This window comes from Cupressus sempervirens, chromosome 1 (genome assembly GCF_028749045.1).
Source record: "Cupressus sempervirens isolate cs-2001-9-10 chromosome 1, ASM2874904v1, whole genome shotgun sequence".
NCBI lineage: Eukaryota > Viridiplantae > Streptophyta > Pinopsida > Cupressales > Cupressaceae > Cupressus > Cupressus sempervirens.
This window is the reverse complement of record NC_143118.1, coordinates 688,296,267-688,368,355: the sequence shown is the minus strand read 5'-3', so window position 1 is coordinate 688,368,355 and position 72,089 is coordinate 688,296,267. Positions and strand designations below refer to the sequence as shown.

The window sequence follows — 72,089 nt, the reverse complement described above, 5'->3', positions numbered from 1 at the left end:
GAATCTCTACAACAACTCTTAGATACAAGTATAGACATTTTAGGTATGCTTCATACTATTGATGTTGGCAATGAACATCAACTCACAACTAAATTTGACCATACATGTGGTGAGGATGAAAATGAAAATGACATAACATACTCATCATCATTTATGGGTAACTTACCAAATAGAAGACGTGCAATATATATCATCAAAGAAACAATACAAATTTCATATTCCAATGACTAACCTTATTCATTGGTTGGAGCTTGATCCTTCTCCAATAAATAATACAATATTGAGGGACTTTTGGATATGGCTTTTCTCACACTCTTCCCAAGAGGTATTGCATTACCAATGCAACCTTACTATTGGCAAGTTAAGATGCATGAATATGTATTGCACTTAATGACATACCATGATAGTAGATTTGAGAGCCACCGAAGGTTCAACTATTTTTAAGTAAATCTAATGATGAGACATCGAAGTCACAAAATCTCTTTTGTGTTTGTCAAGAAAAATATAGATGACTACATCCTAATCACTATTGAAAACCTTCGCTTCTACATACAACAATTGCCCAACACTCAATTGGCTGAAGAATTAAAGTACTTTGGATCTTCTTTGAGGGTAAGTCATGCATATTGGAGTAAAAATCACAATGAAATTTCTAATATGATCAATCAAATAGGAACCCCTACTCCTTTCTTTATGTTTAGTGTTGCAGATACTAATGGCATGAATTACAATGACTCTTTCCAAATGACCTTCCAATTATCCTTCACACCAACAAAGAACACACAAACACCATTATCAATAAACCACATATCACTTCCCTATTCTTGTATCAAAGGTTCACAATATTTTGTAAAGAAGTAATAGAAAAAATAATTTGTGTGACAGATTACAGTTATAGATATGAATGGAAACATCAAAGATCATAACATATACATGGATTCATCTAGATTCTTGGTGTCCTTGACATAGACAAACTCAACTGACATAATCATGAAAAAGTAGAACAAGCGAGGTCATTCTTTGACAAATATGCGAATGCATGGAATCCCCACACTCCATCTTGTAGAAATAGCACACGACATCGATCTTTGCAAGAAGATTAGGTTGCTTGTGGGAAACAAATGTTATCTCCTGTAGAGATATGTGTGTTGACTATGAGGAATTGATCAATTGTATCCAATGACACACACACACAATACTAAAACAACATGCTTATGGAAATGAGGTACTATTTTAGAGTGTCATGACAAAGCCCCTTGGTTTGAAGTACTAGCTCATCCTTAGTTTGTGACGAGTCTAAAAAAAATGTATGTTCCAACACATAATGATGATAGGTTGAATATACACAGCCTAGTTATGATTTCAATATGGAGAGCCAATATCGATTGCCAACTATTTGTATAGAAAATGCTTGTTCTTAAATATCTAGCAAAATGCACATTAAAGCCAAAAAGGAAACTAGAGAGTTGTATTGATATGCTAAAACACATATGCAAATAACAAGAACACAAAGACCATGAACTATCAACATATCCTAGATTATGTCTAAGATTACTACAAATCATGATATCTGTGCACATGAGACATGCCATAGCTACACAAATTACCACTTGTTGTTTGTAGTCGCTCTTTTATAACATTAAATGTTGGATGTAAAGTTTTTCATTAGATTAACAAGAAACTAGGTGATAATACATTACTAGTGAGTTATTTGCACTCCTACATACAACGACCGGCTAAGATAGAACTAATACCATTAATTGAAACTGCTAGATCATTTTTATTTTTAGCTACTCACAAAGGGTGCAAGTGGAAAGCTAGAAAGCATAAGGCAATTGTCAATATTTTCCCTCATTTCTATAGTATTCTTGACAAGGGATTTGAACAATTTGAGATGTTTTGTTGGAGTTAGCTTATAGATTTGGTTTTACTAAAGATGACACTATTGCAAATTGGAAACAAATGAAATTAAATAACTACCATGTTTGGCATGTGGACCGCTTGGTAGATATAGAGGTTGACTATGAAGAGGATTTAGATGATACAAGTGAAGTGGATGCAAGGCATACAAATAAAATGAATGAATGGGAGTTACTATCACAAATAAGGCTTGTTGGTGGTGAGAACTTGAAAGTCCTTGAAAGGCTTAGTCGATGTGAACTTGATAATATCAACAATTGGGATGAATATTCTATACCTCCACATTTGCACAAAATTGCAAAGCATTTCATAAGTACAAACAAGACATCCTAAAGAGATAACTGCTCCATATTACAAGAGCATGCTCCATTATATCCATTATCTCCCAAACAAGAACTAGCACTTGCCACTGTTAAAGAGCATTATAATGATATTTCCTCTAAACAACCCCTCCACGTGATCATACAAGGAATAGCAAGAACATGGAAATCATACTTGATATGTTGCATCAAGACATGCACTTTGGGTTTTAGCATAAAAAATAATAATTCACTCCTTACTATTGCTCCTATAGGAATTGCGACATTCAACCTACACACCTCAACCATACATGCTACCCTTAGAATACCAATAAGAGAAATGTACCCACTACATGTACAATCTCTATTGGCCTTTCAAGAAGAGATGAGGCATGTGAAATACATCCTTATTGAAGAATTTAGCTTCATAGGACCAAAAATTCTTTTAAAAATAGATAATAGATTGTGTGAAGCTTTCACCCATCAACAGAAAATGTGCTTTGAAGGTGCATCTATAATTCTTGTTGATGACTTAACAGAACCACCCTCTATCACATATAAACCAATTTATGCATCACACTAAAATGCCAAATACCTTTGGGAGCAATTCACAATGGTTGTCACATTCACAACCATATTTTTCCAACAAGGTGACACTCAAACTTAAATTGATTTTCATTACATCTTACAAAATACGTGTAATGCAAAATTGACTCAACAAGATTGTGAATTACTAATACAACATATATAAAAAACACTATGTATTTATGAACAAAACACATTTGATCGAACAATGCACCTTTACTCTACAAATAGTTTAGTTGGGCTACACAATAGAAAAATGCTTAAATTACTCAATCTTCCCGTTGCACTTAATATTACAATAAAACACCTAAAACCAAACCTTGATAATGATGTGGATCCATTTCCAAAAGAAATCTTGCTATGTAAAGGCCAATGAGCAATATTAACAACAAACCTTTGGATTCAAATGAGCCTTGTAAATGGATCACTTGGGGAGGTGGTAGATATTACGTATACATTGAGTTGTAAACCCCATAACTACCTCTATATGTGGTTGTCTGAATAGATAATTACAATGGCTCATCTTAGGACCAAGTGTTAGAGAAAAAAGGTTAATTAAATTTTATTAATTAAATTACCTTTTTCTCCCTTCTTAAGATTTCACTTTATGAGCTTTTTGCATTCTCTATTTAATAATTAATTAATAATTATTAAATAGCTTTTACCTTTAGGTTATCCTTTCCAGGTTTCGATCTCCTTTTATATGGATTGATCTCTTTGTAATTCTACATATTTTCTTTATCTAAGAATATAATTTGCATGTTTTCAAAGCCTTCATGGATTTGATTTGCATATTTGCTCAAATCCTTCATGGTATCAGAGCCAGATTTGCTATAGCTTGTTTGGTATTTGGAGAGAATGGGAGAATAAGGATTTGATGGATCAGATCTAGAGTTTTTTAGGTATTTCTTGAGAAAACAAGGGGGTCACTAATTTTTGGAGCAGCTTGAGGCCAAACAGACTTCATGGATGGATCTAGAAGGCGTCAAAACCCTTATTTCCATATAAAGTTTATCCATTTTGGACAACGTTGATCCGGGAGGCAATTTTTTTGCCCAAAAGGTTGTACGACCTCCTACACGCAGTCAGAGGCAATATTAAAAAATTAAAAATTAAAAAGAGGCTGTAGGCCATTTTTCAGTTGATAAGGCCTTTTTTTTGGTGTGGGCATAACTTCTCAGCACCCTTGTGACCTTTTTTTGGCCCGCCACTGTTTCTAGCCCCGATGAGTCTTTTCCGGCCACTGTCGCTACTGCTGCCACTCAACTCTACCATCGCTGCTCAGCTCTGATGCCACTAGGACCGCTCCACTGCCACTCAACTCCATCGCCGCTCCACTGGTCCTTGCCACCTCTACCTCTGCCTGGACTCCTCCCTACTTACGTGGCTGCTCAGGCACCTGCCATGTGGCACTGGTGCAACTTTAGCACCTACCATGTGTCAAGTGCCACGTCAACACCTGCTATGTGTTAGGTGCCACATCGACATTTATGGGCCGACTACCATGTGGCAGTCTTCTTTTGCTACGATGATCAACTGGTTGTAAATTTTAAAGTGGTGGAATGTTGATGTTAGTATTGCATCATCCCTCTTGCATGCCCTTCAGGTCCTTTTTTGACCTACTATCTATTTTTTCGTTGTAACTTGAGCATATAGAGGTCTTTTTTCGATCTGAAAGAAGTGTCGAAAAGCTAGTTCTGAGATAGAGACAATGGTATAGAATTTTTCTAGTTTCAATGCATTTTTGTTGCCTATTTGGGTATTTAAAGTTAGGTGTTCAGTTTTTCACTCCAGAGGGTGTATCTTGAGCATCCCAACTCCATTTTTCGAAAATGTTATATTTTTGGAAAGCTGGTTTAGTCCTCTTTTCAAAAATTCTAGTTTTTCTTCCATATTCTACTCCATGCTCTTTCTATCATTTTTTTCTTTATTGCACTATGGTGGATATCTTGGGTGTTTTAGATCCAAGGATCATTTTTGTAGCATGGGATCTCTTCTTTTGGGCTATACTATCTGTTGTAATAGCTCTTTGGCCTTTATGATCATTGTTGATATCATTTGTAAGCATATTTATGCAAACACAGTAAGATAAAGTGCCACTCCTTGCATTTTTTGGGATCTTTCTCATCATTGTGATTTATTGTACTTGCACTACATTATAAAGTTCCATGGGGGGATAGTTGTTTTCCTTTTAGTGCCCTCTTCCTTTGTTAAGTGAGTGTCCCTTCCATGACATTAGCCCCATGATGTGTCGATGACATGTGCCTTTATAGGAGTTTGTATCTCTTCCTCACTCTCGATGTTCTTGGTTCTTTCTATTTTGTAGGAGATATTGGCCCACTTTCTCAATTGCCTATCACCTCACCCTTGTTTGCATTAGGGGGGGTTCTTATGTTGTTTTTCATGCTTCCTTGGTTCTATGGAGTGAGCTACGTATTCAATATTTGATCTTATGTACTAGGTGATTGCAGTGGCTGGATACCTACTCATTTTGGTGAGATGGATCATTTACCATATAGACACTTTTCTTTTCATTCCTGCTTTGGTTCTAGCCTTCCTTGGTTTGATTGATCAGCCCTTTAGGCTTTGGTGTTTCATGCCATATGTATCTTTGAGTTCAGTTGTTTGCCTTTATTTGCCTTTTGATTCGATGCTGATTATAGTCTACTCTACCTAGTCAGGTTCTATTTCATAGGAGGTTCTATAGATCAACAATTTCTTTTTGATAGAGTTTGTGATGACTTCATGCTTCACTAATGTTTCTTCATGATTGCTCTTTGTTCCTATTTTTTGGAACATTCCTCTAGTTGGAGGGTTCTGTAGTCCTTCACTAGGTTTTTAGCTATCTCTTTTTGGAGTATAGTTTTTCCCACTGGGTTTTCTCTATTTCTCCATTTCACAGAGATTTGATTGTGATTGGGTAGCTCATTAGGCCTTGTTGTCGGGACCCAAGTTTGCTTTCAACGTCGCATTGTAGTTTCCTTGCTCTTTCTACATTGTTGCTCATTTTAAGGGATGCAGCCTTCTTCTCAACCTCTTACTTATTCTTGTGGTCAATTTGTTGATGATACTTTATTTACGGGAAAAGCTTATGTCAAGGAAGCTAGAAACCTTAAGAAAGCCCTTAATTTGTACTCCTCTGCTTCAGGTCAATTGATTAATTTGAATAAGAGCTCCTTGTTTTTTATTAACACCCCTGTTCCAAGACAGAACAAAATTGTTGAAATTTTAGGGTGTGAAGTAGAGGAATACAAATTAAGGGCTTTCTTAAGGTTTCTAGCTTCCTTGACATAAGCTTTTCCCATAAATAAAGTATCATCAACAAATTGACCATGAGAACAAGTGGGAGGTTGAAAAGAAGGTTGCGCTAATGTCAAGGAAGCTAGAAACCTTAAGAAAGCCCTTAATTTGTACTCCTCTACTTCAGGTCAATTGATTAATTGGAATAAGAGCTCCTTGTTTTTTATTAACACCCCTGTTCCAAGACAGAACAAAATTGTTGAAATTTTAGGGTGTGAAGTAGAGGAATACAAATTAAGGGCTTTCTTAAGGTTTCTAGCTTCCTTGACATAAGCTTTTCCCATAAATAAAGTATCATCAACAAATTGACCATGAGAACAAGTGGGAGGTTGAGAAGAAGGTTGCGCTAATGTCAAGGAAGCTAGAAACCTTAAGAAAGCCCTTAATTTGTACTCCTCTACTTCAGGTCAATTGATTAATTGGAATAAGAGCTCCTTGTTTTTTATTAACACCCCTGTTCCAAGACAGAACAAAATTGTTGAAATTTTAGGGTGTTCAATAGGATCTTTTCCTAAAATTTTAGCAATTTTGTTCTGTCTTGGAATAGGGTTGTTAATAAAAAACAAGGAGCTCTTATTCCAATTAATCAATTGACCTGAAGTAGAGGAGTACAAATTCAGGGCTTTCTTAAGGTTTCTAGCTTCCTTGACATTAGCTTTTCCCGTAAATAAAGTATCATCAACAAATTGACCACAAGAATAAGTAAGAGGTTGAGAAGAAGGCTGCATCCCTATAACCTTGGATAATCATAGAAAAATACCACTATCCATATCATGGGCCCCTCTAGAGGATTAAGATAGGGTGATCCTTTATCCCCTATTCTCGTTATTATTTTGGCTGATTGCTTGGGAAGATACATTGGGAAACTAGTTTCATAAGGGGATATTAAGGGTTTGCAGCCTTCTTCTCAACCTCTTACTTGTTCTCATGGTCAATTTGTTAATGATACTTTATTTATGGGAAAAGTTGATGTCAAGGAAGCTAGAAACCTTAAGAAAGCCCTTAATTTGTACTCCTTTGCTTCAGGTCAATTGATTAATTAGAATAAGAGCTTGTTTTTTATTAACACCCCTGTTCCAAGACCAAACAAAATTGCTGAAATTTTAGGGTGTTCAATAGGATCTTTTCCTTGTATTTATTTGGGTCTCCCTTTGGGCCCTAAAGTTCCAGACTCTTTCTGGGAAGATCTTATAGAGAAGTTTAACAAGAAATTGGCAGGCTAGAAGGGCAACCTTTTGAGTCAAGCAGGTAAAATAACCCTCCTTAAAGCTTGTCTTCAAAGTATTCCTGCTTATGCTTTGAGTCTTTTTAGAATTCCAACAAAATTTGCAGATACTATTGATAAAATCCAAAGAAATTATCTATGGTTTGGAACTGAGGAAGGAAAGAGAACGGCTTTGATAGCCTGTGATCAAATCTATCAACCTATTCGAGAAGGAGGCCTGAGAATCAGATCAATGCAAAGTATTAATAGAGCCCTTTTGGATAAACAGGGATGGAGAGTATATCATGATGATAAGGAATGGAGTACAATATGGAAACATAAATATCTCTTTTATGCTCATTCTTTACATGACTTTTTATCTTCTCTTGATGTTCTCTCCCCTTTTGTTGTTTGGGGGGCTGTTCAGGGAACTAAGGATACCCTTAGTAAAGGTTGCTCTTAGAAAATTGGAAATGGGTTAAAAGTCAAATTTTGGGATGATACTTGGATCAAGGATCACCCCTTGATTGAGGACTTTGAGGATAGAACTCAAATTGACAGATGTAAACATTTGTTTGGGACTCTTGTGAACACTATTGGCATAATAATAACTGGGTCAACCTTGTTGATGTTAACCAGATTTTTCACAATATCCAGATTATGTTGAATGCCTTTTCCTTGCATCCCCTTTAGGAGGATAAGATGATATGGAGTGTTGATCCCAGTGAACAATTCAAAGTTTCCTCTATTTTCAACTTAAAAGAGAAAGGTAACCAATCCTTTTGAACAAAAGCATAGATTAAGGGTATTATACCTAAAATAAATATCTTTTATAGGATCCTACTTCAAAATAAAATTCTGACTCTGGACAATTTGCAAAAGAGAGGCATTAATGTGGTTAACAGTAACCACAGGTGTAGTCTTTGTAAAGAAGGTTTTGAAGACAGAGATCACTTGTTTTTGAATTGCACTTATAATCAAGAAGTTTGGAGCTCTATTCTTAATTATTGGAATATTTGTTGGGTCCATCAAAACAATGCTAATCTATGATTTAAAAGTTGGAGTTGTCCCTCTAAGGATATTGATGTTGTTTTCCTATGGAAAATTACCCTCCCCCATCTTTGGTGGGACATTTGAAAGAAATATATAACAAAATCTTTCGAAATAAAGAAATGCCAGATTGGGTGCTTGGACAAAACATTGTCAAGGCAATAAAGGAAAATTTTAAGGCTTGAAAGAACTATAATAAAGATTTTCAAATTGACAACCCAATGCTTTCTACTAATTCAAATATGAAGAAAGAAGACTCTAGACTAAAGACTAGATGGAAGGCTCCACCTATAGGATGACTTAAAGGAAACTTTGATGGTGTTGCTAAGGGAAATCCAGGTAAAGTGGGTTGTGGTGGAGTCTTAAGAGATCATAAATGAAACATAATAGATGCTATAGCCATACCTATTGGAATAACTAATAGCCATAAAGCAGAGGCCACTGCAAATCTATATACTATGAGGATTGCTGTGGAAACTGGTTTCTTCAATCTCTGGTTGGAAGGAGATTCCTTAAACATTGTTAATATGCCAAATGGTAAAATTTTGGTCACATGGTTAATTGAAGGTTGTGTAAAGGAAATTAAATCATTAATGAATAATTTTGAGAAAGTTTTTATTTCCCATTCTTACCATGAAGGTAATGTAGTGGCCAATTGGATCACCAACAAAGCAGTCCAACGTGAATGCAAGATGACATGGCATGATGATTTAAGTAGGGATATGGATTTGAAATCTCTCTATAATTATGATAGAGTTCACGCGATAGAGGGAAATATTTGCCAAGATTATAAATATAATGAAATTTGGAGGTGCAGATACAGATGTCAAAATTATTTTCCCAAGAATGTACATTAATGTGGCTTCAATCCTGGCATCACAAGTATTTTTTTTTATGAGTGCCTTAGCTATTATTATGAATACCTTGGTTATAGCTTTTTCTTTATTCCTCTTTCTGCACTTGACTCTAGTTTTCCTTAGCATAAAAAAGTCTTCTGAAATGGGCAGAGAACCACGTAAATAGGAGCCTAACAATTGCAAGGCTTGGAAAGCCAAAAATTCTATATGGAAAATTCTGTAGAAGGGGAAGGTCACCAATTATCTGGAGTGTCTTCATAGATGTAAACCTCATTTCACTATGACTTTCTTCAAAAATTGGGTCGAGGATAGGGTTTCTCTGCATGGAGTGATGGTGCATTCGATCGAAGACTTTATTGTTGAGGTGACAAGATTGCCAAAGGTTGGCATAAAATTTAGTAAGGAAATGAGTATTTCAAATGCAACATTTAAGAAGTTCCTCAAAATAGATGAGGAGGAAAAGAACCAGGAGAAGAATGGTGATTTTTACGAACTGGGCCAAATCAAGGTCATCTGGTAGGATGTGTTTTGATGCATTCATGAGTACTTTATCTCAAATGGTAGAGCTAAACGTGTTCATAAATTTCATTTTGTGTTTCTGAACCACTTTAGGTACAAAGATAGAATCTCATTTCCTTTTTATTTGATATTTTCTTTACTCCATAGTCTCCAAGCTCATAGAAAAAAAGAATCCCGCCCAATTCTTTGTGAAGGGTTAATTTTACTGATTGAGAATTATTGTAAGAACAAGGCAATTGTGTCTTCTCCTTCTTCTGAGAAAAAGAAGGGATCTGTGAGTGAAATCTACTCTAGGAAGAGTAAAGGTGCAGAAGGGGTTTGTGGGAAAAGATGGAATTTGAAGCAAGAAACCTCTCAGAAAAATGCGGAAGAGATTACCGAGTCTGATCACTTAGAAAATAATGGAAAAAAAATGTGGATGAGGAGGAAAACACAAATGTGGGAGATTTCAGCTCTAACTTGGAAGGTTACTTGGGTGGTAAGGGTGAATTTGGTAAGGAGGAAATGGATGAAGGCAATGACAAAAACACTGGGTTAGATAAAATGGGTGGAGAGGATACTAAGTAGAGTGAACATTCCCTGGGCAGGAGGGATGAAGAAGAAGAAGAAATGAAGAAGGGAAAGGAGGAACTCTTGAATAAGGATGCTGGAAATGTGAAGGAAGACATAAGGAAAGAGAAAAATGAGTCTAGGGGTAAGGAAGATATGGGAGAGGATAAGGATGATTATGCTGGTAGAGATTCTAGGCTTTCTTTCCTGCATACTGCTAAGCTAAAGGCAAACTCTTCCCTTCAAACTGACTCTTGGGTGCATAACGGATTAATGAACTTGAAAAGGAAAGTCACCACAATCGAGCAAAACCAAGATACTAATCTTGCTAAGACCACCCAAATGGAAATTCTGATTGGTAAAATACCAGATAAACTAAAAGAATATGAAAACAACCTCTGGTTATTGATCAAAGAAAGCAAAAATAAGATGGAGCAGGTTACTTCCAACATTTGTGCTGCTACTGCCAACTTAGGGAAGATAACTAACGAAGAAATCATATCTCCAGGTGGTCCAAGTAAATGAACCAGACATAGCTCCAGGGAAAAAGCTATTGAGGGCACGGTGGGATCTGTAGCTAACACATTCCAAAGTACCGTAGAGGTGGAAAAGAGGTGGTCCAAATGATCAAATAACTGTAATAATAGTTATTTTGTGTTTCTGGTTTATAGTCTTTGTCTTGGTAGTTGTCCTGGTTTCTGGTCGATTATCTAAGTATTTTATCTGATTTTCTTGTTTTAAAAACTAGGTTCCAGGTCCTTGTAAAATCTGGTCTCGTATTATGGTTTTATTTCGTGGTTTTAGGTCCTTGTAAAACTTGATTTTGAGTCTTTTAAAAATTGCAAGTTTCAGGTCCTTGTAAAACCTGGTGGAACTTAATGGATTATCTTTTGATTTCTTGTTAAGGGTTTCGGGTCCCTTTCAAAACCTGTTTTTACCTTAATCTAAAACTAACACCAATTGATATTGCTACAACAAAATGACAAGATTTGACTTTTATAGCTATATCAAGAGTTAAATCATTTGACAACCTTCATATAGAGCCACTATTCTCCTTTAATCGATATTCAAGAATAAAAAATAATCCATATACCATTATCAGAAAAAAGAAAGAGTCTCGATTGCAACAACTCTCACTATAGAGCAAAGAGATACACAATATCGTACTTTCCCTTAATATATATATGACTATGTGTGTTTACTTCATTAATTTTTTTAATTGGCTACATTTATGCATTTCAATATCATCTCTGCCTAATGTATAAAGTTGTTGTGTTATAGGTATGGTCAAAAGATGACCCTTGTGGCAGTGCAATGAAGTTTGCTGATTTATTATGCATATTTGCATGTATCCAATGTCAACTATTCATGTCAGTGTTTACCATATCTCTATTGTATTTGATGTGTATTACATTGTGGGCATCTATTAAGTTTATGTTTAATGAAACTGATTAAATATGTGTTTTGTTGAGAAACTATTGATAGTATGCTTTGTCTACACAACTTGAATTACATATACGTTAATCAAGCCGATAGGCTTTATGTGGGAGCTTTGCTCCTCAAAAAATTACATTTTGATGGAAAAGTTGTCAGCCCAATCGGTTTTCTATTTCACGGTAGCTTTTTGATAAACATCATTTTTTAGAAATTTTCTATAACCAATAATTTTTTTTTCTTCTTTCAAATAAATATCCTTTTTATATAAACTTTCTATTTTTTTGTTATGTTGCTAATTCTCTACTTTCTACTTTTATTTTAAGTTGTTAATTCTCTGATGTCTTTTGTGAATTGTTATAAATGTTTATCACCATCTAATCTTGGCAGCCATTTGTATAAACTAGTCACCTTTAGTTTTTGCCTTGACTCAGGGCCTCGAACTAGATTCTTTGCAGAGGTTATGCCCCAACTAGATGATATTTGATTATAGTGACAAAAGAGGTAGGTACATAAAAAAAACTGTCATTTTGCAATTATTTGACTGTAAATTAAGGTTATAATTAGGTTCAGCGATCATGAATTTTTTTATGAATTATATGTTGAAGATACAAATTGGAAAAGTATGTGCATCTGATTTAGATTTGAGTTATCCCTATTTATTCTTTGAAATTTACTTGTTATTATTATTGATTGGTAATGCCAGAAGAATCAGAAGATACACTGGAATGTTAGAATTGTCGCATATAATGCTATTGGTATCCAAACTATAGGGTATTGAATCCTCTAGGTATGTTGAGAGAAATGTCCTGTAGTTGATAAGTGTACCTTAAAAGTATATAATTACATATGGCAGACTTTTTTTCTACTGAAAGCTATCTACCAGACATTATGTCTAATGCTGAAATGAGTAGCTTCTTCTAAAACTCATGGATAAGAAATGTAAATGTTCTTTCTTTCAAGATTATAGATTTCCATTACACAAAATATTTTTCTTAAATTAAATACTAAAAATTAATGCCTTACTTTGATACCTAGTAAGGGCTTTTACAAATTGTTTTTTTCCCTTTTCAATGATAATTTTTAGGTTTTAGAAGACCATATTCATAACTTATTGATTCAAAGATGATGTTTTCCTAAATAGACTAGAATTTTCTCTACAAATTTAATTGGCCTTTCACATGTCATGCCTTTGCTAATAATTCATTGCTAGATTTGGTGACTAATTAACCAATCATACATCAGTTTGGCAATGTATGATTGGTCATTTAGATCAACTAAATCAAATGTGGCCATCTCTACACCATGGAAATAATGTTTGTTTTATCACGGAGAAGATTTATGCTCTACATACATGCATACCATATAAACATTTTTACTATGCATTTGTAATTCTTTTTCTATGGATTTGGAACTTGTTTTATAGTTTTTTTCTATTTGTAGATTGCATTATGAATTGTAAAAATGCAAATAAGTTCTTTGAGTTTTATATCCATAATAATAACCTTTCTAGGTGCGATTTTTTCTTTCTACAAAAAGTTTATTGAATATGGTGTTTAAATGTTATATATTTTCCCTTATCTATAAACATGTGAGCTGCACAAAAGAATGTGACTACTGGTTTATATTTAAGTGGTTCAACTTATATGATTGATTATAGAATGATGTCACTTGATGAAATAGATAAGACATACAAATCTTTAACACATATATGGACAGAAAGAAATAGTAAAAATGTCAAACATTAATATTTATACCTTCCATTTCAAAATATCAAATTATCATATCCTTGGTACAGTTTCACTGTTTATTAAAAGTAATATATTACATTTTTATTTAAAACTAATTTAATTTTCATAGCTAAATATATTAGATATCATTTTCTTGATACATGTACTTTTTAAAGTCAGACTACTCTATTTCTATTGTTTGTCATTAGGCCAAAATATTCAAATATTTGTAACAAACTTTATAATAGACAAAAACACATTTTTAAGCAGCTTTGTACTTTTTAAAGAAAAATAGGGTAATTTTAGTCTATAAATGAAAAATATAAAGAATGGTACGATGACATAATGCCGTAAAAACTTGGCCTCTTGATTTTTGGATTGATTTTCTGACATGAGTTTAAAACTCATTTTTAAATATTTCTAAAAATAAATTATTCTTTTATGATACTTTCCTTTTAACATTGTAATTTACCTCATTTAAAAAAATTTCCTAAATTTTCTTACATGAGTTTAAAACTCATTTTTAAATATTTCTAAAAATAAATTATTCTTTTATGATGCTTTCCTTTTAACATTGTAATTTATCTCATTTAAAAAACTTTCCTAAATTTCAAATAAATATTGTTGTAGATTTTTCTAAAAACATTATAAGATAGGAACTCTATTAGAAAATATTTTTTGAAGAGACATAACATAAAATATATTTGAGACATAAAATATGTAAATTTTTTCTTTATCTTATTAATATTATTTTTTGAAAAAAATTAAATATAAAAATTAGATTTAACATATAACATGATAGAGTTTTTTAAATGCAATAAGGAATAAATCATATAATTCAAATTTTGATGTTATGTAACTTTATTTATTTTTATAATAATTATATATTTAAAAAAATTATGTTCATTTTCAATGAATTTAGTTCTAATTTTTTATTTTTCTTAGAATGAATTTGATTACTTTTTGAGAAACTTTGAATATAAAAGTTTAATATTAAAATTAGATTTAACATATAATATGATAGATTTATTTAAATATAATAAGGAATAAATCATATAATTCAAATATTGATGTATATGCGATTTTATTTATTTAAAAAAAAATTATGTATTTTCAATGAATTTAGTTCTAATTTTTTATTTTTCTTAGAATAAATTTGTTACATACGTAAATATATATGAGATATAAAAAATGTAACAAATTTTTAAATTTTTTTAATATTATATTTTGAGAAATTTTAAATATAAACTTTTAATATTAAAAATTAGATTTGACATTAAACATGATAGAGTTATTTAAATGTAATATGGAACAAATCATATAATTAAAATTTTATAAATGTTAAGTTATTTGTTTTCATAATAATTATATATATAAAAAAAATTATGCTCATTTTCAATTAGTTTAATTTTGAAATTTGATTTTTCTTAAAATGAATTTGTTACGCACTTCAATTTTAAGTAATTTTGATTGCTTTATAGAATTACATATTTTTAACAACCAATTTTTTTATATAAATTTATTAAAGACAATAATCTTTAAGAGTTCTATGGTATTTTTTCTAAAATATTTTTCATAATTTATTTTATATGCCACAACCTATCGCTCATCGTTGTACGTACATAAACATGCAACTTGTAACCTGATGAAACTTGGTGATCTTTAAGGACAAATCATAACATCCTTCTAACCTTTCACAAAATCAAGCAAAAACTTCTTAAATGACCTAGTTGAGGAAACTAAAAGAAATGTCAAACTAAAAGGTGCAAACTTTATTTAATGTCTATGAAGGCGACCACCATTCATCCAAATTGTTTATGGAGAGACCACCATTCATCCAAATTGTTAATATATCACTCTATTATTACATGCTATCTATTTTGAAAATGTTATATTTATAGTGATTAAATATTAATATTTTGACATACAAAATGACCATTGAAAACAGATTTTTTTGGGGAAAATATTAACATCATTACACAATTTATATTTATTGAGATAAGACAAAACTAAATATATCGGACAAAAGTAAATGAAAATTGATGTACATTCACCATTAGAAACGCTCGAATTCCTCTCATAACCCCATCCAGATGAACACCTGAAGCTTTTATACTCCGCGAAAACAAATTTCTCATACACTCTTCCATGTTGTCCAATTCAATTTATGCCAAGTTATAGCGCCGATTCTCTCATTTAACAGAAAGGCCATAAAGGAAATTCGAAGCAAAGATCCTATTCTTCACACGCTACTTTTTTTTCGCGACGACAGAGAATGCATTCGGCCAGGTAAGCGAATATTTCTCGGCTATATTCCACCCCGTTGTTCCGCAATTTGATATCTCATTAGTTTTCGTTGTTAAGTTTTTTTTCGGTAAGTCAATGCTTTTCTTGGTTGCAGCTAGGGTTTGAATGCTCAAATAATGCTAGGTTTTGAAAAAGGAAACAAGAAATAGGGTTTGTAAGTGATTCTCACTGAATATAGAGAGTTAAATGGATTCAAATTTGGCGTCACAATCGCCTGATACATCGGATATCAGGCCTTCATTTCGCAAGCCGTCAAATGACGCTTCTCATCGCAAGTATCGCCGTCATTCTCCTCTGTCTGGCTCTTCTTCGCCTTCATCAAGCGGTGAGTGTTTATTAATTTGATATAAATTTGTTCTGTAAGGCGTGAATTCAGATTCGTATACGAAGGTGTGAAATTATTTTTGTTGGTTTTGTTTGTTATTTGGCGGTTTTAAAGTGAAGTTGAGGGTTTTGTGGTCTGCTACTAGAGTTTTTGCCCATTAGAAAAAGGGGCGCAGAGATATTTTCTTTGTTTTTCTGTCGTGTTTAAATTTAGGAAAATGGGGTTAAAGTTTTTAAATTCCTATTCTGGGTTGACTTACACGTGAATAAAAATATAAATTAACATTATATGTGAATTTTTGAATTAACTGGTTAGGGTTTTTATTAGCATTAGATTGGCAAGATTGGATTATTTGCTTTTTTCATAATTTTCCACCTGATTATTTTTCCTGAATTTCTACCTTCGGCTGTAGCCCACTTTTGTTGAAGACTGTCCTAGATGTCGATAGTAAGCATTGAAACTAGGTCTTCCTAGAAACGACCAAAATGCCTACTAACTTTTCTAGCAGCCATTTACAAAATTGAGTTGAACTAATTGTTTTCAGCTACAATGTGCCTGCTATTATATTAAGGCCATTGACATTTTATAACTGCGAATTTGGAACTTTTAAATCCTTTGTTGAAGGCAGAGTGTTCTGTTTGGATATCACAACAGAGGCATATTAAGTCTAGATGCCTCAATTGAGGAATATAGAGAATTGTACTTATATGGCTTAGTTGAGAGATATTGTGGTCATATACCTGAGCTGATGTATGATAAGATTAGATATTACAACCGAGTTATGTTAAGCTTATGTTACACTGAGTTTGTGGGACAGGGGGACAGGTTTTGAGGACAGATTTTTTTGGCCATTTTTGGGGACAGAAGGGACATCTATATAAAAAATAGTGAAAATCTAAAATATATAGGGAAATTCTAAATATTCACTTGGTAGCTTTGATAAATCATTCCTCATTTACATTATATATATCAACTGAGTTGAAATGAGAATTAGAATTTATAAAGTCATAAACATGATGCAACTAATAGTTACTACTATAGTCTATAGTTAATTCAAATTGCCTTCATATATTCATAGATATATTTTATCATAGTAACACGGGGATGCATACCCCCCTTTTTGCCCCAACATCTCGGAGACTTGGAGGCACTAGGGACTTTGTCTCCCTGTCCCCAACGATGCGACTAGATGCTGCCACCTTTGCCAAGGATGGGGGACGTTTAGATGTTCACTATTTGCTGATTTGACTATTTGTGTTCAATGTTCGATGTTCCAATTCAATCCAATGTTCAAGTATTTACTCTTTTACATCTTTATATCTTATATTGTAATACATCTTTTCATAACTAGCATTTAAAGTACCATATGTATATATATACACACCCCCTCTTGTCCCCCACCACCATCCCCAAATTAAGGCCCCTCTATCCCCCCGTCCCGAAAACTTGTCCCCTCTTTCCACCGTCCCCTCATCCCCCAAGGTGGTGTAACTATGTATTTTATTGAATCACTGTCAATATCCGTGTAAATGAATATCAAATTTCCTAAAGGTTGCAAGTTTTAACAAAAATATTTAAATATCATATATGTCTTCTATTTTTAAATAGTCGTAGACTCAAAAGCAAACAAAGGTGGTATGTTGCTACCCCTAATTTCTTCAAAATTAGTATTATGACCATTGTTAGCATCAGCCTCAGATGTTGCATCATCCAACAAAATGCCAACCAATCTCTACCATGCCTCGTCCTCATCAACTTGGGTGGCGTCTTTGGGGTTAATAGCTTACCATAGTGTTGGTCTCTATTGATAGTCTAGATTTTGACAATCCTTAATGTTAACGGTGATAATTTTGGTTTCAAAATTTCGTACAGTTGATTCGCTAAGCACTATGCAAAACCAATAACTTCTCCGCTCATCTAGAGATAAGATTATCCTTCTTGTTGGACTCGATAAAGTCTATAGACTGATTTCTCTTTGCAGTAGAGCTGGTTCCTGTTATGAATTGCTTGCTTTATATATCCAAGGATACTATCAAAGGTCTCAAAAATCTTTCCAAGGTTTGGAGAGTTCGTAGCAGCATATCTAATAACTCGAATAATAGAATCAATGAAGGAGCAAACATTTTGCAAGTACAAAGAAGTTACAAAAACTAAAATCATCAAATAGAATGGAAAATGAGTAGTTAGGCGCGCTTAGGCTGGAGTAGTATTGGGATGGGTGACCTCCTGGGAAGTCCTAGTGCTTCACCCCTGTGAGCATCACCTAGATCCAATGAGTGCCAAGTGTTCCATTTATTCTCACGAGAGATGGATTCATGTTGAATCACTACTCATGAAACATGGGTCAGTGAGTTTGACTCGAAATCACATAGTGAAATCCTGATAGCAATATTACAATTTGACTTGCTGTGGAAATTATCTCCTCATCAATTGATGAGCTTAAGGTGCTTTCTAATGAATGGTTCATAAGGCACAACACTTGGTGAAGGTTTTACAAATGGGATTGCAAGCTTTGGGTTTAACCATGGAGGAAACTTCGTAGTTAAGCGCGCTTAGGCTGGAGTAGTACTAGGATGGGTGACCCTCCCAGGAAGTCCCAGTGCTTCACCCCTATGAGCATCACCTAGATCCAATGAGTGCTGAGTGTTCCATTTATTCTCATGAGAGATGGATTCATGTTGAATCACTACTCATGAAACATGGGTCAATGAGTTTGACTCAAAATCACACACTTAAATCCTGATAACAATATTACAATTTGACTTGTGGAAATTATCTCCTACTTATCAATTGATGAGCTTAAGGGGCTTTCTAATGAATGGTTCATAAGGCACAACACTTCGTGAAGGTTTTGCAAATGGGATTGCAAGCTTTGGGTTAACCATGGAGGAAACTTCATAGTTAAGCATGCTCAGGTTGGAGTAGTACTGGGATAGGTGACGTCCCGAGAAGTCCCGGTGCTTCACTCTTGTGAGCATCACCTAGATCCAATGAGTGCTAAGTGTTCGATTTATTCTCATGAGAGATGGATTCATGTTGAATCATTACTAATGAAACATGGGTCAATGAGTTTGACTCAAAATCACACAGTTAAATCCTGATAGCAATATTACAATTTGACTTGCTGTGGAAATTATCTTTTACTTATTAATTGATGAGCTTAAGGGGCTTTCTAATGAATGGTTCGTAAGGCACAACACTCGGTGAAGGTTTTGCAAATGGGGTTGCAAGCTTTGGGTTTAACCATGGAGGAAACTTCATAGTTAAGCGCGCTCAGGCTAGAGTAGTACTAGGATGGGTGACCTCCTGGGAAGTCTCGATGCTTCACCCTTGTGAGCATCACCTAGATCCAATGAGTGCCAAGTGTTCCATTTATTCTCATGAGAGATGGATTCATGTTGAATCACTACTCATGAAACATGGGTCAATGAGTTTGATTCAAAATCACACAGTTAAATCCTGATAGCATTATTACAATTTGACTTGCTGTGGAAATCATCTCCTACTTATTGAGAAGTTACAAGTTAGAAACATTAATAAATATCAATTTGACATTATAAGATTGAGTAATAAAATTAGCAAATTTCTTAACTAATTGTGAACTACCTTTATTTCAATATCAAGGATTTTTTATTTCACACTTTTTCCTTTAGGTGTGCTTGCTTCTTGCTTCTTGGGTCGCAAGCATCCTCTCTAACAAAAGAAAGTAGCTGGCTTATCTAGTCTTCATGGGCTTGAGGAATTTTTTTCCATGAAAATGTCTTAAACAAAGCAAGTGGAATATTATGGTTGCAAAAAACATACTGGACGCATCCCCATGGATCATGGATCTGGTAGATGAATATACTCTAAATAGGAATAGTGTGGTTACTTCACTGTTTATGAAATTATGCCACATGTTTCTACATAGCTAGATGTGAATGGTTTACACATATGGAGGAAGAGTGTAAGAATCTTCTCCATAACAATCTGCATGGGCTATCTTGGATTCCAGGTTGTCTACTCTTCTGGGGATCACACTTAATTTCAGGATGATTCACACTAGACAAATGAATGGTGATTTCTTAATGGTCTCACCTTGATGTAGTTATCAATAGGGGCTGCCTCATAATCTAAGTCACAAGGTTCGCCGAATTTTCAGCTTGAGGTTTGGAATTCGGCGAACCAATAAAAATGGAAAAAAATCCTCTAAATTCATCATTAAATTCGTACGCAGTTTTTTTTTGGATTTCTGAAGTAGAAAAACTTATTAAATAATGCCCTTCGTTTGCTGAAAATGCATCCAATCATATCTAAAGCTCAGCTAGGGAAAAAATGCTTTGGGAATAAGATTGTCTGAATATCCAATCGTGTCTGAAGCTCTCGTTGTGTTTGTCTGCTCCAGCTTCATGTTTTTCACCTCTTCTTCACTTTGTTCATCATTTACTCTCCATTTAGAAAATCTCTGCGTACACTTTCAGCCGCCCGTGCTTCCACTTCTGTTGACGGCCCGATATTCTCTTCAGTGATGAGCATTTTTTATTTATTTGTTTAGGTTTGAACGTTTATTAATAAGGTTATAAATTTATAATAATAATAATAAATGTTATTTTTAATATTAGGTTTCAATGTGTTATAAGATTATAACAATAAATGCTATGCTTATTATTGTAAATATTTGTATAACTATTTAGTTATTGTAGGGAAACATTTATATTTAATGTATATTTGTTTATTTATTATTAGTGAAATGTTAATATTTTGTATGTATTTTATTTATTTATCATTATTAATTTATTAATTATTACGATATTTTATTATTATTATTTTAATTTTGTAATATTCACAATTTTATTTTATTTTATTAGTGAAGATTAAATAGAATGATTATTATTTTTTATTATAATTTTGTTTATTAGCAAAGGAAAGTAAAAAAATCATATTATACTTTACAATCGTCTCCACAAAGTTATAGACCCTCTCATAACTAGGAATCAAGATCATATTTTATATATATATTTAAAAAAAAAAAAAAAAAAAAATTCTATAAGGCAAATTTATTGTCGATTTTTTTCGCCTTGCCAAACTTTAGCCGAACTTCATAGTTGTCGAACTCGAATTCGAATTTGAACCTTGTGACTTAGTTCATAATCATCAGATCCAGCTGCATCTGGTTCAAATCCTGATCGGGTTTTTTCATATTGGTGAGATTTATTTGAGTTGGTCTGGATTTTTCAGTTCCAATAGAAACTTGATGAAATCTTTTTGAAAATTTCAGATTCCTAATCTTTTTTGATAGGTAATGGGTTGAAGCCTAGATTATTTATTATTATTTGTTGAGATTAATTATTATTATGTGTTAAGCTTGAGTAGACTCTAACCCAAGACCTCCCAGGTAAGAGGCTCATTATATACCGTCGTGTTATAGGCTATTGCCTTAGTTTCCTAATCTTATTTGTCTACTTGACAAATTAAAAGTTTTGAACCTGGTAATTATGGTATTCTATAGGGAATTGTTTTCTAGGATCTTTACAGTTCCATTTGATGTCCTATTTTACTTGCAATGAACACGTGTATACGGCAGGAAACTGACAAGTTCCTGGGATACAATGTGTATATAACAAGTTCTATGAAGATGTTTAGCTGCTTCATGTTTTTTAATGAAATATTATTCAATTCTTTCTCTTTTTAAAGCATAACTTGTCCCTAAAAAACGAATTCATTGAAGCTCAGCAGTGGTGAGCACTGGATTTTTTTCACATAAGAGGCTTTACATTGGATGAAATCAAATGGCATTGGTTAATACACAAGAAATATAATTTTGGAACAACTGAAACTAGTCTTGAAGCAGCTGAAAATTTTAGTTCTTTTGAAGCGCATATCGTCTTGTTTCCATGTCCTCTGCTGCATTAAATAGGGTTTTCAATGAAAAAAAACTTAATATAAGCGTTTGTACTTTGGAGTTTTTACTTTTGAAACTGCTAGTTTAGTAGAGTTGTATGTTGTAGTTTTTCTAAAATTGATCTTTGAGAAACTTACTATTCAGAGTGGCTTTTTGGAGGGGGGCTTGGATAAACTTGATGATTGTTAACTCATAATGTTGTCAAACACTTTATGTTCCCTAAATTATTATTGAAGCATGCAAACTAATGATTTTCAAAATCATCCAGAAGACATCACGCTTAGATAGGGATCCTTTTGGGATATTACAGGATTAAAGTTGGATAACAATAATGACATGGACTTGATGATGACCAAAGAACAAGAAATGGATAACACTTTTCAGTTGGTAAAAAAGCTTGCCAATAACTTGGAAAAAAGTTGAGTGCATGATGATTTAAGATACCTATCTATAGCTATTTATAATATGGTTGTTGTATTGAATCTTGTGGTCTAACAATAAGCTAAAATGTTGGCAACTTAATTTGAAGCTATCTATTGTTTATTCTGATTGGACCTATTATGCATCTAAAGTAATGTTACTATTATCTAGATAAGAAGCTTTTTGTCTGTGATCTCTTACACAACCTATCATATTGGATTGTTTTGCAATCCAAAATGATGATGCCTGAATTTGCACACAATTATTTACCAGAAGATCCCTTTCTAAATTAGGGATTGGCGAAGCTTCAAATCTCTTCCCAAGGGGTTTTAAGCTGTTTCCAATCAGCTTTCAATCAACTCTTTTTTGCATCTTTGTAAAGAAATCTGAAAATAATAAGTTGAAGTTTATATATACATATATAATTATAATTATCTTCTAATTCCAACAAAAGTTTTTTAAAAAGCATATCTGGCTTGTTAAGCTAATATACCGACGGCAAGATTGGGAACTTAATTAAGTTCATGGTCCACGTAGGGCCATGACCCTACGTGGCCATTGGCCAGGTAGAGTCATGTCCCTACGGGGACATGAACTCTCCCCTATTTAAGTCCATAGACTGCCAATCAAAGCAGACATCAATAACATGTCAATGTTTTGTTATTTATCAGCAGTTAGTGTATAAGTTAGAGTCATATCGGTTACAACAGATTTTCAGTATATATTTTGAGAGGCACAAATACACTTACAGTCACATACATATATACATTCAGTTTGGTAAATCAGAACTAAAGTATATCAGATCTGAATTATTTATATTTGAAATACACTACTATTATTCTTTATCAGAGATATTTCACTTTTACATGGTATCATAGCCACCCTGATAGAGAAATTCAGTCAGACTTATAATTTTAAATATCCTCAATCTAAAACAATGGTGAATCATGTAAGACTAGATGACAGAGTAGAAGGAGCCTCCAACTTTGCATCGTGGAAAATTCGAGTAATGATTATTCTACGAGAAATGGAATTTGAACAATATATGGAGGAAAATAAATCTATGCCAGAAAATGATCCAGACAAAACAACTTGGAAAAGACACAACATTAAAGCTATGAAGATCTTTATAGATTCTGTTAAAGATGACATCCTCCCATCCATATCAAGTCTTAAGACAGCTTACGAGATGTTTACCACTATTAAAAACACCTTCGAAATTAATAACACTAGTAGATTGTTAACATGAAGCAAGATCCGCTATACATCAAAATGAACAGTGGAGAATCAATTATATCTTATTTTTTAAGAATCTTACAGTTGAAAGATCAACTATTGGAAATCAAGAAGATGACAAAGAAGTTGGCATTATAGTCCTAAAAGGACTACCTCTATCTTGGGAAACATTTATTTATTGACTAAGTTCTCGACCTGAACTTCCTAAGTTTGAACAACTTAAAAACGAAAGTACTCAAGAAGAGTCAAGATTAATTTCTAGAGGAATCAGTTAAAATTTAAAATTAAGAGGGAGACATTCAAGCTCTTCAAGTCAATACCAACAATAAAGATAAGAAAGGGAAAGGAATTCAACAAAACATACAAGAAACGAGATTGGTCAAAAGTACAATGCTTCAAATGTGACAAATTTGGCCATACTCATAATTTCTGCCCATAACGGAAGAAAATTCAAGCAGCTCTAGCAGAAGTCAAAAATGAAAAAGATGAAAACATTGCATTCTACCTAGCACTCTCAAGTGAATTAAACTCCAACAAAAACACAAGGATTATAGATAGTGGAGCATCACGTCATTCATAGGCTGTAGAGATAAATTTGAAAGCTTTGAAGGATACTTCTTAGGAGAAGTAACTATTGGAGATAACTCTACACACTCGGTAAAAGGTATTGGATCATGTTCAATACAACTGAATTCAGGTATCACTCTTAAACTTAAGAATGTTTTGTTTGTATTTGGTATAAAAAGAAATTTGATCTCCATCTTTGGCCTTGCAGACCAAGGGTATCAAATCACTTTCCAAGAAGATACAGTACTTACTATCTTGGCCAAAGAATTCCAACATTAAGAAAGCTATATCCATTGGATTTAGGGATGAAAGTTTATATAAACTTTGTACCCATAAACATTTAGCCCTAAATAATGAAATCTCAAACACAAATGAAATCTGGCATAGTAGACTAGGTCATCTTCATTTCCGTGCTTTATCATCCATAGAAAATATGGTAACAGGGTTACCTAGTTTAAAACTTGATCATTCTAGTATTTGCAAAGGATGTGCCCTAGCTAAAAACACAAAAGGGTCCTTTCCTAAAAGTGAACACAAATCTAAATCTGTACTTGAACCCATTCATATTGATTTATGTGGTCCAATGTCTGTACCTTCCCTAAGCGGATGTCTCTACTAAGCGATTTTTATAGATGACTATTCTAGGAGAACTTGGATTTACTTCCTTAAACAAAAGGAATCAATCGTTGTGTTATCCAAATTCAAACAATTTGAAGCTCTAGTTGAAAACCAATTTGGACAGAAAATCAAAACCCTAAGATTAGATAATGGGGGTGAATACATCTTAGAAATTTTTAAATTTTTTTGCATTTCTGTCGGGATTAAGAGGGAGTTTTTTGTACCATATAATCCTCAACAGAATGGAGTCGCATAAAGGAAAAACATATCCTTGATTGAATTAGCTAGAGCTATGATGCATGATCAAAACCTGACCTCCATCTGAGCTGAAGCGTCTAATACTGTAGTTTATATTCAAAATAGATGTCTTAACTCAATATTGGTAAATACAACTCGTGAAGAAGTATTTACAAGCAACAAACCAGATTTAAGCCACCTAAGAATATTTGGGTGTTATGTTTATATTCACATTCCTAAAGAAAAGAGAACCAAACTAGACCCATCTGGAAAGAAGGGCATATTCATCGGATACAATGAATCATCCAAAGGTTACAGGATCTACGTCCTTGGACAAAGAACCATTGAAATCAATAGAGATGTACAATTTGAAGAAGACATTGCTTTTAATCTCTTCAAGAACATTGATGAATCATACTCAGATGCTACTACCGAACTTGATGAGAACCTTCTAGTAGAGAATTAGAGGGAGATTGATATTGGAAATTTTGCACCTCCTATTACAAATTCAAAAAATATTGAAAATCCTAACAATAAAAAGAGACCACTTTGGGTTAGAAAAATGATAGAAGAAAATCATATAGAACTTGATGAAGTAGTCAAAGAAAACAAGAGAACAAGGAATCATTCATGCTATGTAGCACTACTCTTTGAACCCATCAAAGCAAAGCCTACAAATGTCGAAAAAGCATTATCATGCCAACCTTGGAAAGATGAAATGGTTGAAGAATACCAATCCATATTAAAAAATGATGTGTGGTTTGTTGTACTTAGATCCAAAGATTAATCAGTTGTCTCTTCTAAATGGCTATGCAAAATCAAGCGTGCACCAGATGGCAACATTGAAAAATACAAACCCAGATTTGTAGCTCGCACATTCTCTCAAAAGGAAGAAATAGATTATGAAGAAACATTTGCTTTGTCGCTCGGTACACACATGTCAGGACCATCATAGCCATCGTAGCATCCAAAGGGTGGAATATACATCAAGTGGATGTCAAAACTGCATTTCTAAACGATGAAATTGAAGAAGTATGCATTGAGCAACCAGAAGGATTTATCACCCATGACAAAAACTCTTATGTATGTAAAACATAGTTACACCACCTTGGGGGACAGGGGGACGGCGGAACGGGGGGACAAGTTTCTAGGATGGGGGGACAAAGGGGCCTTAAAATTGGGGACGGTGAGGGGACGGCGGGGGGACAGTGACGGGGTATAGGAGGGGGTGTATATATATACATATGGTACTTTAAATGCTAGTTATGAAAAGATGTATTGCAATATAAGATATAAAGATGTAAAAGAGTAAATACTTGAATATTGAATGGAATCGAAACATCGGACATTGAACATAAATAGTTGAATCAGCAAGTAGTCAACATCGGGATGCCCCCCATCCTCGGTGGAGGTGGCGGAATCTGGTGGCGTCACTAGGGATGGGGGGACATAGTCCCCAAGTCCTCGGTGTCTAAGTCTTTGGGACGGAAAAAAGGGGGGGGGCACGTCTCCTTGTTACTATGATGTAAACTAAAGAAAGCACTGTATGGTCTTAAACAAGCTCCTAGGGCATGGTACGAAAGTATAGACAACTATCTCTTAAAATTAGGCTATTCCAAAAATGAAGCTAATCCTAACATATATTCCAAAGTAGTTGAAGATGATATGATTATTTTGGTACTATATGTTGATGATTTACTAATAACAGGTGAAGAACATCTTATAGCTAAATGCAAACAAGAACTAAAAGCGGAATTCAATATCAAAGACGTAGTCTTCATTACTTCCTAGGTCTAGAAGTCTAGCAAAAGGAGAATTACATTTTCTTAAATCAAGGAAAATGCATTGTTGATATTCTAACTAAGTTTGGAATGATGGATTGTAAACCCTTAACTACTCCTATGGAAGCAAATCTATATAAACTGAAGAATGACGGATATGAATCGGAGCCTACTAATCCTACTTACTACAGGCAAATTATTGGGTCACTGATTTACTTAGTAAACACTCACCCTGATATCTATTATGCAACTAATACCTTAAGTCCGAAGAAGATACACCTTATGGCAGCTAAGCACAATCTATGATACTTACATGGTTCAATTGGCATGGGTCTCAAATATGATCAAGTTGAAATTAATCTTCATGGATATTTAGATTATGATTGGGCAGGCAACTCTATTGATTGTAAGAATACTACAAGAAATTGTTTCAGTCTTGGGTTAGCAATGATTTCTTGGTTCAGCAGAAAACAATCATTAGTCGCCTTAAGCTCCATTGAAGCAGAGTACATAGCCTCTTCCATGGGAGCCCGAGAAGCAATATGGTTGAGACAATTGTTAGTCGGATTATTCAGAAAGCCCTTGAAGCCCATAGTCATCACTGCGATAATCAAAGCAAATCCAGTTTTTCACAATCATCCTATAAGCATATTGAAATACCTTATCATTATATTAGGGATATGGTAGATTGAGATGTTCTCAAGCGAGGATGCATAAGTACAAATGAACAGACAAAAGATGTATTTACCAAACCGCTTGCCAAGCGCAAATTGGAGTATTTCAGAGGCAAACTTGGTACGATTAAATTGAAATTGCAAACAGTGAAATTAAGTTTCAGTTTTCTTTTTATGTATGTGTTTATGCTACTATCTTATGGTTGCATCAGATATGTAATGAAAGTTGATGATCTTTCATTAACATATATATATTTAGAAGGTAACCATTGTAAGGTGACAATCTTACAAATGGTAGACCTGCTATCAGGACAGATTATATTGTTGTTCCATATATCCGGAAGTCATTGATAACGAACAAATTATGATCAAACTTCATTTAGTTGTTGTCCCGGAGTCTTGGAGATCATAATACTTGTCATGATAGAGTTCATGACATTGTGGTTTCAGTTATTTGATAAGTCACTATTTCAGAGTGTTATAATCTGTTCTCCTGATAGGTATCATTGAAGTTGATACCAGTGTGAATATCAAGAGAACCTGAGAAATATTGGTATCTCACTTCTCCCTTGCTAAGAGGGAGTGTTAAAGTGTAGCTTCAGTAGAAGTGAAGTTATACGTCATATTAAGTATATGAATCTGTGATTACTCATACACACACACACACACACATTGCATATTATAATTATCTTCTAATTCCAATCAGTGTTTCTTAAAAGTATATCGGGCTTGTTAAGCTAATATACTGACGGCACGATTGGGAACTAATTAAAGTTCATGGTCCACGTAGGGCCATTACCCTATGTGGTCACGTAGAGTCATGTCTCTATGGGGACATGAACTCTCCCCTATTTAAGTCTATAGACTGCCGATCAAAGCTGACATCAATAACATGGCAGTGTTCTGTTATTTATCAGCAGTCAGTGTATAAGTTACAGTCATATCAATTACAACAGCTTTGCAGCATATATTTTGAGAGGCACAAATACACTTACAGTCACATACATATGTACATTCAGTTTGATAAATCAGAATTAAAGTATATCAGATCTGAATCATTGATATTTGAAATACGCTACTATTATAATATTATTCTCTATCAGAGATCCTTCACTTTTACATTGCTTATCCCTGTGCCCATACCATCACAAAATCAAGGATTTACTTTTCCAATATATAGTTGCTCCTCGAAGGCATCTTTAAATAGTGTTCTACTTTACTTATTTTAATATTTGATGTGTGTATAAAGTGTTTTTCTTGGGATGTAGAAATCAATTTTCATAAAATTGGAGATATGTTCCAAGAGAGCACTGGCATACAAAATCTTGTAATTTTTTAAAGGGTTGTCAAGAATGAAACTAAACTTTATAGACGTGGAGTTACTCTTAGGAATGTTTGAAAAACACTTAAAATCCCAGTTTGTGTGAAATTATATATTTAAATTACATTTTAATTAAATTGTAATCTATCTTATAGATGTTGTTTCTTTTGTATGTTATGTACTTTAAAATATTAAAATTCTATTTGTTTGTTTATTTGTCTTAAACTTAAGCTAGAATGTGTGATTCAAATTCAACATGCATTAAATAGAGTTGTCACTGCATACTTTATTCAGGAAGACATTTATTTTCAACTGGATTGCAATTTCCATTGGTTCATCCCTTTTAAAAAAAGAAGATAGTCTGGAGAATGGTTCAGCGTTTTAGTCCGGAAAAGGAGAAGCAATTGAATTGAATCAGTTCTTGTCACAGCTTAATCACTAATAGTGTTGCTTTAGCTGGAAACTTAGAATATTAGGGAAATAGACATACCAAGTAATTAGGCAAATTTTGATTGCAAAGTACTTATACATTTGTTCCAACTGTTTCTATATCCATTAGAGTATTTGTTCATCTCAATTTAAAAAGAATATAGTCCAGAAAAGAGTTCAGTTTTCATTCCAAAGGAAGAAAAGTAATTGAAGTGCATAATGTCAATCCCTAATAAAATATTAAGCCTTTTCCCAAAGATGTGTTTTATTACTCTAGTCTAGACTATAGATCAGTGTTTTAGTCCACATATAAAGGGAAGCAATTGATTAATCTAATTCTGTTGTTGGCTATTATTATGAAAGGTAAATGTTTTCCCAAAGAGGCGTTTCAGTCTTCTTTAGCACCAATGCCCAAGAATTGTGTTTTCTTGACACTTTATGCAAGGTAATGGCTCAAGATTACAAAAAAGAGCCTGTCGCCATACATGCAAAAATTTCAGAGTTGTCTTTTAGTTTCCATTTCAGGAAATCTGTCTGTTTCTGATCTTTTTCTCCTTATCATATGCAGTATAAGATAATAGGAATGGGGTTAATGGTTACTAGTTGGTGAAGTTTTACCAGTACTCTTCATCATTGCTTCTCATTTGGTCTTTTAACAGGTGGTGCCAAGCATAATAGGAGTGTTAGTCCAGATGGTGGTCAAGGCTATAGTAGTAAAGCACCTGAGGGTGTGCGGAAGGAGAGGAGAATTGAGGGAGAAAGAGCAGTTAGGGATTATGATCGCGGTCATGGAAGGAGAGGGAGTGATACGCATGTTTATTCTGAGAGGAATTCTTATAGTCGGAATCGTGATTACCATGGTAGATCAGATGAGTATTCTTACAGTCGTAGGTATGGGGGAAACGATGATAGAGAGTATCAGAGGTACTCTTCTCGTTCAGGACGTGAATCAAAAAGTGGTGCAAGGTCAGAATACTCAAGACGGGATGACGACCATGACAAAGTGAGCAGGGATGATAGGTATAATTCTGACAAAGGCACTAGGGTCAAAGGTTTTGATGAATCATCTAGGAAGAGGAAAGATATGGAAAAAGATAGAGACAGGGATGATGGAAGTAGAGACCGCCATAAAAATTTGGATAGGGATATTTGTATGGAGAAACCTAAAAATAGAGGCAAGCACTTAAATGCTGACATGGATATAGAAGTGGAAAAGCACAAGGAGAGTGATGAAATGGTGGATGTTGTTAGAGACTGGGGAAACAAAGAACATTCAAGAGACACAGGAAATAGAGAACCCAAAAAAGGTCGTGATGATGCTAAAGGCCGAGGTAAAGATGATTCTGGAGACTGTGATGAATCTAGAAACAGAGCAAGAGATAAGCATAAGAGCATTGAGAAGGATTCTGACACATACAAAGACGATAAGGTGCAGCATAGGAAAAGAGATGATGTTAGGGAACGGGACCGGTACAAGGAAAAACATATCAGAGAAACAGATCGACATTCTAAAACTGAGTCCAAGACATCAAGTTTTTACAATGATAGAGATGAAAAGGAGCAAGATCACTATCAGGATGGGGATGACCGAAGTGGTAGAAAGGGACAAGAAAATGAACGCGGAAGTGAGAAAGTCTCCAGAAGTGTAAGAGATGGAAAACATCAATCTGATCTATATGATAAAGATGGCAGAAAACGTCAGCCCATCAGTGAGAGTAAGTATAACTGTGGAGGGTTTAAAGATTTTGTTAGATTTAATTATGAATCGTCTACAGGAAATATGGCTTATGTTGATTATAATATTTCAGATGCAGGGCAGACAGAAGGGAAGAGCACTCTTTTGGTTGATGATAAGAAGTCAGATAAAAGCACAAATAAATTGCCTGAAGCCCAAGGATTGTCAGAATCAGCGAGCTCAATTGCTACAGAGGCAGAGGTTGCTCATGATCTAAATGCAGCAAGGATGGCTGCAATCAAAGCGGCTGAACTAGGTATGCAAAAATTACTTTTGAACCTAATCTGTCTTCTTGTTCATTAATCTCAGATTAAAATTAAAATTTAATATTGCTAAGTGATTTGGCTGTTCTTTAAGATTTAGTGTCTCTTCAATTTCTATTTGTCCATGAACGGAATTTATTTTTCCATTCCATGTTTTTATCAAATTATTTTCCTTGTAAAAGACTGCATGCCAATTTAAGGCCTTTTACGTTGACACAGTTGTTCCTCACACCCATTTATTGGTAGGTTTTCAGCTTAAATTCCATGGACGAGGGGTATCTCTTTGTCCATTTCATCCAAGACTTTAACCTGGCCTTGACTGTTGGAGTATACTAGAGCTAGACTTGGTTGTGGTAATCAACCTTATCAACAATGACAACTTATTCAACTGAGTCTGTAGACTGGATTATTCAACTTAGATGTCAGTGTTCACATTGTGGATTTTATTATGGGTCTTCATAATGTGAACCCAATGACTGAATCAGTGAAGTTCAACTGCTACGACAGCTGAAAACTATGAATAATAAATAATAAATGAGCTTTACAAATATTTAAAACCCGTTTGATAATATTTATAATTTATCCTATTTCTTTAATGCCTTTTTTAAGAAGCCTTTTTCTGAAGCCTATTTCATTAAGACAGGAAGGGATGCAGTGTAAAATAATTAGCATAGATAGTTGTGGCTTGCCTAGATAGTTTGGGTGTGTGTGGATCTTGGGAATCATAAGACAATGTGGATGTTGCCCAGCATGAATTGTTGTCCAATAACTTAGGAGAGCTGTGATTTAGGAATTTGAGGTGGAGCATATCAAAGAACATAGGAATTCAGCACAGGAGCTACCCTTTTATGAGGGTTATGAGGCAGGTGAATGGAATCGTACTCAGTCCAAGAGCTGTTCTGAATGAAAAGTTTATGAAGAACATATTATTCTCAAGTTCTTATGTTTTTAGTAGTGTAATACGGGGATGCGTCCCCCACCAAACTGGGCTGCACCTGAGATGGGAGGACGGTGTCTCGAGCAGTGCCACTCAGAGCGCCACCTCCATTGGAGATGGCGAGACATCTACATGTTCCTTGTGGGTGCGGGGGGACGTTGGGACGTTTCCCGCGGCAACAAGAGGGGGGACATTGAAAAAAAGAAGAAGTCATTATGCAATGTTCAATGTTTAAGTTTTCTACATCTTTATATCTTATATTGTATAATTGTAGTACATCTTTTCATAACTAGCATTTTAGGTACCATATGTATAGTATATACACCCCTGCTCCCCTCGCCACCCCACCTCCATCGTCTCCAAATCAAGGCCCCTCTGTCCCCCGTCTCGGAAACTTGTCCCCTCGTCTCCTTGCCCCACAAGGCAATGTAACTATGGTTTTTAGTGATTTTGTTAGTATGCTTTGTTTTTACTTTTAGTACAACCAGTCTTAAGAGGGGGTGTTTTAGTAAGGGTTATCTTGGTAATAAAGCTACCATAGTGACTAGAGTGGTTTGTTAATATTGCTATATTTAGCATTCAGAATCAAGACAAATGTGCATTTAGAATCAGGACAAGTGTCATGTTTATGTCTGTTGGTTACATCTTTTAAACTCTAAATGAGAAGATGAACCTCATTGAATCACTACTCTAATATTTGATAGAATAATACAGTGTTATACTTTTTGTAGTCAAGAAGACTGCATCTATACCTTATCTAGTATGGTGTTGTTGAAAGAGACACCATATGGATGGTGGGTTAGCCTGTAGATTGGAATTTGGATTTTTTTAGCTAGATATAAGTTAGATAAAGGTAGGCCCAGGAAAGACAAATGACGGGATACAAAAATTAAAAAATCAAATAAAAAATGTACCAAAGTTATTGGTGGTCAAATTGAAGAGATTAGTTGTGTATGGATGTATAATCAGTCCTATTGAAATCAATTTAAAAAAAAAATAGTGCCTGGAAAACTTTTTAAGGTGACTAGTGACTAGGGCACAACACGCCCTTTTCCTCCATGTGAAACGCTTTCAATCTGGAGCTATGAATCCGTATGAATACTACACCATCTATGTACTTGCCTCCCAGACCATGTGTCTTGAACTGTTAGGCAAGTTATCCTTTGTCGACTTTGTTTACCAAATTAGTTTTGTCATAGCGATAAATTGTTGGACTTGACCGCATTGAGATCCATAAATTGTTAGTTTGTGGTGACTGATTAGGGAAGTACTGTACATACTTAATAAATTTTTTTGGACCGTGGCCGACATATGGCCGACATGTTGTAACCCTAAAGTGGCATAAAAATACTTGTATAAAAGGGCTTAGGGTTAAGGATTGTTTCATTGTGAGTGATGCGAAAATTGGTTCTTGCGGCGGTATTGAGCTGTAAGGGATTACGGATTGTAATCAGGTTGTAATCACTGGATCGTAATAATATCGGACTTGCTGTTTGGTGGACGTAGCCCAAGGATTGGGTGAACCACGTTAAATCTTGGTGTCTTGTGTTCTTTTCTGTGTGCTCTATTATTTTCTGATATTGGTGATATTTGCATGTAATTGTTATTTCTGTCTGAGGTTTAATCCTAACATAAATGCCAGAGTTCATTTGTGTATTGAGCATGAGGCATTGTGTATTCCTAATCTTTAGGACTTGATTGAGATTACTGGTTCTGCTCTTATTTTCTATTGCTGATCTTACCTAATCTTCTTATGGGTCGTCTAATGCGATATGCATCACTGATCCAACTGTCAACCATTTAACTAATGCTACCTATATGTTCCCAATTTGCTCCTCTATTTGCTAATCTATCTGCTTTAGTGTTCCGTTCTCAACATATATGGTTGATAATGTATTTCTTAATTTTTTTTATCAACTCTAATGCAATTTCTAACTTGAGTCTTTAGCTTTGAGTTTGGTGTGGATCCCTTTCTAATGGAATTAGTAACTATTGCAAAATCTTCTTTAATTTCTAGTTTCTGAATCTGCAAGTCTTTGCACAGAAAGAGTCTTTCTGTAAGAGCACTAATCTCTGTTGTGTTTGATTTCATCCCAATTGTTTTGCTAATATTGTTATTTAAAATCTATCCTAATTGTGGATTATACATCCTATACTTGCTGTCCCTGGATTATCTCTTGAGGCTCTGTTAAAGTTGAGCTTGAACCAACCATGTCTGAGTGGAGACCATTTACACATGGACCTTTCAGGCTTGCTGGTTTCCCTTTCTGTCCCAACACATGATGGGATCTTTATGCCTGTCCATCAATTTCTTATTTTTTCTATTGCATCTTTCTGTTGGCAGAAGGTCAATCTACTATTCATGATTTCAGCAATGGCTGCCTCTATTTTGTTGATGAGCTGATTTCTTCCCATCTTCCTGTCTTGAAAAATTCTCCTTTACGTTCTTTCCATATCTCCCAGACTAATATAAAAGGTGTTATAATCCAGAGGTTTCCATATAAACTTTTCTTATGAATCGTAGCCAGCATTAAAGTAGGTCTGCTAGGTCATTGGGGGAGTGCTGTTACCCAACCAAGTCTATTCATTAACTATCTCCAACATTCGTTGGTATGTTCACAGTTGACTAGAAAATAGTCTGTTGTCTCTTCCTTTTCTTCACATAAAGGCATCTAGAAGGTCCTAGAAATCCTATTTTGGTGAACCAATCAGCTGTTTATCCTCTCTGGAGTGCTGCCCAAGCAAAAATGCCCACCTTCGACAGACAATTTTTGTTCCAGCATAATTCAAGTGGAATTGATGTTTTGAGATCGAGTTGCTTCTTGTTTAAATATTTGTATCCATCCGTTACACTATTTTCACCAGTTTAGCTTCAGCCTAGAAAAGCACATTTGAGCCTCTTCAAAGCTAATTTCCTCTTCTCCAATATGTTTTGCAACTATGTCTCTTCTAGGTAGGTTTAAGTTGTTTATAGATCATCATTAGGGAATTCTATGCAGTCTCTGACTTCCCCTCATTGATGTTCCAGAAGTTCTTTTGCTCTATTATTGTCTAGCAATTTGTCTATAGCTGTATATCCTCCTTAGGTATCACTCTAGAATAGTGTTTGGTCTCCTTCAGCTACACCCTATGTCAGTCTTTCCATAACAATATTTCTACAATCTTGATCCCTTTGGGTTCAGGGGTATTTTAGTCCTGAAAATACTAATTGGGTCTTCCCCATTCAAAAAATCTATGATTTATGATCTTTACCCATTTTAATGATGGGCTTTCTTTATACATTTTCCAAATGATTTTTGCTTCAAGGGCTTTATTATGCTTTATTAAACAGATTGCTCCTATTACTCTTTCATTAGCTGGTTTACAAATTTTGTTCCATGCATTAATAGCCATTTTTTTTGATGTTCCTTGCCAGAAGAAGGCCCTTAACTTTTGTTCTATCTCCGCATTTACTTTGGAGGGGAGGGAAATACCTGACATTTGGTAAATCGATATTGCTGAAAGAACTGTTTTTAGCATTGGTGCTCATCCAACTGTTGTTAGCCATCTACCTTTCCATGATTCCACTTTTTTGGCCAATTTGGACACTATTTGTTCTCAGAAATTATTTTATCTGTTTCCTTTAGCTAGAGAGAGTTGTAGATATTTACAAGGAAGTTATCCTTTTCTATTGTTTAAAATATTTAATGTCACATATGTTTTCTATTTTAGGTTTTGAATTAAAAAAGAGAACTTCTGATTTTTAGGAGTGACCTATTGCCGTGAGACTCGAGTACTTGTTTAACATATTTTTGAGCTTTCTTGCTTCCTGTACCCCTCTTGCCCTGAGCACCATTGTGTCATCAGTGAATTGCTAACAAGTAATGGGTGCCATTTCCTTCGTCACTTTTATCCCCTTAATTTGATTTCTTTTCTGAGCTCTAGCTGAAGATTTTTCTAGTGCTTCTACCATTATGATGAATAAAAAGGGTGAAATTGGATCTCCTTGCCTTAATCTTCTAGACATACCAAGGTGGCTTTCTGATGATCCCTTAATCAAAACTGAAACTCTTGGGCTAGTATTTCATTTATAACTTAGGTTTAGCCACTGTTTTGAAAAGCCAAAAGTCTAAGCATTCACAAAGGAAGTGCCAGTCTACTTTAGCACAGGCTTTTTTAATATTTAATTTAATTAATATAGTAGGCTTCTGATTTTGTTGAATGGTGTGGATTACTTCATGTGCTATTATTACTCCGTCAAAGATAGATCGTTCAGGGACAAACCCTGTCTGTTCATAAGCAATTTTATCTGGGAGAATTTTTTCTATCATATTGGCTTTGGGCTTCAGTGAATATTATTTTATATTGTTGCATAAAGAGATTGGTATGAAGTCATCAAGTTGTTTAGATTTCTCTTTTTTGGGGATTAAGGCAATAAATGTATTATTGATCTCTCTTTGAATTCTCCCTGAAATTTTCATATTTTCTGTTACTTCTACTAGTTCATCCCTTAGAAATGCCAATATTTTGAAAGAAGAATGCTGGAAAACCATTGGGGGCCTGGAGCTTTGTCTGGATGTAATTGATTCACTAGATTCACTACTTTTTCTGTTGATTTTGTGAATTTCTATTTGAGCATCTTGTTTTGTTCTACTGTTTTTATCTTGGAGATATTTGATAACATGTCGTTTTGGGCTTCTAGATCCAACCCTTCCCAATTCAATATATTTTGGTAATAATACACCATCTCTTTGGTTATCTCTGAAGGCTTGTCTTATCGATTCTATTTATGTTCCTTCTCTTTTTCCTGTCTCTAGCCAAGGTTCTCTAGATATTTGTGTCTAAAAAATTTCTTCTTTGGCTAATATGTCTTCATACCTGTTTCACTGTTTTTTCTCCTTTCAGCTACTTATTATGATCCTCTTTAGTGCCTCATTGTTTAACTTCTCTGTCTTCTTCAATTTGTTCTTTTAATTCAAAAATATTTGTCAAACTATTCTTAATTCCAGATGACCATCTTTTTCTTCATAGGTTTCAGTTTTGATTTAAAACAAAAAATCCTGGATCCTGCCAACTTTTATCCTTTCCACCGTTGTTCTTCTGTTTTGATGAAACTCTCATCTCTCAGCCACATGTTCTGAAACTTAAAAGGGCACCTAGTGAACTTTTCTCTCATCTTTCAGCCACATGTTTTCAAAATTTAAAGGGCATCTAGTGACTTTTCTTTCCACCTGTATTAATAGCTGCACATGGAAGTGATCTGATCCAGAATTTTGTAATATTTCAGAATTTGAATTGTATACTAAATTGCCTTCGAAAAAGAATCAGTCTGGCTTCTTTGCCATGTTGCTGAATCCTAGTTCAAGGTGTAAATTCCATTATCTGTTTTGATTTCCATCAATTTTCTTTGAAAAACCCAATTTCTAAAATCAGTCATTGACTGCGATTCTCTATTTATGCCTCCACTCTTTTTGAAATGTCCAATATAGCATTGAAGTATCTTCCAGTTAAGCAATTCCAGTCAGCATTTTTTTTTTCAAGTATGCTTCGAGTACCACCCATATACATTAATTAAAAAATAGGGCCATATACATTACCATTGATGGGTCAAAAATATAATTACGGCCCGATAAAGTATCATTTTTGTTCTGTGATAATTTCCAGAGGTTTTGGGCATCTTATTACAATAATAGATAGTTTCTATTATCTCTGTTTAGTATCTAATGGTGTTATCTATTGAAATCTTTTGTAAATGTTAGAATGTTTCTAATATTTAGTTTTGTGTTTTTAGAATAGAATGTTTCTATTCTTTAGTTCGCTGTAGATAACTGTTAGTTTTCTCTTAGCTAGAATATAATGTTATTATTCTTTACGAATGTTTCGTAAGGAAACATCGTTCAGTCCCTTGTATAAATTGATCATTTGATCACTACTAGTAACAAGCAAATATTTTCCAATTACTTCGTAATACATCTAGCATCAACATCTATATAGAGAAGCATTTAAACCTCAGCCGAAACAGAGTTCTTTTCTACTTCTATAAATGAACCCAATACATTTCGAATCTGTTTTAGGGGTGTAATATAAAATAGTCTAAGTTGCTGATTCGGGTTTGGGGATGGATTCGGGTTCGAGGTTTGGGTTTGTGGGTTCGGGCAATTTTTTTTTCCAATTTGGGTCTGTGGGTGGGTTCGCGAGTATATATATATACACACACACACACGAGAAACATGCATAGTTGCAAAACAAAGTCATTTCACAGTATGAATAATCCATCTTCATGATTGTAAAGAAAATTATACAGTGAATTACTAAATTGCAAAATGAAATCACAAAACATAGACTAGTTCATCAAATAATAAAGTTTGAAACATGGTGATAGATGGCAAGTGTTTAGTAGTTTATCAATGATCATAGTATCAAATGCCCTTAAGTGTCAAATGGATCATCATAAAATGAGGGATCAATGGCTTCATCCCCAATTGCAACTATATCTAGACTGGTTCCACCAGTCCCATATGCTGCTAATCATCCTCCTCCTCAACATAAGAGATTAGATGAGTGAAATGCTTTTTATTAGGTTCCTTTAAGAGTTAATAAAAAAAATTAAAAAAGGAACTTTTTAAAGTTGTTTTATTTCACATTTTGGACTCTACTGCTCCGAGTCCTCTTGGGTTTGCTCTAGCAAGGACCCGGGCAAACCCACAGTCCAAACTAAGGACCCTATTCGGACCCGCAAAGAACCTGGATGCGAAACTGGACCCGAATCCGGGTAATAGGGGACGAATCCGGCTTCTTAGATAATAGTTCTACGAGAAAATATGCTTTTCTAACTCATTTTGGAGATTTATTTGTTTTGAATGCTTTAGGATTAAAATTGGGTTGCCGGTCTATAAACAGGAAGCTGTCACCTTCAAAAAATACTGGTTTTCCACTTAGAAATTCGTTTTTCATTGATTCCTTTTTGCAATCTATTATTAAAAATTACCTGCAAGAGTAGAGTGATACTTACCTGGCTTGGGAACACACGTTTCCACGATTTCACAATACCATCTATTGATTGCCGTATCCTACTTCATTTGGCACATATCTCATGCTTTCTGGAGGGATTCCATCTGGCTTCTATAAGAATACTGCGGATGATAAATGCAGTGTAATCTCCTCTTTGGGACTTTCTAAGGGGACTTCTGAGGGGTATCCTCTTTTAATGGCAGTTGATTGCTTTTGAAATGCTGCTGCCATGGATAGGGTTTCAGATTGCTGATCTTTTTAATATTGCAAAGAATAGTGTATGGATGGAGCTGCCCATTGAACTGGGGTCGCTGTTTTAAAGGCCATTGTTATGATGTAACTTTTGAACAACTGGTATTTCCTTTGTGATGGGCTGCTGCATTTTGATAGTGGTTTGCATTTGTCTCCACAGCTGCCCCAGAGGGATCTTGTTAGCTCCTGTTGCATATGAGGAATAACCAATGGTACCCTATTTGCTCCAGTAGCAACTAATCCTGTATTAAGCTTTGCCAGGCGTTTGACTTTCCTCCCCAACATGGTTTGCCATTCCACATTTGGGAAGGTCACGGGAGGGAATCAAGCCTCCTGTAATTAATTTTATATCATGCTCATTGTTTGCTTGCTGACTTTCACATTATTCAGAGCTGTAACTACTCCCACACTGTTTTTAATAGTTTCCTTAAATTTAGTATAATTTTGTTAAAAAAAATCTGAGTTTCCATATTTGCTGGCCAACGATGGAATTTGCAAGTCGATTCAGTCGAAATTTGAATGCGTTGCGAAATCAGCCCAAAATCGTTTATTGTTGGAGTAATTTGTTGCCAAGTTGCAATGTGGAACCCCAGGCGAATGTCAGTCGAATTTGACCAACTTTTTAATTTTTCCGGCTAGCTGGAATCGAATTTGGCTTTGTTTGGGCAAATTTGGGTCATTCTGTGCGTCGGTTTTTTTCTTCATTACTGTTTTTTAATATTGATTTTTGTCTTGAAACACGACACGACACTTGTATTATAATTTCTGAACAATACACGACAATACACAGTTTTGCATTCTCAATGCTGAAAAACCCGACATCGAGGAAAAGTGAGGGCAGTGAAGAAAAATCTCTTCATGGATGCTCAACGCTTCCTGGGTTATTAGAGATCATTTTTACAGAAACAGACAAGTTTCGACACTTCCTGGAGCAGACACGTTTCGTTTTTCAGTATTTAATATTCAATGTTTGTGATCTTATATTATTATATTAAGTTTATTAATATTTAGTATTTACTAATGTATAATTAAAATATTATATTATACTTAGTTTTTAATTACTATTATAATTTAATTGTTTATTATTAATTATTTGTTTATATTAGGATACCTTCCAGCAAGGTTATCAAGCAGAGAGAAATAAATGGAATATAAAGTTTAGTTGCCCTTCTGATATAAAGAAGTTGAAACTAATCTCAACTATCACCCAACAAAGATATATATATGAACGAACCCAAAACGAACTGAACCCAGCCCAAAAAAATTTCAAGCAAATGTCGAACCCGAATATAAACCAGAATCCAAACTGGCAACTTACAAAAAAATCAGTAAGTAGCAGTCAAGGAAAATGGCACTCAGTACCTGGCTCACACCTGGTGAGGCCATATATGTGGATCTCATCCTTGCAAATTAAACCCTGAACATTTAAAACACTTGCAACTTTTTACTAGAAAATTTGTAAATTTTTAATGAACTCCCTCGCAACAATACAGCCAAAATACAAGAACAATGCTCACAATTAGCTTCCAATTCAAGAGATACAAAACTCTGCAAGCTGCATCTATCTTAAGCTTACAGTGCCTATATAAAGTTTCAAAGCTTTCAAAAAATAAGAGACGAGATCTCTTATCTTATCATCTGGAAATGGAAGAGGTCTAGTAAAACCCCTGAGACTCTCATTTGTGAGTTTTCATTTCTGCCTGATTGAAAAGATGAAGGAATGTTTCTTTCTTCTTGGAAAGAGACAAACAGTAAAATAATGAAAGATGAACTGGGGTGCCCAGTTGTCTTTGATGTTCTTCTTGACCTCATCTGTTAGAAGCCATAACTTATAGACAACAGGCTTGAAATGACACAATTTTTTGAGATGAATCCAGATATGCAAACAAATTAAGGTTTTGGTTTAATGAAATATGAAAATCATATCCATTCTAGGATCAGTGGTGAATCGTATTTATTAGCTGTGGAGACATGAGATCATCATTTTCACAAAGGATATTTCGTTAGATTAATTAGATAGGTGGACAATCATTGAAGGAGGCTTTTCTTTTATAAAATTGTCCATTGTAAAATCTGGTGGGATTAGACATTAACACTGCAAGACTCCTGGGAGAGCCAGAAAGGTTTATATAATGATGCACTGTTAAATCTGGTGGGATTAGATCTTAATGCTGTAAGAATCTTGAGGAGGCAGAAAGGCTGTTGTAGATAATACAACTTCGGTAATTTCTTGGGCATGACACACATCATGGATATTAGCAATACCCTTTCAGGGAGAATTCTTCATGCTCACTATTCCTAGAAAAATCTGTTTTTAGTGTTTATCAAACTTATTCATTAGAATATTGAAGAGTCACAACTAACTTGATTAAGCTTGCTTGCTTGTTGAAGTTATTCCTCATAATGCTTTCTGGATTGACTGACAATGTACACAATCAGGCTTGAATGTACGCCCCTGATTATTTCTTCTTTACAATATGGTAATGCTTGCCATCTAATCGTTAATTGTCTAGTTTGTCCAAATCTCCTATTTGTAATTATGAATACAAACTCTTTTTTTTTCGTTTTTTGGGAATACTGTTGATTGCATAGAAATATGAATACTAGCTTTTGTCCTGTTGATCTCTGATTTAAAGTGATAAACATTGATTCTATCTGTTTTGTCTAATCAAATCGTCTAGGTTGAACTGGCATTTTTCCCCAGCTTTCCAAATATAATCTGTCCTCATCTTGGATCAATGTAAGGACTCAACTGATTTCAGGGACTTAAATTTTTTCGGAGTTTTCACTATAGTTCTCTGTTGTTATCCACTGCAGTGAATAAAAATCTTGGAGTATCTGGATCAATGTCTGCAGATCAGAAAAAAAAGCTTCTGTGGGGAAGTAAAAAGGCTGCTGCACCTGTAGAGGTAGTTTCAATATTAGTTTTGACCTCAATATTAGAAAATTTCAATGTTTTTTTGAGCATCCATCTGATATGTTCTGGTTGTATATCTGGTATTTAAAGCAGTCAGGTAGTAGCTGCTGGGAGATGGCGCATTTTGCGGATCCTGACCGTCAAGAAAAATTTAACAAACTCATGGTAATTTCCACATCTATCATTAATTTATTGTATTTTTGCTATCTAAAGTTGATAATGATTTTAAACCGTCAAGAAAAATGTAACAAACTCATGGTAATTTCCACGTCTACTATTAATTTATAGTATTTTTGCTATCTAAAGTTGGTAATGACTTTAAATACATCTTGACTTGTATGCAATTGGTCTTGTGGCTAGCATCTTTACTATTGCTTATTGTATCATCATAAAACTAGTCACAAGTTGCTAACAGTTCTCATCTATCTCTATGGTGCATCCTACTTCATGATTTCAATTTTTTCTTTAATGTTGTTTGGATTTACTATCAGTATACGTGCGCTAACACCTTTTCAGAGTCTGAGTGCTCCTTGCTACATATGGCCAATTGTAGGGTGTCAAAGGAGAAGTAAAGGCAGAAAAGAAGGTGGAAGAAAAAGATGGTCTGTTTGCTACAGAGAAGCAAAAGGAATTGCAGCAGGACTTGGAAAAGCAGTTTACAGCAGGACTGAGGCGCCGAGATGGTCGGACTGTTGGATTAGGTTTATAGGCATTCTGGTTTGCAATGTACCATGTGTAATTCAGCTTGGTTATCTTTTGGGATTCCCAGCAATCTATCGAGTACATTGGGCAGCCAGCAGTGATAACAATAGGCTTACAAGGGCCTTTTGCCTCACGTTTGCATGCCTTTTTAGACAGTCAATTTTAAAAAATTGTAATAGTTTGTGTTATAGACCAATGAGTTGGCACAATCTGGATTATGTTTGTAGATTTTTGTTTGCTAGTGGAGTTGACTGTATCCTTCTATGCACCATTTTTGGCTGTAGCATGTCTTATTTTAGTAGTTTATATTTTTGGGTTCAATTGGTTGCATCTTAATTGTGTTCAAGTAGGATGCTTTTTCGCTTGGTGGATCTAAAATAATGGGCGTAAGTACATGTTTTAAGGCTGCCATGTCATGTGATTTTGTGCACCGAGGTTATGTTTTTTGTGGTGATTTTGAAATCTTGCTAATCTAATGGTCGTGACTCCATTTTATTTGGTTTATTTGTTTTAACCTGGCATTCTGAGGCTACCTCTATTTATTGACTGAATGGTAAAAGATATAGCTTGAGGAACACTTAAAATAAAATCAAGACAAAAATGTGTGAAACATAGTTTCCTCCTATAGCAGTTTATTTTAATTCTTCAATACGTTAACCAAAAACTCCTCCCTTTGAATTCAAAATTAGTTGTCTTCAAATTTAGAGTAGTGATATGGATTATTCAAAAATGTTATCGAAACTCAGTTTTTAACAGAAGCATTCAAAATCATCTACATGGATTCTGGATACAGTATTTGGCGTGTAATTGTAGTTTACATCTGATATGATTCGCGACAACATTTTTTTATTATTCTGGCTGGAAAATGGAGTCGCAGTTTCTTGCGCCTTTCGATATTACTACGAATGACGGTTATGTCCAACCCCTTGAACCTGTAAAATGGCACTGTCTATTCTAATTTAAACTAACGGAAAGTCATGTTAACAACAGGATGAGATATTTCATCATAATCAAGACTTCTTTCTGGGCAATTGTTTACCACAAATTTATTCTTATATCTTTTATTATCTCTATTTGGCTATGTCCAACCCTTGAACCTGTAAGATGGCAAACAACAGGAGAAGATATTTCATCATAATCAAGGCTTTTTTCTCTTATCTTTTGTTGTCTCTATCTTCTTCCTTGTAAACCTAATTTGCAATGGTCTTTAACCTACAAATAATTCTACTAGTTTAAGGTCTATTTTGTATCAAAGTTTCCATCTTTCCTTATTCCTACCTTTTTTCCCTATTTTATTTCAACTTGCATTACCTCTGCATAATTGTCTGGTTTACTCAAATTAGTCGATAAAACATAGTAAAATAAATAAGAATATTGCTCAATATTATTTGTCACTTTAATAGTCTCAGTATAGACTGATTTTCATAATTTAATAAACACTAGCACTTAACCTTTCAAAGGTGCAAGGATTAAGTTGATAGTCTTGTATACTTTTGATGAAGTTCTTATATAGTTACTATCACGTCTAGTTATAATTAAGTTTTGCAGCTTGCGTAACATGTTCGATAATTAATTCTTTTTTATTACTGATGTCATAATATATGCATTTTGTTTGAAGTACAATAAGGTTTAGGTGAGCTTCCTCTTTTTAGTATGACTAGGTATGGATTATTTGCATTTTGGAGTATATGTCAAAGGTAAAAGTGGGCCAAATAGAACCTGTCTATTGATTACACTCTAGGTATAGCATATAATTTGTTATAAAAATGATATCACTAATCTCATCAAGAGCTCCATTAACAAGTCCTAGTATAATGTGCTGTCCTTTATAGAGTACATGTTTTTTAAGTTGCTCATCATGCATCTAACTGTTGCTTTTGCTCATGCAATTTATTGCTGTACTTGTTGTGACCAAGTGACTCAATTATTTTATCACAGAAGTGTAAACTTGTAGGAGTTATTAGATGCCCCCAATCATGTTGTGTTGGATTTGCATCTTGTAAATTTGCACGAGTCATTGGACGTCCCCAATCATGTTGTGCTGGGTTTGTTATATTGTAGTTGACAGAATTCTACTTGCATGTTATTTTTGTCTTGTCAAAGTTTGCAATCTAACAATTTTTATTTAAATTGGTCCCATAGTGGCATTTGAATGTGATGTGTAAATCGATTTTCCATAACAAGGGATAGTTGTGCTAGGTCATTGGAAAGTTTAATCAATACTCCACTAAAGTAAACATGCTGTCGATGGGGAAATGACCTCATACATGACTATTGATTTTAAGGATGATCTTTGGCCCTATGGAGCTCATTCTTATGATATGATATGGAAATTGGGTTAGAGAATTAAGTGCCAAAGATATGAATTCAATTTGATTTAGCTTTATGGAAGAGCCCTAACATAATTTGAAAAGGTTTGTGGAAGTTGTTGAAAATATGGTAGCTATGGTTAGATTATTGGACCCTATTAATATTGAGCATTCTTTGAATTACAAATGATTGAGATATAAATCAATCTATAGCTGAGTTGCAACTTTTGCTAATAATACTTTGATTGGCTAGTAAATACTAATCAACCCTAAGTAATGGAAACTCTTTGTAATAAATGGTCATGATTGATTGGAATCGGTTATTGATATGATATATATATGCCGTCTAATAAAGGAGTATAGACATTGTAATTGATAAATGTTCTATACCTTCCTACAGTCTGAAGATGATCATATATGCAGAATTATATTCATCCTAATATATAAAGCTCTCCTACCTTAACATGGTATCAGTGCAAAATCTGGGAGGGATAAAAGTTACAATAGGATGGTGCAATATCAATGAAAATTTATGATTTTCATATTTGTCACCAAGTAAAGCATGAAAGAGAGGCCCACGTTGATCACAAATTACATAAGTACAAAACCCCCAGCGAAGAAGGATGTGGACAACGAAGAAATATATATGAAAATATCAACCATAGATATGAGTCGAAGACAAGAAATTGTGAAATAACTATTAGAAAGTCACAGGCAAAATCATATACCTTTATTGGACAGAGAAAATAGAGATCCTGAATGGCGGAATGCTTGATATCGAAAATAGTTTTTCACCGGGACAGCTGTATGTATGCATCGATTGGTCTAAGTTTGATAAATCTTTGCATCACTCAATCTGTGAGGCTCTTAAGATCTTATTATCTATATGAATTTTAGCCATTATCGTGTTATCGATGAACAACCCATGAATAAGATCCCTTCTCCAAGTAGACACCAAAACTTCTGGGCTGCTACTGTGGACCAATTCTCTCACAGTACCGTTCATACTCCAGATGGTAGACATTGGAGATGTATTGCTACTGGTATTCCTTCTGGCTTAATGTTTACACAAATGATTGATAACATATGCAATGCAATAATTATCAATGCAGTTTGTGTTTTAATGTTCAGTTGTTTCCCTGGTGTGTACCGTCGAATGGGAGATGATTTTGAACTATTCGTAGATAGTAAAATACACCTTGATGTTGCGCTATTACACGCCTCTGAACTCTTGGGTATAAACATGAATATTCAATAGTCAAAATATATTGATGGTGTGTATAGATCTATAAAATAGACAACCATCGCTTGATATCAAAGATCAATCCGCACCTAGTGTTCTTTCAATAATTTCAGAAGACATCAATTAATAGATAAACATATAGAGGATCATCGCAGAACACAATAAATTGTACTCTTTGAAATTGGTCAAACAAGGTGAAGAAGAACATGCAGGAATACATGCATGGAAAGTTAGGACACTACAAACTCATCACAAACCTATCAAACCCCCAAATGAAACAGTTGGGCATCTAAAATAGAAGGAAGTTATCGTATGTAGGTATAGAAACGTTGACCATGACTTCATATACATAATTCAGAGGGGAAACTCGCGTATGTAAGACTACGCAATAGATATCAGTGTGAGGCTAAGACAACAGACTAAGTTGGGAAGGACACGACGTGTACACTGGTAATTAGCATTGGAGAAGGATGGTCAGATATGTACTTACAGATCAAAAAAGATATGGCCAATTGAATAAAGGAGGAAAATTATATCAATGATGAGTTGGCGTCAACTAAATACTTACTAAAGACCACCTTGGAGAAGATGTCTCTAATTCACAACCATTGTTTTATGATATACAATCAGAACCAGTCAATTGGCTCTCATTTCTATTATATAACTACTGGAGGAGCACGTGTTGTTTTCCCTATCAAGCGAACTCTCTTCTAAACTCTATACGTAATTGATTCAGAAAAATATTACTTCCTACGTATAAAGAGAGTTGAATGTTGAGTAAATTAATTGGAATTCTCTTAAGGAAAGGCTTTGATGTATTGGACTCATATGACAATCATATGGAGAGAGTCAAGGGAAGATCGTATAGAGTAATTTGATCCCAACCCTACCGATACTAAAAACATTCAATACTATGAGTTGAATATTATCAAACGCATATGGAGGAGTATTCGTAAATGGCTTAAGTTACTAATTTGGTGATTGCAGGTGTTTTAAACTCTATTTTTTGAGAAAGGAAAGGCTAGATTCTCCTGCAGACTTGAAGGATAAAATAATACATGATAATTACATATTTATTAGTCCTAAATCAAGACTAAAGTTGGATTCCAAAAGGGACCTCCTTAGCATGGAACAGAGGAAAATATTCATATATCTGAAAACATCTTCCACTGTGAAGAATGATATGAATATTCAACGTTAGTAGAAGAAATTGGGCAGAGAAGTCCATTGTAGCCGTTTACTGTGGGAGAGCCTGCGGAAATTCTGAGTCAGCCTAACTGAGGTTAATGAAAAGGAATACTAGTAAGCTAGGAGTTAAATTCCTTTAACAAGAAGCAACATTGATGTAGGCTAACTTATCTGTCATTAGACTAATTGGATGACATTCCAGGCAAGATATCTTCCATAAATAGTACAATTGATGTATCAAACAGAAAGAAGATGCTTTATTTGATGTAATCCAAAATTGTTCAATAATATGAGTGGGAATTCTACGTTGTGAGGAGAATGATAACCAATGTTCAATTCCTATTAAAACCATATTTGGAGGAGAGATGGAAAAGAGGAGACACCTTTAGAGTAATCTTAGAGTGTCATCTATTTATTTGATGAATATGGATCTTTATTAAAGCCACTTGTATCCCATATGTCTGTGTGCAAAGGGACATTCTTTTAGGAAAGGAAGAATGATGCATTAGGAATGTTGTTGAGGCATATTTTCGGGACTATGATAAAAAGACAAGTCAATGGGGCTTTTCCTTTGAAGAGGGAGAAAACTACAATGACCTAACAAGGGTGCTAACCTAGATGACCTAATGATAGTAGTCCTAAAGGGACTAACTAGAGGATTTGTGATCAGTTGACATCCAAGGAGTATGGTTATATCACTTCAGAGGGAGCAGATTGTGATGGAATTTTGTGTTCATAGTTCTTCTAAGAGGAAGAAAACATTCAGAGGGAATATGAAAATCCATCATAGAAAATCTTAGACGAGAAGGTCAAGAGGTTGATGCATGTTCTTGGAACTTCAGATAGAAGCCACATTATTATGAAAGTTTGGTACCACCATGCCTAGGGATATCCAAAGCTTATTACATTTACTCATGTTACTATGAAATTATGCAAGTATATTTGTGTACAAGGAACTACTACTATGAATAATGTCATGATCAAAACATAGAGAGTTGCTAAGGAAGTAGAACATGGAAGTAGAACTTCTAGACAAAGTATATTATCACAATAGTATGAACAACTGATATTCTTATCAAGTGAAGTTTGTGCATTTGGAGACTATCTTGGAGTTATGAAGAATGAAGACCTTGCTAAGGAGTCTTAGCATCAATGTTTTCTTAAAATATACTTCATTGGATTCTTTTTTGTAATAGAGAAGCTTAAAGTGAAACTTTTGCCCACAATTAAATATTGTTAATTACTTTATAACTTCATATAAAAGTAAACCAACAATGCTGGACAATAAATATAACCATGCATATAGAGAACTCAACACCATTATTTGTTAACTAGGGAAACCCTGGCAAAGGGAAAACCTCAGTGGGGATCATACCCACTAGATGATTCACTAAACAATAGAATCCTATAAAACCAAATCCCAATCAGACATATTGACCAAAGGTCTAAGTCAATATATAATGACCAAGTCTATGTTGAACAACATATAGACTGGGAGTCCAAAACAAACAACTCAAGACAACCAAATCATTGATCGTCATTCATTGACTAAGTTGACTAAATAAAATGAGTCAACAACTTTCTACAAAGTAGAAGCTACATGCATGGTGGATCATCACATATACATAACACCAATGTAAAATATTTCCAAAAATAAATAAAAGAAGGATCTATACATACCCTTTTTCATTCTCATAGGAAGACCGCATTTTCATACACTTACCACATAGGCCAAAAAGTTAAAGATATTGACCCTATTAGGAGTCTATGAAATACATATATTGTCTCGAGTCCTTGTTAGAGAACTAAGCCTTGTTAGAAGCCTCAACCCTGTTAGGAGTTACTTCAATCCTATTAGGAGTTGGCAGAACAAATACAATGTATGCAAGAAGAGCCCACTGCCCTAACATGCAATTATACAATTTAGTTCTTCACAAGAATAGATATACATACAATACCTTGTCACTGCTGTACTTTGCACTTCTTCTGATCATACATCAAAACTTGCTTCATATAAGGCTCGCAAATAGTTCTCACAATAGTTCAGATGTCATATACATCTCACATATGATACACACAACTTCTTCTAATTGCACAAGATAAGATCTTTACTTGCATATTTATAAAACTATGTTCAGTCGGCCTTCATGTCTTCACACGCTTGACATAATATAAAATAACTTATGGAATAATATCCACATAGTCGGCTCATCATAACTCAGTAATTATATCATAACCAAAATAATTTCTAAGGCTATACAATCGAATTCTACTATGCTATGTTCTGCACTGTCAAATACCCACATTGGTAATTTAATCATAGCTCACGTCATACTATCCATATACATCTGCACATTGGCACACGTCATCATGACTCTGTCATAAAGCTTCCCTCAACTGTGGATAAGCTAACTCTCAATGAGTCGTTTGTACACTCAACATTTGTTCTCTGTGTTGCTGTAAACTATCTAACACTTAAGACAATTTTTTAACTCTAAATGCATAAATGAAATGCTGAATGTATGTTGCCATAAATAAAAATCATCAAGACATCTATCTGACCATATTGCCAACAATCTCCCCCTTTTGCATTGATGAAAACATTTGAAAAAATTGGCTAAGTCCCAAAATGATGTCATACATAACAAAAACAAATAAAAGTAACTACACACAATTTCCTCCAAAACATAACAATTTTATTCATGTTTTGATGGATCAGTACACTCCTTATCACTCCTTTACATTGATACATACATATGCTTCCCCTTACATATACATATACATCTATACAATTTTCCTTTACATAATATTACCCTTTGACATCAATGACAAAGGCTTCAAAAATTGTATCCACAAAACTTTGTTACCTTCTATTGATTAGCTCGTCATTCTAGAAATGCAATATGCAAAATCATGTTTCAACTTGTCAAAGTCCTCCTTCTAGTTCACTTTGACTATATCAGATATACTGATGAGTGCACAAAGTGCATACGATGCCACTTCAACTGCGCTCAAGTTAGTATAGGCAGCCTTTTCTTAGGATGTCTTAGCTGCAAGACACTCCTCCAACTGCCTCTGCAAAATGACAACTTTGGGTGATAAGTATTCCTTGAGAACAAAGAATCTCCTTAATACCTTTTCCTTGCCAAACTCAATTCTTTTGATAGCATTGTGGATCTTTTCTATCTCAGTTTTGAAATCTTCAATTCTGGCCTCTGGTTGTTGTAATCTTGTAGTGAGTATATGAAGCTCACTCATTTGGCCTTTGATCTTGTTATCAAAATTTGATAGGTAATTGTATGACATTGTGCATTGTCCATACAACCTTTTACCTTAATCTATGCTCCTTAATTCTTTTATGCAAACATCTAAAGTTTTTAGATCATTTATGATATTTGTACATACTGTATGAAATAGTGATGCATCATGCTTCGCCTGTGCTTGTGCTGAAGCTACTTCTGCTAAAGTTGTGAATTCCACATCAAAGGTCTTCACCAAGTCTTTAGCCTTTACCTGCAAGTCTAGATTGACTACAATTGTGGTAACTGTCTTCTGCATTCGATCTAAGACTTTAGCTAGAGTTTTCTCCAAAGACTTCACAGATTTGTTCTTCACAAATAGCTTGGTTAAAGTGCTCATTAGTCCTTTCTGATCTTCATCATCTGATGGAATTGATACCGCTGTTGATGCTTCAGTTTCTATTACTACTAAAGTTACTGTAGGCATGAGTAAAACTTCCTTTTTCTTCTCTTCCACAACTTTCTTCTTCTCTTCAACTTCTTTTCTTGCATCTTCTTCAACTTTCTTTTTCTTTTCGTCCTCTTCTTTCTTTTTCTGTTCTTTCTCTCTTTTTCCTTTTTCTTTTCCTCTTCTTCTTTCTTTTTCTTTTCTTCTTTGTCATCATCATCAGAGCTAGTGTATGTAGTGATATTGCCAACAATGGATTAGCCGAATGTTGCAAAAGGATTTTCCTTTGTGTCTATAGTTATGTGCGTACTATCCACTTGCATGGATTTAGTATCCATAATAATGTGAGGTGGTAAAAGTGACTCCTATGTCTCCTTTGCTTCGTCCTCTTCCCTAGAAGGTGTATGGACTTGTACATATATTGGGCTATCAAGCTTTGACTGTGCACTCACCTTTTGCACTGTAGTCATATACTTTACAATTGCTTCCTCTGTTTCTTTCCTTACATCCTCATAATTGCCTCTATAAGAAGAATTGCTCTTCTTTTTTTCCTAAGCAAGGGCTCAATACCCTTCAAAATTCTATCTAAGTCCTCCTTGGAGTCAACATCATAGAGTTTATTTATTGTTGTGATCCTCATACTTAGATCCTCTTCTTACACTCTCTTCTTTCTGTTAATTAACCTACTGAATAGGTCTTTAGGTATCTTATTCTGTATATTCTCAAATTTCTTGTTCCTCAAAATGTAACACATTTTTTGGAACTTGCAAAAATGTGCCCAATGGATCATCCAATAGAGAAATAGATAGATGTTTCTTAAACTCATATTGTAGTCTATCACATACATCATATATAATCTGACTAGCCATTGAACTGTAATTGAAAAAATGGATTCAAGCTTCGCAAAATACCTTAAAATCATGATTTAGGGCTTCTGCAATTTTTTCCTTCACTTCGTACTTCAATTCGCAATCAAATCACTCTTCAATTCACTCAAGACACTTCACATGAACAAATGGTACATATAATCTCACTTGCAATCCTTAAATCATTTCAAATCACACTACACATTAAATGCATCTACCACATATTCAAATACTATCTCTGTTTACCAGTAAGCTTGTTTTCTCAATTCCTGCTCACCGCAATCATATCTATACTTGCATACTTGAAAATAGCTTCCTCTCTATGTCCTTTGCCTTTTGCTAATTGCACAATCTCTAGCTCTCTCTCTAACATCAATTTTGACCAATTGATGCTTTGCTATTATTGAAATAGCTTAATTTAGATAGGTTGAGTCACAAACAATCTATGACTTCAACTTTCCTTCAGGTGCATCAAAGAACCATTCTTCCAAAACAATATAAGAGCCTTCTAGATTACAAGTTTTCATAAATGCTTCCTTGAATTCATCAACATATTCCTTAACTACTTCCTTCTGACTGTTGTCACTGGCATTTTCACTTCTTCTGCCATTCCTGTTATTGGTCCTTGTGTTATTCCTGTTGAAGTTCCTTCTATCCATTCTATAGAATCTTGTTGTGTGTCCAAAGTTATTGTATGACTAACATACATGTGCATTTCCCCTCTGGTTGGTTCCATTTTGATTTTCAAGTGCTCTGCAATTCCTTGCAACATGTCTAGGGTTGTTACACTTGTAACACACAATCTACTTTCTTTCACCATTAGGTTTTTCACCATCGATGGATCTGCTCTGGGATTTACCTCTTTCATTACCTACATGATTAGTATTTCTAAACATTCTAGTATTCCCATTATTACCATCAAATTTAGGTTTCTTACATTCTACTGCTTTATGTCCATAACTGTGACAAATATAACAACATAAATTAGTAATAGGTTTAAAATACTTACCTATGCAATCTCTCTTCATATGTCCAACTTCATTGCATACGAAACATCTACCTCTAAAATCATGTCTAACTTCTTTGGATGAATAATCTTGCTTAGGTTCATTAACTTGCTCCGTTATCATAGGTTCATCAGATTTCTCTGACAAATCAATTTTCTCAACTTCATTAGACCACTTGATCTTTGCCTTAGGGGTTTCTACATTAGGATCTGACTCTTTCCTAATCTCATCTTTCTTTGTTTACTTTTCTCCAATAAGGTATCCAAGACCTGTTTTGTCATAAGAAGGTCTCTGGTGAAATATCTGTTCATCAATCTTGTCAGAACTTGTGTAAATTTTCTCTAACTACTGTTTTGCTTGTGTCAACTCTCCTTTCACAATAATGTTGTACTTTTCCAACTCAACACATTCTATCTTAATATAATCTAATTCAGATGTCATTTTACTTAACTAGGATCTAAGGTCCACATTGTCAGATTTTAGATCAAGCTCACTTTTACTCCCACTAGTCTTAAGACTCAATTTAAGTTCAACAATTTTCAACTCATGTTTCAAGATCTCATTTTATTTCTTGAGATTTCCTACCTCATCATTGTTACTAATCTTCACAATTGTTTCTTTACTAGATTTCAGATCATCAATCTTATCTTTCAATTTGTCAATATATATTTTTGCATCTTCATACCTATCTTTTAGGTTACCTCTTTCTTCAGTAAGAAGGTCAATCTGCTCAAGAGCTTCTTCAAAATTTTTCTTCAACTGTTCCATATTCACTGGGATCTTAATTTAGTTGTTAAGCCTCTTCAAACTAACTATGCTCGGATACCATTTGTTAGAAATAGATAATATTGGGGCAGGGAGAGGGGGGGCAGGCAGTGGGGGTGAATCAATATTCTACAAACTTTTTCCCACAAATGAATATTGTTAATTACTTTATAAATTGCATATGAAAGTAAACAAACACTTCCAAACAGTAAATATAACCACAAAAATAGACAACTCATAACACCATTATTTGTTAACTAGGGAAACCCTACTGGGGATGATACCCATTAGATGATTCATTAAACAATACGATCCTGTTAAGGATATTGGCCTTTTTAGGAGTCTATGAAGTACATATAGTGTCTTGAATCCTTGTTAGAAGTGCCAAACCTATTAGGAGTTGGTAGAACAAATAAAATGTATGCAAGAAGAGCTCACTGCCCTAACATGCAATTATACAGTTTAGTTCTTCACAAGAATAGATATAGATACAATACTTTCTCACTGCTGTACTTCGCACTTCTTCTAATCATACATCAGAACTCACTTCACATAAGGCTCATAGATAGTTCTCACAATAGTTCACATGTCATATACATCTCACATATGGCACACATGACTTATTCTAACTACGCAAGATAAGATCTTTACTTATACCTTACATATTTACAAAACTCTGCTTAGTCGGCCTTCATGTCTTTATACACTTGACATAATATAAAATAACTTATGGAATAATATCCACATAGTTGGTTCATCATGACTTAGTAATTATTTCATAACCAAAATAATTCCTAAGGCCATACAATCCAATTCTCTGCTATGCTCTTTCTGCACTATTAAATACCCACATTGGTATTTTTATCATACCTCACGCCATACTGTTCGTTTACATTTGTGCACTGGTACACATGATCATGATACTATCATGAAGATTCCCTCAACTAAGCATAAGCTAACTCTCAACAAGTCATCCGTACACTTAACATCTATTCTTTGTGCTGCTATAAACTGTCTAACACTTTGACAATTTTCTAACTCTAAATGCATAAATAAAATGCTAAATGTATGTTGCCATAAATGACAATCATCAAGACATCTATCCAACTACATTGCCAACACTTTGAATAGTCCATAATATATGAGATAGTCAACTGATATTATCACATTGAACTTAGATGAACATAGTGCATATTAATATTGAGCATTTTATGAATTACAAATGATTAAGATATAAATCAATCTATAGGTGAGTTGCAACTTTTGCTAATAATACTTTGATTAGCTAGTAAATACTAACCAACCCTAAGTAATCACATCTGTTTGTAATGAATGGTCATGACCGATTGGAATTGGTTCTTGATATGATATATATGCTGTCTAACAAAGTAGTATAGGCATTGTAATTGATAAATGTTCTATACCTTCCTACAATTTGAAGATGATCATACATGCAGTATTATATTTATCCTAATATATGAAACTATCCTACCTCAACAAAAGGGTTTTTCTAAGATAGAAGCTCTTATTACATCCCTTTAGAGAAAAGGGAAAAGATATGAGTGGATAAAAGAGTGCGGGTGGGCCATTCAGTTGTTAAAACAAAAGCTCACATATGCTCCTATCCTAGTGATTCCAGATCCTAATAGCCAATTTATTGTTATAACAGACGTTTTTAGTGATGGATTTGGTAGTGTCTTAATGTAGGATGGAAAAGTAGTAACTAATGAGCCCAGTAAGCTAAAGCAACATGACGTTAATTGTGTGCCTTATGACCTTGAGTTGGCTACAATTTTACATGCCTTATAGATGTGGAGACATTATTTGATTGGTAAGTCATTTGAGCTAATAATAGATCACATAGGGTTGAGATATATTTTCATAGCCTAATTTGAATGCCAGATATACAAATGGATTAAAAATTTCATTGTGGAGGGGAATGCAACTCCATTTTGTTGAAACATTTTTTTTACGCCAACATTCATATTAGTAATGATTAACATGCAAGGATTTCATCAATTCAACCTTTTCATATTAGTTAAGGAAAGCGACATGAAAAGAATTCAATGATATTTAGTTTTTACTAAGTACAATCAATGGGTTGCAAGGGACTACGTGAAACAGGGGAAGCTTGGTGCTAGCTTTTTCTATCCTTAGTCTAGATTGGCAGTATCATCTTTGTAACAACCATCAACACAATCATGCCATCAAAATTTTTTTTTATAGATTATAAATGTATGTACTATCTAATGGAGCTTGAGCAACAACTCCTTAAAAAAACCCTCTTATTAGGGCACTCCCAAAAGAAGGAAGCTTTCTTGTTTCCCCTTATGGTATAAATCTAGTATAAAACGTATTTTATTTTTGAATTTCAACAGGTCTTTTATTTATTTTATTTTTAATGAGTGTTCCTTATTGGTGACAACAAATAAATATTTTTTTGAATTGATTTTAGCCATTTCAACCCATGGGTACTCCTCCTGCTTCTTTGGTGTGGATGGCAAGTTGAAACCTTGTTGCTTCGATAGTTATTGGGTGCGAATTTCTTATGCCACCTCTTAATGCATGCAAATTTACTTGACAACAATCATTGGCCATGTCATTTTGAAAAATAAGACTAGTTAACTTGATTGAACTTAAAGTTACCATGATTGTAATGCTTAATTTAAATAGTGCCAAATAGTAATTTAAAATTTCTATTTTTATATATAAAATATATTATTAAAAATTAAACAAAGTTATAATTAAATTTGTATATCTTAGTAGAATATTATTTAATTAAGATGGGAGTGCAGGGGACCTTAGAAAGTCACCATCTATAACTATTTATCTTTGAAACTTAGCTTCTTTCCACATGGGATATCAATTAGTGTTATTAAATTTTAAAATTAATTTGCATTTTCAATAATTGATTTTAAGTGTGTGCTAAATTTCTAGCCTCAAAATTTTTATATATTCTACAACTATCAAACAAAGTACAAAATAAGGTACAAGAGAATGATATGTTTGGAAAAAATTACCTTAGAAGGGCGTTCTAGATCAAGAAAATCTACTTGGAGAACTCTCTCCATGAAGACTAAATCCTTATGATCCTCAACTAACAAACAAGAGCCAAAATAATTCACAAGAAATGAAAATCCATTTAGTAAAGTGCAACTAGTAGGGAAAAAATCAAATTACTGAAATAAGCTAAAGTCCAAGACAAGATATTTCTTACCAATTCAGTGGTATACTTTGTGCTCTATTTCACCTTCAAGCTAACAATCTTGAACTTATCCTTGGTACTCTTCTTTTCCTCATGATAATCTGGCTATTCCACAAACTTCACAACCGTAGAAAAAATTAACAATGAGATAGAACTTACACAACACAAAGCCCAAGTGGCCTAAATGAATATCATAGTATGATTACCTGATGCAAGTATGGAATCTTTGAGAGAAAGAACACCATTAGGGGGTCGCATGAAACAACTCTTTCGAGCACAGGGAAAATCTATAGATCAAAATTGGTTAAGGAAATGAGTAACCAAATTGGACATCAGAAAATCTACAGATCCTAACTGGTTAAAGAAATGAGTAACCGGATAAAGGAAATGGGAAATCAACAACTTAAATTTTACTGGGTAGAGTAGGTAATTGTTAATATTTGTAGAGATTCAATGTCTATGGCATTGGTAAACAATTACTTCTATTCTAATTAGAAAATGAATAAATATGATAAGCTTTATGAAAATGCATTTATCAGTCCTTGCTTTGACATGATAGCAAGAGGGTTTTCCCTCCTGACTAGAAATATTACTCTCAATTATTAATATTACTGTAGCGACTCATTGTCTGGCCCTTTTATGGACAATGAAAAATATTTAAACCAGAAAAGAAAATCTCAGAGATGCTCCTAAAATCCTAGATTTCAATAGTAACTAGCATGAGGACGAGGACAAAAATGAGGGAAAAAATGGTGCCAAGTCATATAGCTACATAAATTTCATCAAACAATATATAAACATTTCAAGCTTGTTGAAAGCATACTCAAGTGATCGACACACACAATTGAACAAACCCTCTCGCCCACACTCAATCCATCCAAATGAAAATAAAGTGAATTTCATTTATCTTTTTGTTTATATCTCACATTTGTCAAAACTTCAGCGATAAACTTTAGCTTGGTGGAAATTTTGACCAACTTGGATCATAAACAAATAAAATTATTTGAACAAGAAAAATTGGCCTAAGGTCAAAAATTAAGGTAAAAATAGAGGTCAAATTTATTAGTGTAAAGAAAGCAATAAAAAAATCCAATTATTGATCCTATGAGATTGGTATTCTTGGTTAAAACCTGGTAAACAAGCACCTCGATACACCATAAAAATTGGAAAAAGCCCTAAAAAAATGGTCATCACAATGAAACATCACTAACAGGTACTTTGATGGATCAAATAAAAAAGAAGAAAAAGGAAAAAAAAAGGAAAAAAGAAAAAAAAAAAGAAAAAAGAAAAAAGAAAAAAGAAATATAATAAAAAAATACATTGGTAAAAACCTAGTAAACTAGCACCTTTGTAGAAAAGAAAGAAAATCAAGATAAAAGGTGCAATAAAATCAAATGATGAAAACTTGGTATCATGTGCCATTCTTCCTTAAGTTAGCTTTAGTTGATTCAAACTTAATTGCATTTTTCATTTGTATTGTTTGGGCAACCTTACATATTCTTGCATTTGGCCATTATTTTTAACATAATAAAGTCTCAGAGTTGCTTTTGCATATACTGAGATTTCGGCATGGTTTTGAAACCAAAAGGTTATTGCAACATCACATTATCAATTTGGAAAAAAATTAAAAATTGAGTGAGTTCATTCAAGCAAACATCAATTGACTCGAATCAATGCAACAAGCCAAAATATTTGACACTTAAAAAACACTTAGATGTATATCAATTTCCAAATAAGAATGTGAACTTGAAGTTAAACTTAAACTTAAACTGCAAACTTTAAACTTTGACCTTAGACCAAAAGTTTTACCTATTTACAAGATTTTAAAAAAAGTTTAAATGGAGGGAAATTTTCTTCATTATAGATCTACAAAAAAAAAATAATAAATTGTTACTTGATTTTTGACGCATGTCTTTTTAGTAAATTGATGATGTCTTTTGATTAAAGGATTGATGATGAAAGCATGAGATTTTCTTAATTTTTGACTGACTGTTTGAGGGTTGATTCATTGAAGTATGTAAAATAGTCTAAGGAAATGATAATAAAAGAATTATAGAGGATGTTTGCATATGGATAGATGATATCTTTTTCCATTTACATAAAAGGATACCTTGGACATTTATATTTTCCATATCTTAATGCAAAATCCACTTGCAATACTGAATCCAATGAAAGTAGTATTCATACACCATGGTTATGTAGCCTAAACATTGAGGGTTTTACAAACTTTAAGAGTACTAAATTTGAGGGTACATGTATTCATATTACCATGATTGAACTTGTAGTGGTACTACTAATTCAATATTTTAACAACTCAATGATGAAAAACATAGCATAATCTAGTGAAAGTGTCAATTAGTTGTGCACTCATATAGATTAATGTTGCATAGTATATCATTTTTAGATCTTCCAAATTAGGTGGTAGAGTTTGAATCAAGGTTCAAAATCCTCACATTTCTCTCTAGTTGAGTAAATTGGACTTTATAAAAAATGTTACATGTGCAATTAGTTTAATTTCATTCATCGTTCATCGTTACTCATTATGATTGTATTTAGTAGCATTTTTATTATTCATTACACACTCATCAATATAAGTCACATTAAGTTGCATTTAGTTAATAGTTAGTTAAAGTTCATAAATAACTTAGGTCATTTTATAGCTTGTATTAATTGCATTAAAATTCATTTCCTACTTAAATTAGTAACTTTGCATTCATTTTGGTAAATTAGCTCATTCATTGTAAAGTACATTTACAATGTATTCATTTGCATATTTCATTTCATCACATTTAGATACATTTTAATCATTTAGGTCATTTACCATTATATGGAATTAATTGCACACATCATTTATCTCATCACATCATTTTAGATACATTGCATTATATCATAATCCATTACATTAATCATTTCATCTCACTTTGCATTCATGACAATTACACATCTTAATCAATAGAATCATTCAACATGTATAAACCATTAAGTTCATCTTTTCATATCACTTTGCATTTCATCCATAGAATTATACATAAAAAAATAGTTATATATTCATCTAGATGCATTCTGAATCATTTAGGAACATATCAAGAACATTTACACATTAGTATCAAAAGCATAACACATGAATTTTCATTAGAGTAAACATACATTAATAACTATATCTATCATACATATGTATATATCTATCATAACATCACATTTTGATCTATGTAAATAACTACATCATCCATATAAGCATCTAAGTCAAATAAATGCATTCATATCATCATGCATTGAAAAACACAAAAATAATCATATATATAGGATCATGATCATTGATAAGTGCATATCACAATAAATATAAAGTCCAAAGTACCATGAAATAAAAGATAAATAATCAATCAAAACCGAGTAAGAGTCTATCAAAGGTCCACTCAAAGAGAACATTAATATGAAATGTCTCATCAAAGTTCCCTATCAAGTACATCATGGTAAATCAATAATCAAATGACATAATCATGATCTCAACTTTGGGCACCTAATCCATCACTAGTACCATCTATGTCATTTGTATCATCCATGCCATCTATACTTGGAGTTGTTTGTACTACTTGACTTGTGGTAGCCACATTGGTACTTGACTAAGTTAGATGTGTTGGGAGTCTAGGGGTTGCTACAATAATCAATGTATGCATCATCATGATAAATTGATCAAACCTAATACCAGTCTATGAGACCTCATCCTATAAGATCTATGTATGTTCTTTCATGTGAGGGATCTAATCTTTGATCATAGGATACCTAAGAATAAGGTACCTAAACCTATGGAATGTGTGGTTGTGCACTCAGTATTTGTATATATGGTTGAGAAATCTATACACGTGGTTGTACAATAGGAACCTACTAAGGACTCTATAGATTTGTACATAGATCAAATAACCTCTATCTCCCAATCCACTACATAGGTAGTAGTGCCACCATCTCTCTTCCTCCTCACCACCAAGAACCCATCATCCACATCCTTCTACTTTACATATGTACTCCACCACCTCTTTTATTTCCTCTATCACCACCACCACTCCCAATGGCTCTATTAATCTCAATAATTACTATCCCATCAGATGAAGTACCAATAGAACTTGGTATTAAGGAAGAACCTATCACTGAACCTCCATGTCCTTGGATTACACTAGGGATAACACATCTAGCCAAAGTTATCACTTGTGTAGGAGCTACTCCTTTATCAAGTTGGAATTTTCTACCACCTAGTCTCTCACCAAATCTCTATTAGGGTTAGCAAGACACAAATTCAAAAATTAAATGAAAATATAACCAATATCAAAAAATTATAAAGCATACATAAGAGAACATAAGACACAGATTTAATGTGGTTCACCCAATCCTTGGGCTACATCCACTAGACAATGAGTCCAATATTCTTATTATCTAGTGATGACAAATTGATTACTATTTGTAATCCTATACAACTCGATACCTTTGCAAGAAGCTACTATCTCATCATACATAATGAAATTCTTAACCTTAAGCCATTTTATACAAGCTTTTTTTTCAGTTACAAAATTAGTACTAGAATAATTTGTCCAATAGAAAAATAGATCCTGACGCCTTTTATGATAATTAAGTTGATTGAAATTTTAGGGGTTTTTTTGCCAAAAAACCTTGTGGGAGTATTGGCCCTTAACTCCACATTGTATTGTGATAAGGAGCATTCTTGGAATTCTACCCTAGGACCCTATCTCTCTATATAAAAGTTTGGTGAGGAACTACATTAAATGAAGTAGGGAAAAATTAACCTCTAAGTCTAATTAGGCTCCACACAAAAATACTCTCCTATCTCTAGCTCTTCTTCCATCTACCTTTGCCTCAAACACTTTTTCCTTTGGAATCATCTCCATCAATGTCAACATTGTTGTTGTCGTTGTCATCATCATCATCATCATCACCACCACCACCACCACCACACCACCACCACCACCACCAATAGAGGTATGATCAATATATGGGACTGAATTTTATGGATATGTGTATCTAGGGAATTTATGCTCTAGAACCATCAGCTATACTATATAATTATCCCAACATCTACAACATCTTCTCCAATATCCCATTAGTGTGGATATATAAAAATATTAAAAAAATACATCTTTGACAATGCTAAACTCAACTTGAGGTCCCCATAGGGACTTCTCTGCCTATATACATATATAGTGTTCCAAATCCTATGAGATAACTTGTCATCTCTCAAAGTGTCTCAAGACTCTCATGAAGTAGGATCTTTTAGTAACTGAAGAAGTCTAACCAAGAAACCGTTGAGGCATAAACATACATACATATATATATATATACATATATATATATATATATATACATACATATATACATATACATATATATATATACATATATATATATACATATATATACATATATATATATATACATATACATATATACATATATATACATATATATATACATATATACATATATATATACATACATATATATATATACATATATATATATATATACATATATATATATATACATACATATATATATATATATACATATATACATATATACATATATATATATATATATATACATGTATATATATATGTATATATGTATATATATATGTATATATGTATATATATATGTATGTATATATATATGTATATATGTATATATATATGTATATATATGTATATATATTCCCTTTCATCCTCCCACTCCTCAAATTCTCTATAAGGATGCCAACATACCTCATCAAGATCATCTAACATCAACCTCCAAAACTTTGTCTTGTCTAGTCAAGAATGGATAATCACTCCCTCATAAATGAATATGTATAGAAAAGTATGTAGGAGATGAATGACACCAATAAATATCATAATGGAAAGGTTCTCCCATGTCCGAATCTCTAATAACATGGCTCCTATTGACAATGCTTCACTTTGTCTATACACAACATGATGAAAATTTTGATAACTATACCAACACATAGGAACCCCATGAAAATATTTGAGGTTGCATGATCATATCCTCAAGAATGTAACCCCAACGAAAAAAAAAAACTATAGTTCCTCCTATCTACTAACAATAATCTACTAATCAAACCAATGAATACTGCAAGGAGTGGATCATAACCTAACATATCTCTCACCAAATGCTATCATCTCTAATGGATAGATCTCTAAATACATGTCTACATGCTGCAATGTCGTATACCTAATCATAATATACAACCTCTCCCATTGTGGGTGTCCTTATAATGTGATACACGTCCCTAGGCATGATTATCGTCTCACTAAGTGATAAATGGAAAGTATTATGGTCCAAGTGCCAATGCTTGGACACAAATATGAGTAAACCCAAATCTACTCAAAACTAGGGCACATATAACAAGAATCCTAAACTACAATAAGAAATCACTTGTTGATCATGAGGTGATAATCGACCAATGAGCTCAAAAGGCCATGGATACAATTTGTGAACATGAAGATTGTGACCTTAAACCTTCTTTCTAATCGAGACACAATCAATTAGTTGAAATCATATAAGTAGTTATCATAATTGTTCCATCCTAATAAGTTACTATCTCAATGTGAGCACATCATTTTATTTACTCTAGATCTTGATGGTAAAAATTATCATTTTATCTATTGTATCAACCTATCATATTGATTAGATAAACATCACAAACACGATTAACATTGACATCAACAACATGGTTTCTAAATGCAATTAGATGACTTACTAGGGCTTTTGAGATAAGAAAAATTTAAAATTGACTCACATTGATGCAATCAAACACAAAATCAAGATACCAACCAAATTAGATAGCTAGACAATAATAAACATGAACCAAAGTACAAAAAAAGGGCTTAAACAATATTTTAGATTTAACCAGACACTATTTTATTCTCAAGTGCTATTTCATATATCCTTAAGTTTTATTTTGTTAATAGATTCTATTTCAAACCTTGTACGTGCTATTTGAATGAAAAAATGTGCTGAAATAAATTAGGCACTATTGAATTATCACCTACACACAAATTGTCAAGCAAATTTGGTAAGAAAAAGAGATGATCTTTTGGGTGCTATTTTGCAAATGGTTATGTGCTAAAACAATCTAATGTGCTATATAAGTTTTAGGTTCTCTTTAACCTAAATTAGGTTCTATTCATATCAATACTAGTATTTTCAAGTGATATTTCACACTTTATTAGAGCTATTTTCCTTGGTATAGGTACTATTTGATTTTTCTAGGCACTAAACTATTAGCCTAGACACTAAAACATTCATTTTTGCACAAAAAATTTTAATCACACGTAGAAATTGAAAAGTTTAACTATAAATTATAAAATTGAAAAATGAATAGGGATTTGACAACTGATTAGAAGTCCATAGCTTTCTATTCATGGGTAATTGCATCCTTGCTTGAATTTGTGCTTCTGAATATGTACCACCATAGCTAGAAAGTTAGAACTCAAGAATGCAACTAAGAGGTTAAAAAGTGAAAATGAATTGGTAAATGAGCTTTAGGGCTTTTAAAACCCACTTTTTCATCTTAAAGGGACATTTTATCAAATTATTTATCCCTAGACCCATATCAATTGATTTTTTCTAATTGGGGTATTTTATCTAACAAATTTATCCATCATTATATCAAGAACATTATTAAATGAGAACATTTTGTGACAAATCATAAACCAAAAATTAAATTAAAATTGCAAAATGTTTTACCATCATCATAAATCATTTCATTTTTTTTCTAAAGTTGCATACAATTAGTGTAATAATGCAACAAATTGCAATTGAATGAATTAGAACACTTTTTAAAAACATGGACATGATAAGTGAAAAATTTCAAAATCATCATCAAGGAATTTTAATCAATCAAATAAATTAATCAAGCATCGTATTAAAATCTTATCACCAAATTAATAAATCAGGAATCAAGCATCAAGATGAGCAATTTTTAAGTTCAAATCAGATTAGTGGATCAAACATCAAACATTCATTGAACCAATGCATTTCACATATTAGTTCAAAGAGGGGCATTTGTAAACACCCTAAATCTATCAAGCATAAATCAAAATTATCAAACCAAATTAAATAAACCATTGTGAGAAACAATCAAATTAATTTATATTCAACCTAGAATTAAAATAAATCAAATGATTAAATAACTATGGAATTGATTTTTATGGCTCAAAGTGAATATTTCGTCCTAATCCCAACTCATTAAAGGGGCCCACTTTCTAAAATAAATCAATTAAATAATATATAAATTCCTAAATTCTCTCACTCATCATGTGGAATGAATTTAATTAATCAATGAGAATTGAGGAGGATTTACAATCTCAACCGTTCAATTAGCCTTTCAAATCTTCATCACTCATCTTGTTATGTTGCATAAAAATTTAAAACATGTCTTGTCCTTTGGTATCACCATTTGAAACAATTTAAATGAAAATTACACAACCTTGGTTAACTTGACTCTACCCCAATATCTTGATAAATTCTATAAGTACTAAGCATTCTTAGAGTAATTCATCCACTCTCTAGCATTACACCCACACTATAGTCACATGGAATTCATAGTTTTTTTAAAGATGCAATTTAGTTTAATATGTGCATTCTAGCATAGCTTCATCGATCATTTAGCTTTAAATCATGGTTAAACTTAATTTATCATTCTAGGACTATCACTAGGATTTCTTAGAATATGAAAGAAATTGTAGTTTCCTAATTGGGGAGAGATATAATAGTTTAATCTTGTAATTTGATAGTTTGATCTTTCTTTTTCATCTATTATGTTCAAATTGTTGAGTTTAATATAATGTATCATGAATGTACATCTAAGTATATACAATTCTCACATAATGTCTTTGTGGATTTTGAGGAACTTGTGGCTTAGGTTTAATATTTTCAAGCATCTTAGTACTATATTTTATTAGCTTCATCAAGTAACATGTGTTCTTGTTCCTTTCCATACATCTGATCCTTCTACATGACTTTGTAGGAATGGGACATCTTTACTCATAATTATTTTGTGTTTCTCATATTCTCATAACTATACTTGAAATCATTAATTCCACATTTAATCAAATTATACTTATTTGGAGTTTTCCTTAATCACATGCTTCACAACCAAGAGTTTTTAGAAATGAGCATTTTACCTTTTTTTCCCTTTCCATGCCTTTTTTATAATACAACCATCAAAGTAATTTGAAGACACTCTTTTTATTAAGTAAAAACATGTATATATAATATCTTCTCACATTCCTTTTGTATGCTCGATGATTATTTTTTTAATCCTCTTAGACACCCATTTCTTGTGGTGTTCTAGGAATTGTCTTTAGTCTACAATTATCAAAGTCTAAAAAATAATCGTCAAACTCCCTACTATAGTAATCATCTCCATTATCTAATTTGAGACAATTCAAACAATTCAATTTGTTTCCTATTTGAAGTTTAGGTGCTACCAATATGTGACTTATCATTTCTTCTACTAGATAAATTAAGATGGATATGTTCATTTAGGAAATTTGTACTATTATTCACATTTTCTCTACTATTGATTATAGTTTTATTTTTATTATTTTTATCAATAGATCAATATTAACTATTTTTTTGTGAAAACTTTCGATATTTTGATTGTACAAACAATGTTATGATTTGAACAATCTTTAAATGATAAAATTTTCATTCAAATATTTTTAAATTGGTAAACACTTTTGATCTCGAGATGTGAACCAAATGATGGAGATCTTTTCTATTTAAATAATATTTTATGACAGCCTAACATAGTTCAAACCTTGGGCTTGACCCTTTGGTGAAATGGTGCATCTTCTTGCACCTAGCTCCTACAACCAAGGCTAAAGTTCCCATGTGGTGTCTCTTTACTACAATTCTCATTGGAGAGTTTTTGGCCTTGATCCTAGTGAAATATTGAGGTTGTTAGTTACAAAGGTTACATCAAATGGTTAAATTTTTTTAAGATTTATTTTTTGGGAAAGATGAAGATATTATGGGTTTCTTAAATGACTCCTCTTATTCACCAATGGCTCCCTCTACTTTGAAACTTATTATAAATCATTCTTCTTGTGCCCTTCCTATGGTGGGGGCTATTATAGGGTAGTAATAAAATAATTATTAGCATAACTTCCTTAAGAATGAGTGGTGCACTAATTTTTTTTGCTAGTTTAATTGCATTGATCTTGAGGTTGTTTGGGCTAGTTGCATTGAGTGCTACCATACTTTTGGTGGATGGTAATATTCTTGAGAATGGAGGGGGTAACATTTCTATTGGAATGGTGTCTATAGGTCACCCCTATACGATCTTGGATTTGCTATTTTTGGTGTATGGAGGTTCACTCACATTATCCAATCTGTACCTTAAGAGAATAAACCTCACCCGTTTGTCTATGCCAAGACATCCCCTATGGTGGTGTGTGGTTCAAAGGTAGTGAAAATTATGGATTTCTACCAAAATTATGAGTTTGAAAATTCACAGGTTAATGACTTTCTCTTCTGTATTTTTATCATTGGATGAAAGATTCATTTAGACCATTAGTCTATGGTAATATTTAGCTTTTCCTTATACAAGGATATTTTAGTTGAGATTTTACTTATTTTGAATAATATGATTTGGTGCTAAACAAGATGTGGTTATTGAGACCACTATGTCTCTATAAAACCTTGGATAATTTCCTTTAATCCTCTCATTAAACCACTTAGTGTGCATCTAGTGTGTGTTCAACTCCTCTATTCTCTCCTAAACTTTTGGGAGAACCATTTTTTCGAATAATTGATATAATGATGATGATTAAGGTTTGGTACAGGTCTGATGACATGAAGATCAATTATTGTGTTATCATTGATGTCAACTTGGTTAATTTCCTATTGACTACATTCTTGATATATTTCTTAGTGTTATTTGATGTTGCAGTCTATTTACAATATGAATTGGTTGGTGTGGCCATACATAAAGGAACAATGATATCTAAATTGATGTTTTATATCATCCTACATGTTTATGAGACATTTGAATTGAGTTATGATTTATTTAAGTACACCATGATAGACTAAAGGAAGAATGAACACAATAAAAACAAGTGAATGATTTGATTCGATGATCAAAACCTTGTTGATTTAAGTGATGTGGTCATAGTATGTTCATCTTGACTTGATTTTATATGATATTCTATGACCATTAAAATAATGAACTACGACAACATGTATATTTTGGTTACAAAAGAATGATGAGTGAAGAACAACAAAATGTTTGAGAAAGTATGAATAGGTGATGCTAGATTAATGAACAAACATGATTTAATTGGTTGGAGTGGATGTTTGTGACTCCCAGTTAGCATGATGATGTGGCTAGATGATCCTAGGTGATTCTTGATTACTATAATGGCCGCGATGAATAAATTATTGAAGGTTTTGGGCATGCATTAGAAAAGTCAATAAATTATAAAATGTATATCTATTTGATCAATGTACAATATAATCTATGCTTGACTTATGTATAAAATCATATTTTCCAGAAGTGTAATATATTTTAGGTTTTTTTTTTGATTTAGTGGGAATGATTGTAAATCATGAATTAAGGTAGTTGTAACCTATTGTGTAATGAAATGAATAAATAGATATGTGATGAAATCCTAATTGTAGATTGTGGGTGATAGGGTTGTGATCAAGTGTAATTGTAGAAGTGATTTTATACTATAATATTATTGAGATAAATTTTATCCACTCAAGTAGAGGAGTATTTTTATTCACATATTACTATACTTATTAATCCCTAACATTTTCTACAAGAAAATCCTATATCCAGGTAGATCCTAACATATCTTTCTTGTAAATCCTTTAACATGGTGATTCATTAACTTGGGTTTAAATCCCTTTGTAGGGTTGAATCTAATATATCAAATCTTGTACTAGGGATGAGGTAAATCCCTTAACCATGTGGCTCCTAATATGGTTTTTTTTTTTCTTAACTAGACATTATTATAAAACTCCTTGTAAGACCAACCTTTAACAAGGTGCATTTCAAAATAGTGCATACTCGTGGGTACCTACTCCTATCATGGGTTTTTCCCTTATTCCTAGGGTTTCTATGTGAAAAATTATGGTGTCATCTTTGCATTTTTGTTAAAGGTTGTTTAAGTTGGTTTTTCTTGTTGATGCTTTCATTTTCAGGTTTATGTTCATGGTGAAAGATAGTACTTAAGTTACAAAATTTGGTTTTAATCTATAGATATGGTAGATTACCAATTCACCACCCTTTGAGTAATCTTGTCCTCATAAATACTAATAACTTATAATTGAGCTCTAGTTATTTTTGGTGGAAATCCTACTAGCTAGAAGAAAATATTAACATGATGAGGAAGAAAGATCCCAGATTCTCAAAGAATAACTACATGATTTGGAGTGATCAAATGAGGATATACCTAAAAGGTATGGTACCACAATACTAGAAACATGTGGAAGATAGAAATGAGAAACCTAAAATAGAACTTGCCGTAGATGAGCTAAAAGAGAAACAAGAGAATATACAAGCAATATAATCCATTGTAATTATTGTATTCGATTCTAAGTATATTGATATTTATGGTTTTGAAACTAACTATGATGTTTGGAAAAATTTAAAATAAATTTATGGTGGTAATAAGCATGTAAATAAAGATAAGGTTGCCATCTTGATAGGGAATAATGATGAAATGAAGATGGTATAAGAAGAGATCATTTCTCAGTATGGCCAATGGATAAAAGAGGTTGTAAGTACCATACAAAGTATTAGTGAGAAAATGCGAGAGGATAATGTGGGAAGAAATATCTTGATAAATCTACTACCTATTTATTCCATTAGAGTCTCTACTTTTTAAGGACTAAGGACACAGATGATGATGATGTTACCATTGATTCATTAATTGGCAAACTTATTGCTTTTGATCTTAGCAATTTTGATAATAGTGTTCCTAGATTTGAAACAACATTTAAAGCTAAATTTTGATAATAGTGTTCCAAGAGGTTTTGGTAAGTACAAAGGAAAATTACCTCTAAATTATTTTGTTTATAACAAGATTGGAGACATTTTGGTTAGGTTACATAATAGTGATTCAAAAGATAATATCAAGAAATAAAAATAAAATGAAAGAAGCAATTCCATGTTGTAGTTGGAGTAATTGATGGTGAATCTGATGAAAGAAATGAAGGATAAGCTGTACTTGTTGTAGTAAATAAAGAGACACTAAATGTGAGAAATATTTAGTCTCATATATGAAACAAAATAACATATGGCTTGTTGATAGTGGTTTATCACACCATATGATTGAATAAAAAAATATGTCCATTATACTTGATGAGCTTAATGGTGCATGAGTTAGATTTGATAATAATATTCCTTGTATGGTGAAAGGAAAATATATTAAAAGGAAAAATTAATCTAGATGGTGTTTATTGGGTTGATGGACTCATACATGATTTTTTGAGTGTTGATAAACTAACTAAAAAGGATTATCATCTTGAGTTCAAAGGAGTCCGCATGATAATTGAAAATTTAGGAGACTTGATTGCTATTGGAAAATAAAGTAGAAGTAACTTATTCCACCTAAATAGTACTATAGATTTTTTTGTTTCTACTCTTAAAGATAGTTAGTTGTGGAATAGAGTATGTTGTCATGTGAATTTTGACAGCTTGGCGGAGCTAAGCAAGACAAAAGCTATTAGGGAATTTCTAAAACTTATGAAATCAGGCAATGTGAATGTGTAAGGAATTCCAATTAGGTAAGATGAAAAATTCCACATTCACTACTATGTCCTCTTGTTCTAAAAACATCTTAGATCTAGTTTATACTGATCTCTATGGGCCTATGAGAACTAAAAATCTATCATGGTGATAGATACTTTATGTTGTTTGTTGATGACTATTCAAGAATGATACAATATGTGCTTTCTTAAAAGAAAAATATAAACCCTTGAGTAAGCTTAAAGTATTCAAAACTCTCATTGAGAATAAAATAGGGAAACACATAAAATGTATGAGTTATAAAAGAGGAGGTGCACTTACTTCTTGGGAATTCATTTAATATTATGGAGAGAATGATATTAAGAGACAAATATCAACACCTAGAACTCCATAATAGAATGTAATTTCTAAAAGGACGAATAGATCCATAGTTACCTAGAGACCATAATGATTCAATGATATGTTCCTAGATATTAAGTTAGAAAGAAGAAATAAATACTACAATTTACACACTAAATCAAGTACAAGTAAAGAAGGGATCTAGTAAGACATGTTATGAGCTAAGGTATGTATTCAAACCTAATGTCAATTACTTAATTTTTTTTGAAAGTAGGTTCTATTTCAAGAGAGGCGATTTTACTTGAAATTTTGATGCAAAAAGTGATAAAGGCATCTACTTGGGTTATTCTACTAAAAGTAAGGCATACATGTATATAAATAAGAGGTCTAACAAGATGATTGAAAGTGCCAATGTAAAAGTTGATGAAAATGCTAAAAAATCTTATGTTTCATGCAAGGAGACTAAAAACATATAGGAAATCATCTACATTCAACCATAGGAGCATGAGATATTTGAACTTAAAAATAAAATGAAATATATAGAACTTATTGTATAATTAGTTGTACAATAAGATGAGAAATAAAGAAAAGAATGAAATGAATCAAGATATGAGATAGAGATACTAGGTATGTGCACTTAAATAATCCCATTGATTAGATTATTGGTGATAAG

The 72,089-nt window shown here is 33.3% G+C and overlaps 1 protein-coding gene across 2 annotated transcripts; it reads left to right on the top strand.

Moving 5' to 3' along the window:
- Positions 1-15,491: 15,491 nt before the first annotated feature.
- LOC149579805 (pre-mRNA-splicing factor) lies at positions 15,492-43,553 on the top strand. Of its 2 annotated transcripts, none has more exons than XM_089786946.1 (7): positions 15,492-15,736; positions 15,849-16,079; positions 29,903-30,958; positions 31,052-31,234; positions 42,238-42,329; positions 42,431-42,502; positions 42,854-43,553. In XM_089786946.1, the coding sequence occupies exons 2-7, from the start codon at positions 15,941-15,943 to the stop codon at positions 43,373-43,375; spliced, it is 2,064 nt and encodes a 687-aa protein (XP_089643072.1). In that variant the 5' UTR covers positions 15,492-15,736; positions 15,849-15,940; the 3' UTR covers positions 43,376-43,553. The 2 variants fall into 2 exon arrangements, with proteins under 2 accessions (XP_089643072.1, XP_089643083.1); XM_089786957.1 differs by having other exon boundaries at positions 42,891-43,360.
- Positions 43,554-72,089: the final 28,536 nt, after the last annotated feature.

Bases quoted from the DNA above. Each gene is read 5' to 3' on its own strand.
- LOC149579805 (XM_089786946.1), top strand. From the start codon at position 15,941: ATGGATTCAAATTTGGCGTCACAATCGCCTGATACATCGGATATCAGG. The intron at 30,959-31,051 runs GTAAGTATAACT...ATAATATTTCAG, and splicing joins ACGTCAGCCCATCAGTGAGA to ATGCAGGGCAGACAGAAGGG. The intron at 31,235-42,237 runs GTATGCAAAAAT...TATCCACTGCAG, and splicing joins AATCAAAGCGGCTGAACTAG to TGAATAAAAATCTTGGAGTA.